General features: G+C 47.0%; 5 protein-coding genes and 3 pseudogenes across 6 annotated transcripts; 3 read left to right on the top strand and 5 right to left on the bottom strand.

The window, feature by feature from the left end:
• Positions 1-1,466: 1,466 nt before the first annotated feature.
• Positions 1,467-2,170, bottom strand: LOC147982197 (uncharacterized; annotated as a pseudogene).
• Positions 2,171-2,185: 15 nt separating this feature from the next.
• On the bottom strand, positions 2,186-3,532 carry LOC147982196 (uncharacterized). The gene is made up of 2 exons (XM_087516234.1): positions 2,248-3,532; positions 2,186-2,199 (listed from the first exon to the last, which is right to left on the bottom strand). The coding sequence occupies exons 1-2, from the start codon at positions 3,170-3,172 to the stop codon at positions 2,186-2,188; spliced, it is 939 nt and encodes a 312-aa protein (XP_087372360.1). The 5' UTR covers positions 3,173-3,532.
• A 12,951-nt stretch (positions 3,533-16,483) lies between these two features.
• LOC147982195 (uncharacterized) lies at positions 16,484-17,542 on the bottom strand. Its single transcript, XM_087516233.1, has 2 exons — positions 17,228-17,542; positions 16,484-17,008 (listed from the first exon to the last, which is right to left on the bottom strand). Exons 1-2 carry the CDS (start codon positions 17,540-17,542, stop codon positions 16,484-16,486), a joined length of 840 nt encoding a protein of 279 aa, XP_087372359.1.
• A 1,053-nt stretch (positions 17,543-18,595) lies between these two features.
• On the top strand, positions 18,596-21,263 carry LOC147982194 (uncharacterized). The gene is made up of 2 exons (XM_087516232.1): positions 18,596-19,046; positions 20,371-21,263. The coding sequence occupies exons 1-2, from the start codon at positions 18,741-18,743 to the stop codon at positions 20,674-20,676; spliced, it is 612 nt and encodes a 203-aa protein (XP_087372358.1). The 5' UTR covers positions 18,596-18,740; the 3' UTR covers positions 20,677-21,263.
• Positions 21,264-37,547: 16,284 nt separating this feature from the next.
• On the top strand, positions 37,548-38,609 carry LOC147982193 (uncharacterized; annotated as a pseudogene).
• An 85-nt stretch (positions 38,610-38,694) lies between these two features.
• LOC147982192 (uncharacterized) lies at positions 38,695-40,896 on the top strand. 2 transcript variants are annotated; one of them, XM_087517287.1, is made up of 4 exons: positions 38,695-39,082; positions 39,206-39,441; positions 40,121-40,260; positions 40,529-40,662. In XM_087517287.1, the coding sequence occupies exons 2-4, from the start codon at positions 39,220-39,222 to the stop codon at positions 40,590-40,592; spliced, it is 426 nt and encodes a 141-aa protein (XP_087373413.1). In that variant the 5' UTR covers positions 38,695-39,082; positions 39,206-39,219; the 3' UTR covers positions 40,593-40,662. The 2 variants fall into 2 exon arrangements, with proteins under 2 accessions (XP_087373413.1, XP_087373412.1); XM_087517286.1 differs by having other exon boundaries at positions 40,121-40,896.
• Positions 40,897-41,781: 885 nt separating this feature from the next.
• LOC147982191 (uncharacterized) lies at positions 41,782-44,540 on the bottom strand. Its single transcript, XM_087517285.1, has 4 exons — positions 44,188-44,540; positions 42,867-43,291; positions 42,222-42,769; positions 41,782-42,082 (listed from the first exon to the last, which is right to left on the bottom strand). The coding sequence occupies exons 1-3, from the start codon at positions 44,338-44,340 to the stop codon at positions 42,226-42,228; spliced, it is 1,122 nt and encodes a 373-aa protein (XP_087373411.1). The 5' UTR covers positions 44,341-44,540; the 3' UTR covers positions 41,782-42,082; positions 42,222-42,225.
• Positions 44,541-61,297: 16,757 nt separating this feature from the next.
• On the bottom strand, positions 61,298-61,801 carry LOC147982190 (uncharacterized; annotated as a pseudogene).
• Between the last annotated feature and the right edge of the window lie 9,109 nt (positions 61,802-70,910).

Below are 70,910 nucleotides of genomic sequence, written 5' to 3'. Positions count from 1 at the left end.
ATTTCCTAATATGATGGCTCGTAACTATTTTTCTAATAATAGGATGCGCGCGTGATTTTTTTCCTAATAATAGGATGGGTTTGTGATTAGTTTCCAAATAATTAGATGTGTCCGTGATTAGTTTCTTAATAGAATGTGTCCATGATTATAGTTTCCTATTTTGACCAGGCATGGACTGTCATATTTTCCTCCATGGTGGAGTACGGTCAGTCAATGTAAATTGCTAAGTGCACACAAAGAACAGATTAGGTTAAGGCTAGCCGTTAGATTGAGTTTAGTGGGACTAATCATGTGGTGGTAATGTATCTGTGTACGTTTTGTGAGGTGCACTTAGAAAAGATAATGTTTACTTTTTTATAAGTAGTATAGACTTGATCAATAAAGCGAGATATTCCTCAAAAAATACATCGATGTGTTGGGTATATGCCACGCGCGGACTGTGACTTCCAACGATTCGACATCTCTCTCTCGGTCTCCTTCCTCACCAACAGCTGAAAAGGGACCAGGCGACGGTGACTTCCATCCAGCATTTCCATTTCTTCATCGGCATGTAATTAGTGCTTGTTTCAGCTTCCTTAGAGCATCTCCAACAGCCGCGCTAAACGCCGCGTGTGAAAAACCTGTTTGCCACGCGCGCTTCGGTTGGTTTAGCGCGCCCGCCTGCGCTGGCTCCAGCAGCCGCGCTATAATGCAGCGCGCGCGCCGCTCCAATAGAGCACAAAAATACAGCGCGCGCGCCGCACAAACCACATATACATGAGCAAAAAATGATCAAACAAACAAAATAAATCAACAATAAATAGTTCAATTTCGTTATCATTACAACTCAAACAAATAGTTTATTGTTCACTACAACAAATGCAATAAACACAACAAATAGTTCATGAACAATACAATGTCGAATGTAGATATCATCATGCTCTTTGTCGTCCATGCCATGCCCATCACTCTTCAATCAAATCATTCTGAAGTTCATTGTGCATTGCGGGACGCCGAATGGCATGATAGGAGGCAATAAAACGGGCCACCCTTTCAGCCCTCCGTCGCACTCGCACGGGATATCCCAAGAGCTCATACTGTGAGTAGACTAAATCTTGGCCACGCTCATTCTCGATGATCATGTTGTGCATGATCACACAAGCGTGCATGATGTACCAAAGCATTTTTTGATCCCAAAATCTAGCCGGTCCTCTCACAATAGCAAATTGGGCTTGCAAAATCCCAAATGCTCTCTCCACATCTTTTCTAGCCGTCGCATGAGCATTGTGGAAGTCAAGATTTTTCTTACCTTCCGGCTTTTTCAACGGCTTCACGAAGGTTTGCCACTTTGGATAGATGCCATCCGCTAGATAATAGCCATAGTTGTACGTACGGCCATTTGCTACAAACTGCACCGGTGGCAACTCGCCGTTTGCAATCTTATTCATCAGTGGTGACCGGTTGACAACATTGATGTCATTCAAAGATCAAGGCATTCCAAAGAATGCATGCCAAATCCAAGTCTCCTGATCGGCCACCGCTTCAAGGATTATAGTGGAACCCTTTTTTTGGCCGTGGAATTGCCCATGCCATGCCTTTGAACAATTCTTCCAACTCCAATGCATGCAATCTATTGAGCCAAGCATGCCAGGAAAACCGCGAGCTTTGTTCATCGCCAATAGCCTTGCGATGTCTTCAGCATTGGGAGATCTCAAATACTCCTCGCCAAACACTTGCACAATTCCCACTGCAAAGCGCTTGACACACATGATGGCTTGGCTCTCACCCATAGCCAAGTGATCATCAACAAGATCAGCCGGTATACCGTATGCCAACATACGCAAAGCGGCTGTCACCTTCTGAAAGGTGCTATGCCCGAGCTCTCCGGCGGCATTCCTCCTTTGCTGAAAAAACGGTCATGGCTGGCTAGTTTCTCCGCAATGCGCCTGAACAACTCGGTGCTCATCCTAAACCGGCGACGAAAATACGACTCGGGGTATATGGGATTCTCCGCAAAATAATGCCTGATCAATCTGTTGTGGGCATCGATCCTATCCCTCCAATTTTTCTGCCGACCCATAACCGAACCACCGTGCTTCTGTTTTTTTATATGCATAGCTAGGATCATTGCAAGATCTTCCTCCTCTTCCATATCAAATTCTTCTTCGGAAGAATCATACGACGAACTCATCTACAACGTTCAATACTATACTATAAAAACTACAATTCAAACATGCATCAAATTCATGAAGTTTGAGCAATACATACCTTGTAGGCGTTTTGTCAAACACCTTGCAGGCGCGGCGCGGCAGCGAGCGCTCGGGTGCTGTTCCTCGGACGACGGAGGCGCGCGAGCGTCGGCGGGACTAGGAGGGGATGGGGCGGAAGCGCGGGCGCGCGGGGATAGGCCGGGGAAGCCTGAACGGCCGCCGGGGGGCGCGGGCGGCGGCGCCGCCGGACGGGGGGTGGAAATGGGAGAGGAAGTGCGGGCGCGAGCGCTGGAGTGTGCCCCGCGCTGTAGCGGGCGCCCGAAATACGCCGCGCGGGTACGTGTTTTCAACCGCGCGCCCAACCCGTTATAGCACGCGCGCCGTTTTTGCGCGCCCGCTGGAGCGACCCGCCGCGTTGCGCGCACGCTAAAACGGCCTAATTTGCGGCGCGGCGCTAGTTTAGCGCGGCTGTTGGAGATGCTCTTAGCTACAAATGATGCAGCAGTTATCTCTTGATCTTCTTCCTCACCAACACCGCGTTGCCAGACAGAAACTTTCAGATTCCCCCCTTTTTTAACAGAGACAACTTGGCGTGATAGCTTCACAGAGCCATCAGCATCAACTGGCAACTCATCATTATTAAAATCCAGTAATGAGATCATCACACCACTTTCAGCGTCCGTGCTAGCAGTAAGCACACCACGGAAATCACGAGGAAACTGCCCTTCAATGATTTGAACACGGATTGTGGCTTCCACAGATGAACAAACAGTGTAATGCTGCAGCTCCAGTGTGCAAAGCTTGCTTGTGTGCTTGATAGGAAGGTAGCAGCCTAAGCTGTACGTCTTAGCAAATTTGCTCAAATCTTTGTCCTCAGATTCAGTAGCACCTCTTACTTTGAGCTTAGCCTCCAAATATGAAGGATCAATCGTCATGACAACACCACGGGTAGGACCAGTCAGTGTTAGGTAGGAATCCTGCATGCATCAGTCATTTAAGTAAACAATAATAAAAATAGATTCATTCATCAATAGCATGGACTGCTGTGGAATATATTCTGTTTATTCTTTGTTAATACAAGTGAGAGTGCATCTATCAAAACACAGTTAGTGTATCAAGTGGAACTTCATGATGGTGACTTGAGTCCAAAATGTGCCGACGACAAACATGAAAAATGTAACTTAACCATTAGCAGGATTTGCAAGAGGAAATTTGAGATGGGAAGTAAACATGATAAATATTTATAACCCTTCGGCTTGCAGGAACCAATTGAACAGTTGAACTATAAGACATTGCGTGGCAGAAATGAAAAAAAAAAAGAGGGAGCTTGTCTGTTCAATTGCAGAAGTGCATAACGTAAATTCTGTGAGTTGTATTACAAAAATATCTAAGAAAATATTAGCCAATGCTACAGTGACAAAAAGTAATAGTAACAACAATAAAAACATGATCATCATCTTGATGATGACCTCAATAGTAATACTATAAATAACAACACGCACTAGTGCAGAACCGGGCAATAGCACCGGTTCGTAAGGCCCTTTAGTGCCGATTCCATAACCGGCACTAAAGTGTGGTCACTAAAGCCCCCCCCCCCCCCTCCTAGTACCGGTTCAGTACGAACCGGCGCTAAAGTGCCACCACGTGGCGTGAGCTCGCGCCCTAGTATGGGGAACCTTTAGTACCGGTTGGTGTTACCAACCGGTACTAAAGGTTTTTTTTATTTTTTTTTGAAAATTTTGGAATTTTTTTTTGATTTTTTTTCATTTTTAATTTTTTTGAATTATTTGATGATTTAGTCTCTAATCACCTCTCTTAACTGCTCAAGTGTGGATGACTCATTCCAAATCGCCTGACTTTCCGGCCGGTCACCCATCCTCTCACTCCCCCAGCCTGAGCACACTTAACTTCGGAGTTCTATTCCCCATACATTCCAAGTCTGCACTTGTTATTTTCCTGACAAATGTAAGCTGTCAATCCTATTAACTCTCAGCAGTTTAGCTTGAGCATGAAGTCACACGTTTCACCGTTTGAGTTTGAAACTATTATTCTAAAAAACAGTAATTATGTAGTAACACTAATATTTTTTGAATAAGTAGTTTGACCATAGTTTGACCAGATTTGACCAAAATTCAAAAAAACTGAGATACTTATTTAGTAACACCAATATTATTGCGTAATTATTTAGTAACACTCTATATTTCTTGAATCAGTTGTTTGACCGGTTTGACAAGATTTAACCAAAATTCAAAAAAACATAAATTAGAGCATATCTTTTTTTTCCTTTTACAATTTGTCATTTCAAAAATTGTCCTAAACCCTAAACCCGGGACTTAAAACGTCGGAAAATCTATGCTAAACATTAAAAACTAAGGGTTTAAACCATAAAACCTAACCCTAAACGCTGAAATCTAAACCCTAGCACTAAACGCTAAAAACGTCTAAAAAACGTCTAAAACGCCCAAAAACTCTATTTTCCCTCGTCTCGCCCTAGGACTAGCTCAAGTGTTGCATGATGATTATGTTTTCCTGATCATAGGCATGAGTTAAGTGTAATGAGGATGCCGGCAACATTGAGGGTATGATTTTAGAAGAACGAGCATATTGAATTGACCCAAGTTGTTTTCATACTTATAGATGTTATTGTCACAAGTCTATAGTCTATAACACAAAGAGTTAACATATGCACAGTTCCATAGGCCATGAAATATATCAGCATGCCCGAACTTAATCCATGCCGGTCCTCGAGCATTTAGATGACAATAGAAAAAGAAGCTTTAATGTTACTAAAAGAACAAAACTTTGACCACATAGAGAATGATAGTTTTAATAACCAGAAGCATAATTGTAGCTAAGTTCAAGATAACATAAAGTGATAAAGAGGTATCTCGCAAATCTTACAAGACTACACTGTGAACATAAAGTAGTGCATAGACGCCAGTGAAGTAAGGATGATAACTAGGTATCCAAACTTGAAGATGAACCATCATACTCATGCATATCACCCAATAAATTACTATTAAGAAGAATGCATACAAAGCTAAGAGTAGCCGTCATGCCCAATAGTCGGTACTTCAAGAAAGATGAAAATGACTCAACATATAAAAAGTAAATAAGGATAAGCTCTCTGCAAAGGGGGAAGGGATTGCCATGCACTTAAGAAATTTTGAGAAGTTGGCTAACTTTTGCTGCCATGACTTTGGGTTACTATAAATATCCTTAATCTTATGTGATACATCGGTCTTCCATTGCCCCTTATGATGGTGCGAGAGTTTTTTCCCACGTCTCTTATTGAGCTATTTTTGGCTGGGTAAGGGTCTTCCCTACCCCCATTTTTAAAGATAGGCATGTCATGCATCTTTATTTGGTTGGCCTACCCCCTTTGCTCCACTTAATCACTATCACAAGTTTGTGCATTTCAAATGATACTACAACACAATGATAAAGTTGATCATTGGTAGCAATAGTATTTAAGTTATGTGTCGATGACAATTTAATTGAATAACCTTTATCGATCATGATTAGGTGGGTATAGTGGACACTTTATGGCATGAACTTTGGCTCATGGATTTAGGATGCATAAGAAGAGTTCATTCTTAGTACAAGCGAAGGCTAGCATATATAAGACTATAAGAGGCCAACTAAAGAGCAGGAAAAGCACAATCTTGTCTTCTTTAATAGTAGCATTACTAAAGGAAACATAAACATCGTGATAACGTACGAACCTGGATACTACGCTACCACAACATGATAGGTTCAAATTAATTTTCCAACTAATGTTGTTTGCCATTATTATATACTCCATTTGTCTCAAAATAAGTGTCTCAACTCTAGTATAACATTGTCACTAAATAGAAAGCGGCGTTATCGTTGGACTTGGGAAGAAGGAGAAGAGTGGTGGGGGGAGAGGAACAGTCGATGAAAGGTAGAGGTGTGGAGTGAGCGCGCATGCAGCAGAAGGAGGGGGTGGGAGAGAGAAATGGGTAGCGAGGGACCAGCCAATGGGTACGAAAGTGCCCTTCTACACCTGAGCTCAAATGAGCTCGTGGTGAACAGTAAATTGAAAGACATTTTACAAAATGTAAAAAAACAGATTTTTTTACGGCAAACTTTGACAAATGTTCTAAGAGCTTGCAAAATTTTATCACGAAATCACATTGGTTGAAGTCATGGCAAAAAAATTCTGCTAACATTTTTTAAAAGTTTTTGATTTTACTGTTCACCCAAACTCAAATGAGCTGGGGGTGCAAAAACTTCACGTCCAGTAGTGCTATTTTCAGTAGAAAAGTGAGTGGCGAGTCAATGGGTAGTGCAATTTCCAATAGAAAAAAGGAAGAAAATATCAAAGCAAGGGTCAGGTTTCCACGGCCGTTGGTAGTAGAGACAAGATGAGTGAATCATCTTCTATGTTCTGCGGTGCTTGTCTTGTTCGTCCTCTCTCTCCATGGTATGGGTGGCCATTTTTAATTGCGCTCTGTTGCATCCGCGGGAAAAACCGGGGAAGATGATGATCACCGCGTCCGATTGTTGATGGGTTGTACTACGCGCGCGGGGGATGGCCTGGCCTTCTTTGTCGCCGCGTACAGGTTCACGACAGCGTTCAGCCCGTATGCCGACTTGGCGTGCGCGCTGGTCGGCATGTACGTTTGGTTTGGCCGAGGCCACGCACGTCAGTCCGACCGTCTGCATGAATGCACGCATGAGGTGCATGGCATGTGCATGGGTCGGATCGAGCACGACGAGGCCACCGGCATTCTTGTTGCGCAATCGCGGCTTTGTCGGCGTATGCGAGTGATCGACTGTACTTTTATTTTTGGAACGGACAGGGGCACTGCCCCTTCTTATAGGGAAAACCGTGAAAATGCAAATGGGCGGTTGCTAGGCGCCATCCGGATGCACACAGCAAAAAAACATCCGCCTAGTCAGCCGTTGGATGCACACAATCACAGTCATCCGTTCGTGCTCCATGCGCACAACTCAATCGCCTTTCGCGAGCTGTGTTTGTTCAAAACAAACAGCGGCCGTGACATGCACTCATGCAGCACTTACATAGCAAGACAGCACCCCAAGCGGCACCAGATCGGAGCTCTGCCGAAGTGCCATCGGAGTGTTGTTGCATCTGCGTCACACTCGTAGCACGCTGCCGGTCGTCGCAGCACCACCTTGCAGCATGGCGGCACCGTTGCAGCACCACCTCACAGCACGTGGCCGGTCATCGCAGCATCGACTCGAAGCACGGTGGCACCATCGCAGCATGGCGACGACGTCGCAGCATGTTGCTGGTCATCGCAGCATCGCCTCGAAGCACGGCGATGGCGTCGCAGCACGTCGCCGGTCGTTGCAGCATCAACTCAAAGCATGGCAGAGCCGTCGTAGCATCGACTCGAAGCATGGCGGCGCCGTCGTAGCACCAACTCGCAGCATTGGTGGCGCCGTCGCAGGACCACCTCGCAGCACGTCGCCGCCATCGCAGCACCGGCCCGCAGCACGTCGCCGGTCGTCGGCTCGTCGCAACACCAGCTCTACGCACAGTGGCGCTGTTGTAGCCCCGCCTCGAACCACGTCGCCGGCCGTCGCAGCATTGATGGCTTGTCGGAGTGCTTGCTCGCAGCTCACAGTGCGGTGGCGCCCCCCGCAACTCTGCCTTGTAGCACGGCGGCGCCCCCGCAGCTTCGCCTCGCAGCGCAATGAGCCGCATCTGGCATGTTTTGCAGGAGCAAAAAGGGTATAAGAAAAGAAAGAAGCACAGTGAAGGGATAAGGAACGAGAGGGGCACGTGGAGGAGATAAGGAAGGAGAGGGGGCACATGGGTGGCCCCCACAAGCCACACGTCACAAGGAAAAGGTGGCTGCGCGATGCGGTTGTTTGCATCCGCCTGTTTCAAAGCAGTTTCCAAATGCAATGCACAGAGCGGCACACATCTTTAAAAAAACACGGCAAAAAACAACATGAAAAACCCCGAGAAAAGACGCACTCAGACAATGCCCACAGATGACATGGCCCTAACAAATGCCAAATCCCGTTGCTTTACGGCCTTGAAGGTCAGCATGGCAACCTCTCGGTGATCATGCGGAGACCCGTGAAGATGTGCATGTCTCTCTCTTTTCAGATAGACCACAAAAGTGTAGATGATCCTACCGCTTGGTCGCCGATGAACATCCTTTTGCTCATTCGCAAGCAAACGCTCCCACCAATCAGACACGGCGCCCGACAGGTAGATAGATTGACTCCCGTAAAGCCCTAATTTGTCCACGCATTCACCTTGTTTTAGACCACGATCGAGAAGGGAAAATCCTTGCAAAGATGAGTCGCTGTTTTTGGCTCCAGGAATCATAGTTGGCATCTCGGGTCATGCAGCCCGCCCGTCATTCGACTATACTGCACAACATGTTAGTGTAGTTAGCTAGAGGAGTGACTAGTGAGGGTGGTGGTGGATACAAAGGCGCGGTCTGGAGGACACGTCACACGTACGTACGTACGTACAGTGGAAAACCTCATTGCGCAGTCTTAACAGGCACGCGTGCCATACCCATACCCAACACATCCGCACTACAGACAATGCGTTCGCTACTACAGTGGTAAAATAGTCAAGAATTCTACATCTACAATAGAGGTAACAGTCAATGGACTGGGAACAGGGCAGACACTAGTAAAAAAGAGGGCTTTGGTCCAGGCCGGGTAACCCCATTAGTCCCGGTTCAGTCCAGAACCGGGACCAATGGGGGCATTGGTCCCGGTTCGTGAGCCCAGGGGGCCGGCCGGGCCACGTGGGCCATTGGTCCCGATTCATCTAGACCTTTTGGTCCCGATTGGTGGGATGAACCGGGACCAATGGGCCTCGCTCCTGGCCCACAACCATTGGTCCCAGTTCGTGCCTCAAACAACCGGGACTAAAGATTAGACCTTTAGTCCCGGTTTGAGGCACGAACCGGTACTAAAGGTCCCATTTTCAAACTATACACCCCCCTGGATCGCCTTTTCAGTTTTAAAAAAAATAAAAGACAAAGATGGAAATGTCAAAAAAATAAAAGAAAATAAGTTTCCCATGTGATATGTGGTCTAGTTGTTGGGAAAATTTGCAAATGTGAATTTTGACTTTATTTGCAAAATCTCTCTGAAATTTGTAAAAATGGGCATAACTTTTGCATACTAACTCGGATAAAAAAGTTTTTATATGAAAAATCATCTACTCGAAAAGTTACATCCGAATTTAACGGGGGGAACCCCGTTAAACATTTTCAAAATCCTCAAAAACCTAATAGAAAAAAAGTTACGGGGCTTTTAAGATCTAGAGTGAAAAAAATCGAAAAAAAATTCAAACAGTGGGCAAACTGTGGTCAAACAATGGTCAAACTAATTATTCTAGAATATTAGTGTTACTAAATAATTATTTCAGTTATTTCAATTTTGGTCAAATCTGGTCAAACTGTGGTCAAACAATGGTCAAACTAATTATTCAAGAAATATTAGTGTTACTAAATAATTATTGTTTTTTAAAACAATAGTTTCAAAATAAAACTATGAAATGTGTCACTTCATGCTCAAGCAAAATTCCTGAAGGTTAATAGGATTGACATCTTAGTATTGTCAGGAAAACAAGAAGTGCAGACTTGGAACGAGGGAGAATAGAACCCGGAAGTTAAGCGTGCTCAGGCTGGGGGAGTGGGAGGATGGGTGACCGTTCGGGAAGTTAGATGATTTGGAATGACGAGGGGTGATTAGAGGATAAATTGAGAAGTGATGAGGGGTGGTTGTTGGGGAACGTAGTAATTTCAAAAAAATTCCTACGCACACGCAAGATCATGTGATGCATAGCAACGAGGGGGAAGTGTGATCTACATACCTAGTAGATCAACAACGGAAGCGTTTGGTTGATGTAGTCGTACGTCTTCACGATCTGACCGATCAAGTACCGAAACTACGGCACCTCCGAGTTCGAGCACACGTTCAGCTCGATAACGATCCTCGGACTCCGATCCAGCAAAGTGTCGGGGAAGAGTTCCGTCAGCACGACGGCGTGGTGACGATCTTGATGCACTACAGCAGCAGGGCTTCGCCTAAACTTCGCTACAGTATTATCGAGGACTATGGTGGCAGGGGGCACCGCACACGGCTAAGGAATAGATCACGTGGATCAACTTGTGTGTTCTAGGGTGCCTCTGCCTTAGTATATAAAGGACTAGAGGAGGGGAGGTTGGCCGGCCAAGGTGTGGCGCGCCAGGGGAGTCCTACTCCCTCTGGGAGTAGGATTCCCACCCCCTATCCTAGTTGGAATAGGATTCCTTGAGGGGGGAAAGAGAGAGGGGGGGGGGCGGCCACCTCTCCTAGTTCTAATAGGACTAGGGGAAGGGGGGAGGCGCGCGGCCACCTTGGGCTGCCCCTTTCTCCTTTCCACTAAGGCACATCAAGGCCCATATGGTTCCCGGGGGTTCCGGTAACCTCACGGTACTTCGGTAAAATCCCGATTTCACCCGGAACACTTCCGATATCCAAACATAGGCTTTCAATATATCAATCTTTATGTCTCGACCATTTCGAGACTCCTCGTCATGTCCGTGATCACATCCGGGACTCCGAACAACCTTCGGTACATCAAAATGTATAAACTCATAATATAACTGTCATCGTAACCTTAAGCGTGCGGACCCTACGGGTTCGAGAACAATGTAGACATGACCGAGACACGTCTCCGGTCAATAACCAATAGCGGGACCTGGATGCCCATATTGGCTCCTACATATTCTACGAAGATCTTTATCGGTCAGACCGCATAACAACATACGTTGTTCCCTTTGTCATCGGTATGTTACTTGCCCGAGATTCGATCGTCGGTATACCAATACCTAGTTCAATCTCGTTACCGGTAAGTCTCTTTACTCGTTCTGTAATACATCATCCCGCAACTAACTCATTTAGTTGCAATGCTTGCAAGGCTTTAATTGATGTGTATTACCTAGGTGGAGCTCCACGTGGCCGCGCCCTTTAGTCCCGGTTCTGGATTGAACCGGGACTAAAGGGAGAGGCATTAGTACCGACATTTTAGTTCCGGTTTCAGAATCGGGACTAAAGGCCCTTATGAACCGGGACTAAAGGCCCTTTTTCTACTAGTGAGATGTGATGTACTACTGCTGCGTGTATACTCGGGGAGAGAGAGAGAGAGATGTGCTCTGACCCGCGTGCTCACTGGTGTCACTTCTACCGCACTACAGTAAACACGTCTGCTACTCCCTCCGTTCGGAATTATTTGTCTTGGAAATGGATGTATCTAGAACTAAAATACATCTAGATACATCCATTTCTGCGACAAGTAATTCCGAACGGAGGGAGTACTACTAGAATAGTAAAACAGTCAACAATTCTACATCTACTGTAGTAGTAACGGTGAATGGACTGGAGCAGAGCAGATGTGCTGCACTACTGTGCGTGTACACTACTGTCCTTCCTACTTTCTGAGAGCGAGAGAGAGGGACCCGCATGATGAAAGCCTGCGGCACTTTTCCGCTTGCGGTTTTTACAAGAACGCGAGTATCTACCTAAGACGAAAATGTAAAGTCATTGCAATACAAGAGCTTTTCTAGGGAATTGCAGTATACACAAGTTACGGTGGTGGTCGAGATATATATTCTCGTCCAGTTCCGGCGAGGTTGAAATCCAGACGAGGCGTGAAGGTGGGCGGTGCACCGGAACCAGTCCTAGGTGCATGGAGCAGGAGCATACGTCGCCGATCGACCTGCCTCTGACCCTGTGCAAGAGCAGGACAGTCCGTGCATGCAAACTCACGTGCAAGTACTCGTTGGCAAGGGCGCGTGAGTACGAGCACTAGCTCGAGCAGTAATGCATTCCGGCCTGGCTATTTTCTTTCTCGTGTTCGAGAGCAACACAGCCTCTACCGCCGCCGCGGTGGTGAGGGCGAGGGTACAAGGAAGAGGGCGGAGGCGACAAGATCTTGTGTTGTACTTGTAGATCTATCTATTACACCATAGTTCTGATGGCCACCCGACGCTTACACACGAGCTCAACGTGGCGTCTTCCGGCCGGAGTAGCTGCCAGTGTGACTATGAAGAATGATTTGATCGAATCGTAACTTTCATTGATGATCCATGAGGATTATATGCATAGGGAACCGTCGCCCACGATCGGATGCGTCCGATCGTGGGGGTCGTGGGAATGTCCAACGGGTGCCTGTAGCAACCGACATCCGTTTACACAAAGGAGGATTATCCCTAATAACAGAATTAATTTAAATCCTAACACTCTCCCTAATCCTCGCTTGTCCTTGAGACCGGTCATCTTTGAAATATTCTCCTCCAGAACCCTGTGGGAAAAATTGAGAAGAAAACATACAATATGCCATGAAAAACTCCTTCTAAAACCCAGTGGCAAAATAAGGAGAAAATGACATATATTGTCCATGCTTGCATTGATATTGCCTCATTAAAAACCTTACATGAGAAACCATTTGGAAAAACTCATAAAGGAAAAGAGTGCAATATTAATGATCTTATGATCTTAACAGGTTATATCTTAGGAGATTTCTTCCCCTGAATTTTGCAAGTCTCGAAGTCGTCGCATACCAATTCCAGTTACATATTTATGAAACAGAGAACTTGGTAAGGACTTAGTAAATAGATCAGCGAGGTTGTCGCATGACTTCGTTTGCAAAATACTTATCTCCCCCTTTTCTTGTAGATCATGGGGATAAAATAATTTAGGAGAAATATACTTTGTAATATTGCTCTTAATATAACCCGTTTGCATTTGTGCAATACAAGCAGCATTATCTTCATAGATAATGGTGGGTGATTTCAAAGAACCAATCCCACTTGAACTTTGGACAAAGTTCATCATTCTGCGAAGCCATACACATTCACGTGATGCTTTGAACAAAGCAATTATCTCAGAATGATTGGTGGACGTTGCCACTAAGGTTTGCTTTGTTGACTTCCAAGAAAAGGCCGTACCTCCATGTAAGAAGACAAAACCAGTCTGCGATTTGGCATCATGGGGATCTGACAAGTATCCAGCATCGCAATACCCCACCATGGTTCTCTCTTGATTTTTCTTATAGAATAAACCAAGATCTTTGATGCCCTGAAGATATCTAAAAATATTCTTCACATCAACCCAATGCCTTTTCGTTGGTGATGCACTGTATCTAGCCAGTAAATTAACTGCAAATGCTATGTCAGGCCTGGTGCAGTTTGCTAGATACATTAATGCTCCAATAGCACTGAGGTAAGGAAACTCAGGTCCTAATACCTCTTCATCATCACCCTTAGGCCTAAATGGGTCTTTATCTCTTTCAAGAGATCTGACGACCATAGGTGTTTTTGACGGGTATGCTTTATCCATATTGAACTTTTCCAATATCTTTTGGATATAAGCAGACTGATGAACAAGTATTCCTGAAGAAAAATGTTCAAGTTGCAAACCAAGACAAAATTTGGTTTTACCCAAATCTTTCATCTCGAATTCCGTCTTCAAATGATTACATGCCTCATGTATTTCTCATGTAGTCCCAATGATGTTCAAGTCATCAACATACACAGAAATTATACAAAATCCATCAGTGGATTTCATAATAAACACACATGGGCAATCATTGTTGTTTGAGTAACCCTTCTTCGGAAGGAACTCGCTTAGTCGGTTATACCACATTCTGCCCGACTGTCTCAAGCCGTATAATGACTTTACTAGCTTTACGCAATACATGTTGCGATTCGCTTTTGGATCCGGAATCTTCAGTCCCTCAGGAACTTTCATATAGATATCTGTCTTAAGTGACCCATGTAAATATGTTGTCACCACATCCATCAATTGGATATACAAATTCATTTGCACTGCCAGTGATATCAAGTATCGGTACGTGATTCCACTCATCACAGGAGAATATGTTTCATCATAATCGATGCCGGGTCTCTGTGTAAACCCTTGTGCTACAAGCCTCGCTTTATATCTCACCACCTCATTGTTTTCGTTCCTTTTACGAACAAAAACCCATTTTGCCCCCACGGGGAAAACATTAGGAGGAGTAGGTATTGCTGCAGTAAATACCCCTCTCTTGGCAAGCGAGCGCAATTCGTCCTCTATTGCAACCTTCCAGTTGGACCAGTCTGAGCGTTTCATACACTCTGCCATGGACTTAGGTTCATAATCCAATGCCAGGTCATCTGCAATATTTGAGGCGAAAAATATGTCGACAATTTTAGTCTTTCTATTGAATGATTCTCCTGATTCAACATAGTTGATGGAAATCTCATCAATACCTTCTGACTCGTCATGATTTCCCACAACAATCGAGTCACGGTGTACCGATGTCCCAGCACCAATATTTGTGTGCACAGTTGTGCTGGGTTCTAGATGCATAAGATCCTTCGTGTGTCTTTCAACACTAGGTTGAATATCAACTCGCGGTTGACCTGCATTTACTATTTGAGGGATCGTCATTTCCTGCGGACGCTTCTGAGAAGCATTGTCCTTTTTGTCCAGTTTTCTCCCCCTCTTGGGCGGTTGAGTGGTCTTATGAGATATCTCAACTCTCTCTGGCACATTCATAGCAGGAACATGGGATTTAGTGACACCTTTATAATCAGTACATGCATCTGGCAGATTATTTGCAATATTTTGCAAATTAATAATCTTCTGAACTTCCAGTTCAGATTCATTTGTACGTGGATCTAAGGACTGAATGCCTTTGACATTCCAATCTATTTCCCGGCATTCTTTATGGTTCTTTTCTCCCCCTAATGCCGGAAAATTGTCCTCATCGAAGATACAATCAGCGTACCGGGCTGTAAATAGATCCCCTGTTAGAGGTTCCAGGTACTTTATAATCGACGGAGAATTGTACCCCACATAGATTCCCATTTTTCTATGTGGACCCATCGATGTACGCTGAGGTGGTGATATCGGTACGTACACAGCGCATCCGAATCTTCGAAGATGGGAAATACTTGGTTGATTTCCACGTACTAACTGCAACGGGGAGACCGTATGATATGCAGTTGGTCGAATTTGTATCAACTCCGCGGCATGCAATACCGCATGTCCCTAACAAGATGTTGGAAGATTACAGTTCTGTAGGAGTGGTCTTGCTATCAACTTGATCCTCTTGATAAGTGATTCCGCAAGACCATTTTGTGTGTGTACATATGGTACAGAATGCTCCACAATTATGTCCAAAGCTAGGCAGTAATCATTGAATGCTTGTGAACTAAATTCAGCAGCATTATCTATTCTGATGGATTTTATCCTGTGTTCAGGATGATTTGCCTCCAGTTTAATGATTTGAGCGATCAGCTTTGCAAAAGCATGGTTCCTTATTGATAATAGACACACATTGGACCATCTTGTTGATGCATCAATGAGCACCATAAAATATCTAAATGGTCCCGATAACGGTTGAATTGGACCACATATATCTCCTTGAATGCGTTCAAGAAAATTAAGTGGTTCATTCTTGATCTTCAGATATGAAGGTCTTGTGATTAATTTCCCAGTTGCACATGCAGTGCATACGAAATCCGAGGATTTGGGGAAATTAGCAACCGTTATGTTGTGTCCAGTTGAACCATCAATAATTTTTCTCATCATCCCCACACCAGGATGACCCAGGCGATCATGCCATATCTTGAACTTGTCAAGATTCTGAAAAATTATTTTGTATGCCAAATGTTGCTCTGGCTTGATGTATGTGTAATATAGTCCAGAAGATAGAGCAGGTAGTCTCTCAAGGGTTTCCTTGTCGGATCCCTTCTGTTGAGTTATGAGTAGGCTTTCAACCGCATTGTCTTCATGAGTTTCAATGTGGTAGCCATTCATGCGGATATCCTTAAAACTCAACAGGGTACAAGTCGAATCCGGATACAATAAAGCCTCCTGGATTTCAAGTTTTGTACCATTCGGGAGTGTAAATGTGGCTTGACCAGAACCAACAATTACTGTGTCATGACCACCAATTGTCATAACACTTCCCTTACTCTTTTTGAGACTTCGGAAGTATTTAACCTCTCATAGAATTGTGTTAGAGGCACCACTGTCCACTAAATAAATTTCCTCCTCCATTGGATTGTTTCTCGAAGTTTTCTATAGAGTAAAAGAATAAAATTCATTATTTATTCAATTTCATATAGAAATAACACATACATTACACACTATGTATGTCTGCTATATATTATAATGCATTATGTTTAAGGACATAATTATTACAATACCATATGTCGGAGGACATAATTATTTTACAACACACAATATAACTAAGGACATATCACAATACTTATGACATTATTGGAAGATCAAAGCATATCTCCATATATGTCATTAGTAGAAGTGAAATCCACCATGTCTTCAACAGTAAGTGGTGGTCCTTCCTTTTGCTGAGCCTGATCTTGGTTCTCCATGTTGTCATGAACTTCGTTCTGATGAACGCCCTGAGAACTTTCAATCATTGGACCAGTGAAGTGAGCTTCGTACTGGTTCCCTTGAGCCTTCTTACTCTTGCCAATTGATTGCTGATACAGCGTCACCAAATGCTTAGAAGTTGTACACTTCCTTGCATGATGAGTAGTACAACCACATCTGTAGCAAGCTTGAGAGCTGCTACCCTTATCATTTTTCTTAAAATGATTCTTGCCCTTTTGTACTCCATTGCTATTCTGATTCTCATTGCGTCTCCACTTTCCTTTAAACTTCCTATGGTTCCTTTTGGGACCACGGGACTTTTGAGTATTCTGAGAATTGAAATGTGCTTCAGGCAGCGGCAGTGTTCCCGTTGGACGGGACATATTATTCTTATCGAGAATTTCACTGTGCTTTTCTGCCTGAAGAAGTGCATATATCAACTCAGAATGCTTCTTGTATTTCTACTGACGATGTTGTTCAGCAAGAATCCTCATATTAGGATGGAAAGTAGAGAGTGTCTTTTCAATGAGATCCGCATCGGAAACTGCACTGTTGCAGAATCTCAACTTTGAGTTGATTTGATGCACGGCAGAATTGCATGCTGCAACGGACTTAAAATCCTGGAAACGGATAAGTGCCCATTCTCTTTGTGCTTCAGGCAACATCACCGACCTTTGTTGATCATAACGCTCCTTTAAGGAGTTCCACAATGATAGAGGACTTTCCTCCATCATGTACTCTTCTTTCAGAGCAGGATCAAGGTGGTGTCGAATAAAGTGCAAAGAAGCATACTTTGCCGTATCTGCGATAGAAGGAGCACCTTGAGTAGGTGTGGTTATAGTGCTGATCAGATTCTTGGCCGCCAAGTTGATCTTGACATCCATGGCCCAGGTCAAATAGTTTCTACCATCAATGGCAAGCTCAGCAAATTCCTTCTTGGATATGTCAGCCATATCCTGCATGAAAATATCATGCGCATTAATTTACACTTATGTAAATTAATTGTGTGTAAAATAAAATGCTTGAATCAAATATAAAGGTCTAGGAAAAGCCTAAACGACCCAAAATATGACTTTCTACAAAAGATAATCACCATAAAATGGCGTAGATCTTTGTTTTGTAGAACACATAGAGGTAGTCACCACGAAGTGGCATAGACACTCGTATGGCAATTTTCATGCCATAATATGTGTGCTTTCATTTTTGCTTTGAGGTAATCACTACTAAGTAGCGTAGACCTTATTTTTATGGTACTTTGTACAACCTTGTGTTACTTAAAACACTTTGAAGGTAATCACCAGATGGTGTAGACCTCATAGTTGTGAACAAAGCTATATATTGCCATAAGTGCAATCCATAAGATATTTGCAAAAACTGAAAGTAGTCATATAATTTTCAAGCATAATCAACATGTAGCAATTAAAAATTGCATCCATAAAAACATGTTGACATTCATAAGCAGACATTACATAATACTATGTTAGAAAATACTAACAAACACTTATGTACAAAAACTGAAAAAGCTAGAAGCTAATCAGAAAAGAAAACGAAAAATAATGGCAATAGGCTACGGACAGGATAGCCTACTACCGTGGCTAAGCCACCTTTTTATTTTCGTTTATGATTCTTTTTTTTTCTCTGCTGCTTGTACGCCAAGGGCTAGTGGCTAGTGTGCGGGCTCCAACAGCGTATACGCACGCATGAGTAGATAAGGGAGGCGACGGGAGATTTCTCGTTCCCATCAACAACTCATCCCCAATCCAACTTAAGCGGCGGCCGTCTGCACCACTACCACCAACCTCCGCCACCGGCGTCTGGCTCACTGGCGCGAATTCGAAGCCCCCGACGCGGCCTCCTCCTCTGAAGAAGATCCACCAGGAAGGTCTGTCCTGGGCGCGGCTCCATTGGAGTGGCCATTGGCGACGCCGTTGGAGTGGCCGTTGGCCAGTCCGAGAACCACGGCGCGGCTGCATTGCAGCTCCGCCCGCGGCACTATGTGCCAGCGGCGGGGCGCCGATGGGCCAGTGGAGCTGCTCGCCCAGTTGTCGAAGACGTCCCCGAGCGCAGCAGCCCGCACGGGGAGGCGCAGCCCGAGGCTAGAGCTCGACGAAGAAGCCCCAGCGCTGGCCGCCTCGTGCGCCAGCATCGGAGATGGAAGACGCGGGGAGTCCGGCTGCGCGGGCTCCGCGGGCGGCACAGGCGGCGCAGGTTTGGCCTCCTCCTGGACCTCGTAATCTTGTGGCGTGGGTGGATGCAGGACCATCCATGGCCCCCAACCATGCACCGGGCACGGACGCGGTGGTGGAGGAGCCGCAAGTTCTGGCTCAACGTCGACGTCCACTGTGTCGTCCGCAGGCTCCAGTACCTCATCCGTGTACAGGTTTGGAGCGGCCGGTCCGGCAAGAATCCAGGCCGGTAGCGGCGCCGCCACCGGCATGGCCGGTTCGGGCGGAGCATTAGAAAGTCCAGCACCATCGCGACCTCAGATGCTGTTGGAAATTCGCCACAAAATCGATCACATCAAATCACGATGAACACGCGCACACTAAAATTGATAGCCGAGGGTACGTCTCGTACCCCTAATTTTCCTCTTTTTATTGATTTTCTGTTTTCTCTCCACGATACAAAACTGCAGCCCTCCACATGTATATATACACGCAGGGACCAGCCGACCCAAAGAGCCTAAACCTATATGGACTAGGACTCCAATCAGTACACGGACACATACTAAACCAAGCACTAGTACGTAGTACGCATTAACAATTAATCCTACCACGACTTGGACACATTATGTATACACGTACACAGCCTAGACAGCTAGCCGGACTCAACTAGATGGCTTTTCAAATTGTGTACGTACTACTAACCTAACTTTCAAGATTATGCTAACAATCTCCCCCTAATCTTGACTTGTTATCTTCCTCATACTCCTTCTCATCTTGACTCGCTGAAGATCCGCATCTTGTCGACTCATCGAATCAACCGTCATATTCATACACTGAGTACGACCTGCCTGGAAACATGCAGAACCTCCTTGCTCTACAATGTTGTGCCACCGCTATTGCTTGGCCGCTGCCTTGCACTCGGTACGCACCATACTCCTTGTACTTGCTTACAGTAGATCCACTCTCCACTGCTCGCACATCTCCTTGCTTTACGATGGCTTCACCTACCATCGTCCACCTTCGGCATCACACCGAACCCACGCTGGCCGCAACCAGGGCGCTCCACGAGGACATGGACATGAATCACGGAACACCGTGCACACCACTTCAACTTCAACGAATCCTCACCGAGACAAGCACTTGGACACGATGATGACTCATGGACGCAACGACGACTGACCGTGCAAACTCGCACGACTTCTTGACTCATCCGACTCCCCCGGACGATGATCTTGATGAGCTCCAGCACTGCACCTCGGCACCACCGCTCCCATCAGTGATCTCCTTCCACCGTCTACCCGACGACAGTCTGCCGCCTCCCTCCTTGTCGCTCCGCCGAACGACGATCTCTTGATCCTCCGCGTCGCTGCACGACCCAGCGACTTCATTGCCTGCTCCTCCTCATCGCTTCACCAGCGACTGTATCGCCCGCCCCGAGGCGCTAGTGGTCGCTACCGGGGCAAGCGCGCGGCTTGAAATCGACCTTGCTCTAGATACCAATTGTTGGAAATTCACCCACAGGATCGATCACATCATGTATACACGTACACAGCCTAGATAGCTAGCCGGACTCAACTAGATGGCTTTCCAAGTTGTGTACGTACTACTAACCTAACTTTCAAGATTATGCTAACAGATGCCATGTCCAAGACGTGGTCCACGGCGACGGAAACCGTTCCGGCGGCCTCCGAACCGGCGTAGATCACGGGCGTGGCGGTTGTGGCGGCGAAGTCCACAAACACCATGGCGACGGCGACGGCCCTGTCGGCATCTACCGCCGCTACGAACAAGCTGCAGGAAGAAGGACAGGAGACCACGAGGCATCCTCTCACCTTTTCCTTTCTTCCCTTCTGGCTCTCTTTTCCGACGACTGTCGCCGGCGTGATTTGCCTATGCGTGCTCTCGGCAGAGACAAGTGCTGATAACGTATGAAGAATGATTTGATCGAACCGTAACTTTCATTGATGATCCATGAGGATTATATACATAGGGAACCGTCGCCATGAACGGATGCGTCCGATCATGGGGGTCGTGGGAATGTCGAACGGGTGCCTGTAGCAACCGACGTCCGTTTACACAAGGGAGGATTATCCCTAATAACAGGATTAATTTAAATCCTAACAGTGACAACTTCGCCCTTGCCAGTTTGCACTCTGGACTTGTATGAGATGCCGTTTCTCCTAGGCTCTCGCGACTCCTGGGCGACGAGTGGTTCCTAGGGCTTTGAGCACTTTCTGGGTCTCCGATTCCGTCATTGATCCTTCTTTTCCCCCATCTTCGATCGGATCTCCTGCTACCCCTGGTGCGTGCGTCTCCTGGATCTGGTCTCTGCTCGGGGTGATTAAGGGGCCTTCTTTGTATCGCTGCCCACCCTTGGTAGGGCCAGGTTCTTCGGGTTCGCCGCATACCCATGGTAGGGACTCGAGATGTGGGGGGATCAGTGGCCTTTGGGGCCGGAGAGTTTGCGCCAGGCGGCGGTGTTGGCGATGCCACCCGGGCGCATCCAATCGATGGGGGGTCGACGGCAGCCCCAACTCCATCTTCCTCGGTGGGGGTTTCATCCTCGGCAACCCGCATGGCGGATCATGTTGAGGAGATGATGGAACGACTTCGTCTGACGGCTGTCAAGGCAAAACCCGTGGTGCTGGATGATGAGGATGAAGCGGATTTGGTAGCTCCAGATTGCGCGCTGGTGGGGAAGGTTCTTTCCCCGAACATCCTACATATTCAGACTATCTCTTCTGCTATGAGACTTGCTTGGGGCAACCCAAGGGGATTGCTGCTCCATCCCTATGGGGACAATGTTTTTGTTGCTGAGTTTGGTTCCCATGCGGATAGAACCAGGGTGATCGAGGGCTCGCCTTGGATGGTGGGCAAGCACGCGGTCCTGCTCAAGGTTTTTGACCTGAATACCCAACCCCTTCAAGTCAGTTTTGATCGTGTGGCTATTTGGGCCCGTATAATGAACTTACCCTCAAGGTTGATGAAAGCAAAACTTGGCCTGGAGTTTGCAAAGCCTATTGGTAATATCATCAAGGTTGATGCTGATTCGGATGGGCGCTACTGGGGAGGATATATGCGTGCGCGGGTGGAGATTTCTGTTGGTGATCCACTCGTGCGTTATGTGACAGTAACTTCAGTCAAGCTTCAATCGACAGACACTTATTCGGTGATGTACGAGAGACTGCCTTTTCACTGTTACTCGTGCGGCCTCCTGGGCCATTCTTCTGTACTATGCCCATCTCCAGGTGTCCGGGATGTGAATGGTGACCTCCCATATGCAGCTAAGAGGATATGTGTTCAGGAGGAGAGGCACAACAGGGCGGGCGGTTCGAAGTCCTCTACGGCTTCGTCGTCTGCGGGTTCTGATGGAAGAGCAGGCGGCCAGCGGCCTACTCCCTCTGGTCGAGCCAAGGCTGCTGCCACTATGGTCTCGGAAGCGACTGAGGGTGAGGTCTCTTCTCCTATCAAGCGAGCTGGGAGAGGCCGTGGCCGTACCCCCTCCTCCCGAGGGCGAGGGAGGGGTCGGAGTGCTGCTACAAGCAAGGAGCTGTTTTCAGGCTGTCATGACACTGTGGGTACATCCGGACATAAGAGGAAGGCGGCAAAAGCTAAGGCCCCTTTGGTGATCTGTGACAAGGCGTCTTCTGATGCAAATGATCTTGCTTTGGTCTTGGCAACGGACCCCCAAGCTGCTAATACTGATGTGGAGCAGCTAGGTGATGAGGACTCGAACAAAAAACAACGCACATCAGACTCTCGATCGGCGGATCCGGCGGCGGCTGCGACGCAGCCCCCCCCCCCCTACGCAATGAGTATCATCTGCTGGAACTGTCGAGGCCTGGGGTCGGACTCGACAGTTGGCGAGCTTCGCTGGCTTGTGAAGCTCTACCGACCCTCCCTCGTCTTTCTTTCTGAAACAAAGATGAGAGATTCGCGGGTGAGGAATTTCATGTGGTCATTGGGTTTTTCGGGCTGTTATGCTATCAGCAGTGAGGGGCTCAGTGGCGGTCTTGCTTTGTTTTGGACACATGCAGCAGATGTTATGGTTAAGGCAGCCAACAAGAGATGCATTGATGTTCAGGTGAAACTGGATGAGGGTTTGCCGTGGAGAGCGACGTTTGTCTACGGCGAGCCAAGAAGAGAGGATAGACCAATCTTTTGGGAACTTCTACGGCGGATGCATCATTCCTGGACGGGTCCATGGTTATGCTGTGGTGACTTCAACGAGGTGCTTACTGGTGATGAACAATGCGGGCCCAGAGATAGGCTAGACTCTCAAATGGCTGCTTTTAGGGATTGCATGTTGGACTGTGGATTGACTGACTTAGGCTTCTCCGATCCAAAATTCACATGGTGTAACAGACAGGACCCCAACAGTAATGTTCGTTGTCGCTTGGATCGAGCCATGGCGAACAGTGACTTCTCCAACTTGTTTGAGGCTTGCAATGTGGAGAATATTATCGCCATCACATCTGACCACTATCCGGTCCTTGTTCGTCTACAGGCAGATTCTCACATGCACCGTACGATCCCAGTGCAGCAAGGTTTCAGGTTTGAGGCCATGTGGCTGCGTGCGGCTGACTACCGTGAAACTCTTGAGCTGGCTTGGTCGGCGGGCAGAGATGGCTTGTCGACTTTGAGCTCGACCTGGACGAACCTCAAAGTGGTGGCTAGCTCTCTGCGGTCCTGGAGCAAGGAGGCCTTCGGTTCTGTTCGTAAGAATATTGGCAAGATGGAACGTCACCTTGCTACCATTAGGGCGTCACCACCCTCCCCGTCTTCGCTTGCTGAGGAGAAACATATTGAAGCTCAGTTATCCAAGTTGTTTGAGCGTGAAGAGATTATGGAGAGGCAGCGGTCTCGAGTGGACTGGCTCAAAGCCGGTGACCGTAACACGGGGTTTTTCCAAGCCCGTGCGACGGCGAGGCGGAGAACAAATAAAATCCACTCTCTCCTTCAGGATGATGGCTCGGTCTGTTCTACTCAAAGTCAGATAAAACAGTTGGTGCAAGCCTATTATGAGCAGCTCTTCACGTCCAAGCCACGCACGGCTGCTGATGAGCTTCTGCAGGCGATCCCGAGTAAAGTTTCCAGTGAAATGAATGCTGAGTTGTGCAGGTCGTATACTAATGAGGAAATTAGGGCTGCCTTGTTTCAGATGGGGCCGACCAAGGCACTAGGTCCGGATGGTTTCCCGGCTCTCTTCTACCAAACTCACTCGGAGTTCTTGGGTGATGACATTTGTCATGCGGTTCGTGGCTTTCTAGAGGGAAGACCAATCCCTGAAGGTTTCTGCGATTCGGTTATTGTCTTGATTCCAAAGACTTCCAAACCAAAACTGTTGAAGAACTTCCGTCCTATCAGTCTGTGCAATGTTCTTTACAAGATTGCTTCCAAAGTTCTTGCCAATCGCCTGAAATCTATTCTGCATGTGGTGGTCTCGGAGAGTCAGAGTGCCTTTGTTCCTGGCAGGTTGATCACGGATAACACCCTTATTGCTTATGAGTGCCTTCACACCATCCGGAATCAACGTCTGAAGAAACCCTTCTTTGCCCTAAAGATCGATATGATGAAGGCCTATGATCATGTGGAGTGGAGCTATCTGCACCAGTGTCTAACCAAATTGGACTTTGCATCTTCATGGATTGAGACTGTGATGCGATGTGTGACTAATGTCTGGTATGCTGTGCGTGTTAATGGGGAGTTAACTGAACCGGTGATTCCTTCTTGTGGGATACGGCAAGGGGACCCAATAAGCCCATATCTTTTCCTCTTATGCTCGGAAGGCTTGTCTAGTCTGCTATTTCAAAAGGAGGCTCGTGGCGAGCTACATGGGATTCGTAACGGCCATCATGGCCCATCTATCTCACACCTCCTGTTCGCGGACGATAGTATCTTCTTTGCGAAGAGTGATTTTCAGAGTGTGGCCTCTTTGGAGTCTACACTAAGCTCCTACTGCTCGGGTTCAGGCCAGGCTATTAATAAAGACAAGTCTGCTCTCTTCTTTGGCCGTCATTGCCCCACGAGTGTCAAGGACAGGGTTAAGGCTCAGTTGGGAATTAGTAACGAATCCTTTAAGGATTCATATTTGGGTATGCCGACGGAGTTTGGTAACTCTCCCACGAGCACTTTCAAGTTTCTGGTTGATAAGGCGTGGCAGAACATATTTGGTTGGTCAGATCGGCCTATGTCTCGAGCCGGTACTGAAACTTTGCTGAAATCAAAGACACAGGCTATCCCAACCTTCATCTCTAGCTGCTTCCGTCTGCCCGTGGCTATCTATGAGAAGTTCAGGCAAATTGTATCAATGGTGGGGCCGTGAGGATGGCAAAAAGAAAATGCATTGGCGGTCCTGGGAGTGGCTCTCTACTCTGAAGTCCCTCGGGGGCATGGGCTTCAAGGATTTGGCGCTCTTCAACCAAGCTATGTTGGGCAAACAAGGATGGAGGCTTCTAACTGACCCCGATTCTTTGTGTGCTCGAGTTCTAAAGGGAAGGTATTTTCCTTTTGCTGATTTTTGGAATGCTTCTCCTCCCTGTTCTGCCTCGGCTACTTGGCGTGCTATTTTGCATGGGAGGGACCTGCTAAAGAAAGGTGTGCAATGGGGCATAGGAGATGGCAGGAGTACTCTCATTCTAAAGGATCACTGGATCCCTTCCACTCCACCGGCTTTGCTTCAAACTCTTTCTCCCATCCCAAGCACGGCTACAGTTCATTGCTTGCTTGATGAAGAGCATGGAGGCTGGCACGAGGAATTTGTACGTGCTTTTTCCCTCAAGAGGTGGCTGATGAGATCCTCAAGATTAATGTGAACCTGGAGGGTGGCCCGGACTATGCACGCTGGCCGTTTACAAGGTATGGACACTACTCGGTTCGCTCAGCATACAATATGGCCAGGACGAGCTTGTTCTTGTTGGCGCGCAGTGCTAATGGTGGCGGCCAGAATTCAGGTTGGTCTTCGGAGGACAAGATGTGGAAGAAAATAGGGAACATCCAGGTACCGAACAAGATGAAAATATTGCTGTGGAGGTTTGTTCACAACAGCCTGCCATCGGGAGAACAGTTGCAGCATCGTCAGGTCCCAACTAGGACAGATTGTGTGTTCTGTGGCAGAGCTGAAGGGATTGAGCACGCATTGCTATTTTGTGGCCATGCTCGATTGGTCTGGGAGGAGATCAAGGAGGCTTCTGGCATCAAACTGTGTCGTTCATCTTTCACTTCTCCTAAGCAGTGGATGTTCGAACTGTTTGGCCGGTGCTCCGACAAGGAAATTTCAGTCATGACGATCTCGTTATGGCACATCCGGGAAGCCCGCAATGTATGAAGCCCACAAGGAAATTTCACTTTCTGCTCCAGATTGCATCCGGGAGACTCTATGTAATCTGTTTGCTTGATTAATAAAGGCCGACGTTCTTAAAAAAAAAAACTTCGCCCTTGCCGCCGCTGCCATCACACCGGTCCCGCGGTCTGCACTGCATGGCAACATGGGCGTGCCACCCTCCGTGAACCCGATTGGCTCGTGGCTCGAATCGACGTGGTTTCTCCTTTCCTGTCCACACGACGAGGCCACGCCACCGGCATTCTTGTTGCGCAATCGTGCTAATTATCGGCTTGGTTTCACGACTACGCACGCTCCGCGTCCGCTTTCCTTTTCATCATGTGGTTTGAGGCGTACGACAACCACTGTTGAAGGAAACTAAACAAACTTCGTCCGCTAGCTCGCTCATACAACACGAGCATGCACACGTCCCGGTTTTCTTGCATGCACGTATAGGCATGGCGCCTTGGGTCAAGGCGTCATGCTACTAAGCATGGTTGTTGAGTATTATGATTATTAGGGCAGATAAAATAGAGTAGGATATCTTGTATCCAAGTTGGTCATAGTACTCCAATATATACGCTCACGAGACTCGAGCCATAGGCAACAATTTCACCAATCGCTCACTATCCCTTCTAACATGGTCTCCGCATAATCTCGACCCAAACCCTAGCCGTCACCGCCGCTTCCGCACCTCGCTGCACCCGGGGCGGTCGATCACCATGATCGCCACTATGGTTCGTCTCTTGGTCATGTTGATCGGCTGCCCTAGGGAGTCTTATTCCTGATCTTTTGATCCGGATTTTTCTTTCGCGTCAGTCATCTTGATCGGTGTTTTCTTTTTGATTTTTTGATCTAAGATCGGTTTGCGTCGCCGCTGCCTCAGTCGAAGGGTCTATTTAGAACTTAGTCGAAGTCTCAGTCGAGTGACGTTAGCGTTGTTGTTTTGCTTGCAAGCGGCACGGCTTGATGCTACAACCGATGATGATAAATGTTGCGACGGTTTTGCAAGCAATGACAACTGATGCTGCAACCGTCAATGACGAATGTTACAGCCGATGAGACAATGTGCTACAATCGATGAGGAACAACATGCTACAACCAACAAGACGGATGCTGCAACTGGTAGGAAAGAAAAGGTGAAAACGTTGGGACAAAATGTTGTAAGGTCGACTAAGACTTAATTAAATCTCAGTCGACTGAGTTTTAGCAAGCCCGTTTTGAAAAGATTAGTTTTGTCGTTTTTCACACAATACAAGAGCTTTTGGAGTTGCAATATACGCAAGTTACGTTGGTGCTCGAGATATTCTCGTTTAGTTCCAGCGAGGTTGAAATCCAGACAAGGCGACGAGGTGGCCAGTGGTGCAGTGCACCGGAACCAGTCCGTGCAGAACACGTCCCTTGAGCCATGACGCCGGTCGACCTGCACCTACCCCGTGCAAGAGCAGGACAATCTGCATGAAAACTGACGTGCACGTGCATCTTTTATGCATTCCGGCGTGGTCTTTTTTTCGTCTCGTGTTCCTTAGCAACACAGTCACTGCCGCCGCTGTTCACCCGGCCACGGCGGACAGTATCGTGTGCTTTAGACGTTTTTTTTTTACATCAGTACAGACGCAAGCGCTCATACATACGTGCATACACTCAACCTTATAAATGCACATCCTATCCCTATGAGCATCTTCGAGAGATTGAGCCGTCATATCATCTTAAATTTATGAAGTCACCGTAGGCGTGGAAATCGTGAAATAAATCCAGAAATAATGCGAGCACCAGGACTTGAACCCTGGTGGGCTGGGGATACCACTGTCCCTCTAATCATCCAACCACAATTTGGTTCGCTGCTGTAGACGTATTAGTACACCACAATAGTTCCAATGCCACCCCCCCCCCCCCTATTGTAAGAAGGAATAGAGAGGGGATTGGTAGAACTATTGTTGTATTGCTTCAGCCTCGTGGGCGTATATATAAGAGTACATGACCATATTGGAGTACAAGACAAGATAGAAATAAATCCAAATCTATCCTATACTTCCTAATGATCACGATACTCAACACCAATGCTGACATACGAGCTCAACGCGGCCTACCCGCTAGTGCGACAACTTCGCCCTCGCTGCCGTCACACTGTGTAACACCCCGAGAATCATGCTACAGTAATCCCCTTCTAATGATGCCTTGTCATCAGTGTTACTGTTGTTAATCTCACTTTGATTCTAAGCCAGTCCAAATTTCAAATTTGGATTAAAGTCTAAAATTCAAATTTCTCAAACATGAAAACTAAAATGTTCAAAGAGTGTAAAATATTCCATAACCAATTATGGTGGGGACTCAACATTATTGTGAGGTGCTTAAGTGCCCTAAACTATTTAAAACTATGGCTAAAACAATTAAATTAAATGGCCTTTTAATTTATAAAAATTGCAATCTATTTCAAAAGTCTCGTAATCTTTTTGTGGCAGTGCACAATAATTCTGTGAAGTTGTTTTGGCCAGTGGCATATTTTTGCAAAGTCAATTGTGACTAAAGGAAAAGGCAAAAGCTGCTGAAAAATAAAACTTAGTGAAAACTAAAAATAAATAAATAAAAGAAAATTGAAACCCCGCTCCCCCTGGGCCTCGGCCCAACTGGCCACCCAGCCACCCAGCCCAACCGACCCACCTGGCCGTGCCCGCCTCCCCTGTTCGGGCGACCGGGTCGCTACAGGGGCGGCTTGCCTCGGACCACCTCGCCGGCGCCGACGCCGGAAGGGGATAAGGCGCCCCCCGCGCCTCCTCGGTCTCCCCACCTCCCCACTCACCTCGCCCCTCTCGCCCAGATCCACCTCTTCCCCCTCTGCCGATCTGGAGGAAGGGCCGGCGCGCCCGTCGCCGATGACCTCGCTTCCCCGCGGCCACCGGTCGGCCCTCACCTCGCCGGCAAGACCCCAGTCCACCCCGACCTGCTCGTCCAATCCGCCGAGTCGCGTGAGTCGGTTGCCCCCGTCCGCTCTCCCTCGAAGACGTCGTCGTGACCGTGACGCCGAGGTCACCGTGCTCGTCCCCGACATCGTCGCCGTCCTCAACCGCCTCCCCGTCGTCCTCGTCTCCTCCCCGAGCCTTCTACGCCGAGCCACGAGGACCCGGACGCCCCCACAACACCGCCCCGAGCTCGACTTCTTCCTCGGGCCGCCGCCCGTCGTCTCCGTCTCCGGCCGCCTCGACTCTCCCTCGGGCCTTCCCAGCAACGGCGGTGAGCACCGCGTGTTCCCCCTCCTCCTGCCCCTCAGATTCCGACGCCGTAGTCAGGGCCCTGGCCGTAGTACCAGCCCGCGTCCGCCTATGGCCGCCGCGCTGGAGAGCTCAAGGTCACCGCGCCCCGCACCCCAATTCCCGTCCGCCCCGTTCGCACCCTGACCGCCTCTCTGTCCGCCCAGGGTCGCGCCCTTGCGCGTGCGTGTCCGCCCGGGGGCCGCGCCCCCTGCCCTGTGGGCTGCTGCTGCGTGTGCACACCCGCGTCGTGCTCGCGCCCTGCTCGCTCAACGCTGGCCGCGCGCCCGCCAAAGCTATTGTTGCCGCCGCCGCCTGCTGCTTGCCTGGCCGCGCCCCGTGCACCCCCACTCGCGCGCGCCCGCAAGCGCGTTGCGCTGCTCTACTGAAGCTACGTAATTGTTGTGCTGTTGATGGTTACTGTAGATGCTACTAGCTAGCTTTTCTAAATCTACGATGACTAAACCTCTAGACAACCCCTAAACTGCGGCAAAACAACTGTTAACAGGGCTAAAAATAATATGTGTAGGAAGTATACTTGACAAACGCTATTTTATCCCACTGGGCCAAATCCTGTTAATGCACGGATTAAATTTAAATCCTATGAAAATCGCAAAAGGCTATGTTCTGTTAATTTAAAAAAAAAACAGAAATACTGCACTAGTACTTTTCGGACAAGGATTTGAGTAAGCAAATGGGCACTAACGTAGATGGACTTGGTACTGTCATGTAGATCACATCAAAGTGCTCAGATTTGATATAATGCACTGATTCATAGGATGCACAGAACACTAGTTATAGCCTCTGGAAAATAGGTAAGTGAGGTTTCAAAGAACAGAACAATTCTCAGACTTAGCCAATTTTCCGGATTTCCAGATAACTGTTTAAATCTTCGAAAAATCTTAGAAAATAATCTTTAACTCGGATGAAAATGTTTTCTACATGAAAGTTGCTCAGAAAAACGAGACCAATCTGAATACGCGGTCCGTTTACCTGTCAGATGCCTCTAACTATCTGATCATGGAACTTTCCCCCTCCGGTCATCTGTCTGACACAGGTCCTAGACCGAAAAAACATTCCCGGTTGAGTTCCCCTTCACCTTTATCGTGTAGCCATACGTTAGGTCACACCCGGCGCAACATATTGCCATGTTATGCTTTGTGATGCTATGTTTGCTTTTTATTTACTATTTCTTCCTCCTCTTCTCTCCGGTAGACCCCGAGACTGATGCTGCCCCTATGATCGACTACGTCGACGATGACCCCTCCTTGCCAGAGCAACCAGGCAAACCCCCCCCCCCTTTGATCATCCCGATATCGCCCATTCCATTCTCTCATGTTTGCATTAGATTTTGCTACTGTTATTGTTTGCTCCTATTATGATGCATAGCCTGCTTTTGTAACCTGCTCATTGTTACCTACCTCTTATCCTATACTGCTTAGTATAGGTTGGTTAGTGATCCATCAGTGAACCCCACCTTGTCCTTGTTGCCCCTGCTTCATCATTGAAGACCCGATCAACGGGATCGAAGACCAGGCCCCGGCACTGCACATCACTTTCCCCTTAGTTGCTCGACACTACTGGGTTACTATCGAGTGCCGAGGGTGAGACCTCTACAGCACTTCTGATGTTTACCCTGTAGTGTAGCTATTCGGTCGTGGTCATCGAGGGTGATTCCGCCTTAACCACTTCCGATACGACTCTGTCGTGCAACCCCTCAAGTGTGAACCTCGGGGGTGGTTCCTCTTACGTTCACCTTGATGATTACATCAAGTGGAATTCATCGAGGGTGATTCCTCGGGTTTTCCCCTTGATGTTTAGACACACAGATACTTGGACTTTACCACTGTTACTTGGAAAGGCGGGTCGACCATGAGGGGTACCCGCGAGTGATGTGGAGACGGGTTGACCTGGAGGGTGCCCGCGAGATAATTACGAGGCATGGCCGGGCATTCCTAGCCCTTGTCGCAAGTCCTCGAGACGGGGCAACGGGGTCACATCTTTCGTGAGTCTCTGCTTGTTACCGCGCGTTCCTAATCCACTACGATTTTGAATATTTGATCTGAGGGGCCTCTGGCCTGATAGCACTAACCATCACGTGGGCATAGTATGAGTGTTCTGCGTCGTATGCATCAGCCGAAGCTTAATAGACGTCAACGACTGAGTAGCGCGCGTCGGGTTGAACTGCGTAAGCACCTGCCTTTTTGAAGGAGATTGCTAGGTTTGCTCACCGGCTGCCCTCGCAACATGCAGGAGTTCCCGGGGAGATGGCCCATGACCCCTGGGGGCATAGGTTTAGTTCGGCGTGCTGACCTCTCTATTAAGCCTAGGTCGGGTTGCGGCGTATTGTTTGGCCGAGGCCGGGCATGACCCAGGAAAGTGTGTCCGGCCGGAGTTGATCGAGCGTGGTGGGTAAGTTGGTGCACCCCTGCAGAGAAGAAAACATCTATCGAGTGTATCCCGATCGATACAACTAGAACTGGATACTTGAGGTGATAACTGGATAGTATGGCTCTGGGATTGCTTTCTCGCAGGGAGTCGAGAAAGGATCTCTGGCCGAGGTTGATAACACTACTACTACTTTACTTTATAGTACTCTTATCTCTTCTGATGCTGCAAGACGCTTGAAGATGCTAGTCTTCGATAGGCTAGGCTTTCCCCCTTCTCTTTTGGCATTATGCAGTTCAGTCCACAGATACATCCCATTTCATTGATACCGATGCATATGTAGTGTAGATCCTTGCTTGCGAGTACTTTGGATGAGTGCTCACGGTTGCTTTGCTCCGCCTTTTCCTCCTCTCTTCTTCTTTCTGGTTGATGCAACCAAATGTCGGAGCCCAGGATCCAGACGCCACCTTCGACGACGACTGCTACTACACTGAGGGTGCCTACTACTACGTGGAGACCGCCGCCGACTAGGGGTAGTTAGGAGGCTCCCAGGCCGAAGGCCTTGCCTTTTCGATCGTTGCTACTTTTGTGCTAGCCTTCTTAAGGCAAACTTGTCTAACTCATGTCTATACTCAGATATTGTTGCTTCCCCTGACTTTTGTGTTTTCGAGCTTATGTATTCGAGCCCTCGAGGCCCCTGACTTGTAATATAAAGCGTGTATTAATTTAATTTGTGTCTAGAGTTGTGTTGTGATATCTTCCTGTGAGTCCCTGATTTTGATCGTACACATTTGCGTGTATGATTAGTGTACGGTTGAATCGGGGGCGTCACACACTATCCCCATGCTCTGCGCGTATCGCCTTCACGACCCCATTGGCGCACGGGCACGGCTATGCGGGCCAAGTTCAATGCGCTCCCTCCACGCGAATCAGTCGTGGTTTCTGGTTTCCCGTCCACGTAGTGCCAACGTGATCACCAGCAAATGGATATTCTGCCGCAAATTCCATCTCGACGGTACGCTCATTCGGTCGTGTATAATTTACAAGCCTGTTGGGTAGTATGTGACTTTGCTCAACTGCTCGGACCTCTTTCAATGTATATGTGCTTAGATAAGATGCTAAGTACATGAAATGGCTTAGCAACTAACTCTCCAATGCACCTTAAAAAAGAAAACTAACTGCCCAATGCATAGGTGTTTTTTTGCTAAGCTTCTTTCATTTAATTAATGGTAGACTGTAAATTATGTTTTTGCCTAGTTACATACGCCTAGCATCGTTTCCTTGTGGAGTCACAAAACTCCTCTCTCTCTCTCACCCCCCCCCCCCCCCCCCCCTCTAAATTTCGTTGGAACATCAGATTTTTTTGCCCTGCTTGCTACTCTTAGCATATGTAGAATGTGGAGCATTGGAAAGGGCTCAACATGCTGGTGTGGTCTTTTTCGAGATGTTTTCTCATGTATTTAAAGGGCGGCCTTCATATGCTTCGTTGCCTCATGCATCAACTCGGCATCAACAAAACTTTTTTCCACGTGTGCCTCACTGAATACAAAGTGCAAAGTAACATAATAGGTGACTTCATTTATTAGTTTGTAGACTCATCATCTCTTGGAAAGCGCTATGTTTACAGTAACATATTATGTTACTCTAAACACATCTATTCTTATTAAATACATGCCACATAAGCAAATTTGTCTTGAACTGCACTATGTTACTAGCTAAGTTACTCCCACTATGACTAGTCTAAGGCTAGTCATAGTGGGAGTAACATAGGTAATAACATGCATGCTGCATAAGCAAAAAATGTGATGTGGCAAGTGATGTTAGCATCACAGAGATGCTACCAGTGCAAAATGAGTCTACAAAGTAATAAATGAAGTGGTGCATGATACTACACATATGTTACTACTCACAATAGACTAGTAACATATGCATGTTACTAGTTTAAGTTACTCCTCGCTATGACGAGCCTAAGCGTTTTGTGATTATTCAGTTCTCGTAATGTGCCTAATGCACCGGTACGGAGGGAGTACTAATTGTTATATCTAAAGGAGCTTTCATTTTAATGTGTTTTGTGAGAGATAAATTATGAATAGCCTTGGCTTTGGTGCTAAGAGCTATATCTAGATTAAGATATGGTAGCTCTCTCGTTCCTCGCTAAATAGGGTGTCACATCATATTTTTGCCTAGATATCAACGCTAAGATATATTCCAACGTGGAGTACTAGTAGTCCCCTGATACAAATTTTTGTGGTGCGCTTCTCGTCGCCCTGATTCACAACGTGCCTTTATCACTTGTCACTTAAGTTTCCTAGGACACATGGAGGCTAGGCTTTATATTCCCATCACCCTCTTTCCAGAGTGTCGCTTCGATCCTTTTGCATCATGGCCGAAAGTCATTGAGTTGAATTCCTCATTTCCTTCACATTCACGCACAATGGCCTCTCATAGCACCGTCGCCAAACCCTTCACGGAGAGATCCTCGCACACAGTCATCGATTCCTCTGCTATTGCGTCGTCGCGCTCATCAAGCAGCACTTCAAATCCTATTGATGTTGGTAATTATGGTGCACCGATATAAGAAGGAACGGACGCTATAGTGGGATCATTTAGTATGTCTAGAGGGGGTGAAGGTTACCTATGTTCACTGGCTATGGTACCAAAATGATAATGTAGGACCCTGAAGCACAAGGTTTTATAGCAACTTTCCCCTCAATTAAGGAACTCCACAAAGAGTGGTCACCAGGCACTCAACTAAGAAACTTAACTTGTGCACCCAAGTTCTCTAGGGTTGTCAATCCCACTAATTTTGCAAGCCACAGAATGGTTAATGTATCGAGTGTTAGTGGAAAACAATAAATTGTAGAATATTAAAGTGGAAGAGAACGTAAAAGAAAGTTTTGTATTTACGAGGAAAAGTAGGCCGGGATCAATAAATTCCCTAGTGACATCTTTGCAAGTAGCGTAGGCATAGTAAACAAATTACTATTGCGTATTGATTCAACTTTGTTTTTATGAGAGACCATATATGTCATGATTACACATACGAATTATGTCTTTATATCCATTGGTTGCAAAGTAAATTAAGAAGTCGTCGGTGACGATTGCCCCCTCCAGTAAAGTACAGTAAAAGGATTCTAGATTGGATCTCCTTGGATTACCTCGAAGTGGCATTGAAAAAAAATACGAAATAAACATGACGTGGGGTTTTGTGGTTAGATGAAGCCATCGGGGTGAAGAGGTGGCAGGGGGTGCATGTGGGCACCACACTCCTGTTCGCCCCCCCCCCCCCTCCCCCCCCCCCCCCCCAAGCTCACGCCATGGGCCTTGTGTAGCTCCCCTCATGTGCTGGTTTGTCCCATCTTGCTCCTTCGATAAAAACTTCAATCATATTTTTCCATCTTTTATATCTCCATAAAATACCCTTTCGTGTAAATAAAAATTAGTAGGAAACAACAATTGACACTTTGACACTAAATTAGTACGTTACTCTAGAATAGTAATAATAAATTGTGCCTACGTATCTATTGTTAGCACCACCAAGAGAAGCTTTTTCACAATCTTAAAGTTCTTGGCAATTTTAAGCTTAGCTAGTGTTTGCCTAATACACCCGACACATACAAGTCTACAAAGATTAAAGCATCAAAAATAAACAACTTGCACAAGTAAGGAGAAAGGGTTAGGAGAACACAAACACCGAGAGGCTTGACGATATCTTTCCTTATTTTTCGAATAATTCACGCTATCCTACTCCACGTCGATGAAAGCTTCAAATCAGAGAGATTCTAGGACAATATCCACGTCGGGTCCATGAAGGAGCAACCAAAAAATTGACAATAGCTTACGACCACGAAGAACCACAAAGGTCTAGCCTCACTTGGGGTATATCTTGACGAAGCAGGCGATCTTTGGGTCGGTATGAACTTCTTCCTTCATTTCACACCTTTGAAGGCTCTCATGCACACTTAGCGTATCTAGGATGTGTGCACCATCCAAAACTAACAACACAAGGTTAATTGATCGTGAATTCCCAAGAAATGCGAATGCAGCAAAAGGTACATACCACCTTGGAAGGAAAAATCAATTGATTACCCATAAGGAAAAACTACTTTCAATTTTTACAATGACAAGATTGACAAATATTTTCCCAAGAGACCAAAATGTAACGAAAGGTACATGCCACCTTCCAAGAAAACCATTCAGTAAGTGTTCAGAAGGGTGAACTTCCTAAAGTTCGCATGCAAAAATAATCAGGTAAAAGGGGGGTCGAGCTTAGCAACCTAAGAACCAACACTAAACTGTCAGGCGGCCCATCACTTAAAACTTTAGTATTAGGTTTTCCTTTGATTTTGTATAACAAAGGTTTTTAGACTTCAGACTGAGGCAGGAATAGGTTCTAATAGTTAAAATCTTTTAAAATTGCATTAAAAATTTTGGAAAAGGTATGAGCACTTTTAAAATCACATGAATATTTTATTAAACACACAGACATTTGTTAAATTTTTCAAAAAGTCTTTTTGTTACATGAACATTTAAAAAAATGCAAGAAATTGTTTTAGTTGCATCAACATTTTTATACTCCTTTTTTGCTAAAAAAAAGAATGTTTTAACATTTTCGTTTAATTGAATTTACTCCATCCATTTTTATTTACTCTGCATATTAACTTTATCTTAAGTTAAATTTTTTATAATTTGAATAAAATTATAAAAAAAATTAACAGCTACAATATCAAATCTATATCATAGATTCATTATCGAATATATTTTTCACATAATATATATTTTTTATTATAAATGGTCATTTATATTTTATGAACATTGTGAAACTTTATAAATTTAAACTTATAACAAATTATGCATAGTAAATTAAAACAGAAGGAGTTTTTTTTTCTGAGAAACACCTGTGACTTTATTGATAGTCATAACAATCACAGGTACAATGATTTGGACCTAAGATCTAAGAAAATACAAAGTAACTTCTATGATTAAGAACTAAAATGAAATCTCTTGTAAACACCTTATTCGCGGTATCAATCTCTTCTCGAAGAAATACTCCAAAAACATCGGTAAAGAATCTGTAATTAGACTGGAGCAACGATATTGTCACTCTTTCACCCGCACAAACATTACTAAAAATGGTTTCTGAAAGCGCCTTGAGTCACCCATATAGAAAGATGGGAAGCCTTTATCAATGAATGTATTTGGGTCCGGGATGATCCCCTAGAAGTGTAGGTCGTCGAATCACTATATCTTCACCATGGTGCCGATGAAAGATTTCACCACCATAAAGAATCAAACCAACAAGAAAAGCTTGACACAACAACATAAAATCATCAGATTCGAACAATCGAATCTGCAAGGACAGAAAACTCTCTAACCTCATGATACCACCAAAGAACGAAAGGAAACTTATTCTCACACAACTGTGATGATCACTGAACGTTGACGAAGAACATAGAGGTCATGAAGATCCGAGGTCCCCCCACCTCTCAGCGCCAAGATGGCAGCTGAAGGCGAGGGGACCTAAATTTCTTAAGATGGCGGCGGCGACGGCGGCACGAAGGAAACCCTAGATCAAGCGCTGATCAGGAGTATTTTTAACTAGTGAATAAAACGTTCCATAATATAAGAACGTTTTTGACACTATACTAGAGTCAAAAACGTTCTTATATTATGGGACAGAGGTAGTACTAATTTTAACTGTTCGCTTTTCTTTTTATTTAAACGTTCTTATATTATGTTTTGTTTGCAAGAAATTCATGAAAATCCCATGGCTGCTCCTTCTTCAGTGTCTTTGGAGGTGAAGGACTTTCTTAAGTTGATCTGGAAACAAAAGCAAATGTTACCCAGAGTTAAAACTTTTGCTTGAAGACTCTTTTGGAAAGCTTTGCCTACAGGTTTAAGGGCGGGTCGTTTTTCCACTCATATTTCTTAGGCTTGTTGTAGGTGTGGTAAACAAGAGGATGAATTCCATTTGTTCTTTTTGTGTGATTTTGCTCGTGCGGCTTGGTTCTCCTCTCCTTGGTTCATTAGATCAGATGTTTTAATTCAAGGCCATACTAGTTTGCATTCCACTATTTCTACCTTTCTTAGCATGTCTCATCCACATGTCTCTATCAAAAATATTCTTAATTTTTTGTGGTGTCTTTGGAAGGCTAGAAATGATTTTCTTTTTGATCGGAAAAAAGCCCTCCCTCATCATGTGCACATTGCTGCAAAAGCCTTGTCTTATGATTTATATGATGTTTCTAATCATATGTCTAGCTTGCAGGAGGTGCCTCAAGTTCAACTTTCTCCTGATCAACTTCCTCTGCAGGGAAAGACTCTTAAATCTGATTTGCTCGTTGTCGGTCCTAAAATATACTCTGATGCAGCTTTCAGATGTAAGAAAGTTCCAGGATTGGTGCAAGGTTCGGTTGCTACTGGAGTTGGAGTCTATCTTTCGTGGCCACAAGATCAAATTGAAGTAAATGTGCAAATTCAGGCTTCAGCTCCAGCTACATCTTCTCCAATACAAGCAGAAGCATTTGCACTTTCTTTTGCGGCTCATGTGGCTAACAGGCTTAACATTATTCACCCAACTTTTCTTATGGATTGTCTATCCTTGGCCTCATTAGCTGCATCGGGTGAGATTGTGGAAGCCAATACCCCATGGAGCATCCGGGAACTTTTGGGTGATTTCTTCAAGCAAGTGTCAAATTTGCAACCTCAAGTATTTCATATTTCTAGGGAAATTAATGGAATCGCTCATAATGCAGCTCATCAGGATCTATGTTCTAATGTTGAACCTGAAATATGTTGCTTTGCTTCAACCCATAGACATATATCTTGCCCTGTTGTTTCTCTCCTAGATACATTTCAGGTTCAGGGCTTTGTAATTCATGTTGTAAGATGCTACTGAGCTGAATGAATTTGGGGCTTCGTGCGCCTTTTGTTGTTCAAAAAAAAGTTGTGGGTCGGTTCTTTGGTAGGCTCATAAAAGTAGCGCAGCCCATGTGGGTATGGCCCTGGAGTATACAACGCGACCCCAATCCGATCTAGGGTTCTTACCATTTTGCGATACCAAAAAATATCAAATTGCCGACGGCGGTGGCAAGATTAGATCGGTTCTTCGGAAGCGGAGATGGAGGTGATGGAGGTGGGCATTGAGATGGAGCGCAAGAAGAGGCCTAGGAAAGCGAGTGGAAAAGCTGCCAAGGCAGAGGCAGAGGCTGCGGCTGCGGAAGCTGCTAGGGCGGCGGCGGCGGAAGAAGAAGAAGAAAGGTCCTGGAAGTGGTGAGAGCTGGGAGAAGTTCTGCAGCGAATCGTGGGAGAGGTTCCCCGAGAGGTGGATCGATGTTTGGTCGCACGGCAAGATCCCCTTCGATGCCGTCAGTAAGCGGCCAGTCCTGCTCATCTCTTTTCAGTTTCCTTCTTGCCTGCCCGCATCCTTGGTTGCTCTTGTAATATCATATGATTGATTGATTGATTGATTGATTGATTGATTGATGGCTGCAGCGCAAATCCCCTGCATGCGTTTCACGGACGCCAACTTCAGGCGCCCTGGTTTCCCGTACATGGTCATGCCGGAGGACACACTGCAGATCGTCTCCGTCCAAGTCAAGGACCTTACCGGTGGCTTGCAGTGGCCCCTCGATGTCTACGGTGTCGTCGCCGTGCGCGATGGGGTGGATCGCATGCGAAATGTGGTTTTCAGCCGTGAAAGGGACGACTGCCAGAGTATCAATGAGCAGGTTCGTGAAAACTGTATTTTCCCACTCTAGGACATGGGTCAGATTGGAGAAGTAGCAATGGCAGCAAAATTCACCATCTTTTGTGCTTCACCAGACATTCATTACTTGTCAAACTTGGTCTTACTAGTGTAGTGTATGTGTATCTAGAATCAAGTCATAAGCTTTACAATTCATGCCTACAAACAAAGTGTTTCTGAACAAAGTTGTTGCAATACTGATCGCAACTCGAGTTTACATAGATGTAAATCTGCTGGTAGCTTTTGCTTAATGGTTTCGAAGGTGACAACATGCTAAATAAACCTGTACAATCTTGAAGGGGAATTTTTAACATGATGCATATGTCCAGTTTTTGCTATGAGATATGTAATGCCTCTGCTTGAAATGCATTTGCAGGTCTTCAAATTAGACTTGCTTTCCTCTGTTTGAGTATACAGTTATCGTATTATTATTATTATCAATGTTAGATGAATTGAATATATTTCTCTACAGTCCTATTATTGATGAAATTAACTTTTTTTACTTGTAATTACTTGATAGATGAATTATGTTTCAATGAGTACATTCTCATTTTTTACCAGCATTGGATTTATTGAATATATTCCACTGTGAGTCTTAATTATTGATGAAAGATAAATATATTACGTACATTGTTTACTTAATTTGTTATTGATGCATGCAGGATTCATACCTAACACTGACAGGTCCTAGCCGCGGTGTTGTCATGTCGCATGATAACTCACATTTGGAGGTTAAGCTCAAAGTGAAGGGTACTACTGAATCTGAAGATAAAGATTTAAACAAATTTGTGGACTCATACAGGTTGGGTTGCTTCCTTCCTATTGAGTACACTAGCAAGCTTTGCACAGTGGAGATGCAATACTACACTGCTTTTAGTTCTGTGGAGGCCACAATTTTTGTTCGAGTCTTTAAAGGGCGATGGCCACATGGTTTTCGAGGTGCACTAACTGCTAGTACCTCCAAGAAAAGAGACATCCAAATCTCTCTGCTTGAACTTAATTGTGATAAATTGCCTGTTGATGCCGATGGCTTTGTCAAGTTATCAAGACGTGTTATTTGTGTTGAAAAGGATGGGAAGCTGGGGCTGTCTATCTTACAACATGGTGCTGGTGGGGAAGAAGGCCGAGCGATAGCTGGTATTTGGATTGCAGCTGAAGATGCCGGAAAAGCCACTCATTACATGCCTGTGGAGGCGCTCGACTGCTGGATGGAAGTTACAGTTGCCTGGTCTCTTTTCAGCATTTGATCTCATCCTCGTGACTAGTTAAATTTATGTTTGCTTTCGTTGCTAGACTGGTTTATGTAACTGTAGAGAGGTGGCTTGTCAATTAGTGTGAACTGGTGTGTGGTTTGTGTAGTAACTAGTTACTGGTGGTCGATGCTTTTGTATGGGCAAAGTTTTATACCACTTTAAGTATTCTCGGATTCTCTTTCTAATTCTGCTAAGTAAGCTGAACCATGTCTTGTTCTGATTTTAGTCCTTTTTAGGAGCTCACAGAGATTTTATCTATAACTGGAATGTTCTCTCTGAGAGAGACAAGCCGTTGTTAATCAGCACACATTGTATTTTGAAGCCAAAATAAATTTGTCCTTAAACTTGTAATTTGGTTAGTCTTTTTTAGAAGCTCACAGAGATTTTATCTATAACTGAAATGTTCTCTCTGAGAGACAAGCCGTTGTTAATCAGCACACATTGTATTTTGAGGCCAAAATAAAATTGTCCTTAAACTTGTAATTTGGGTTCAAAGTCATCAGAATCACTTTTTTTTGTGAAAATATGAGGCCAGTTTAGATCTTCCGTGTAGTACCTTTACCGCCATATTCAGCGTTCGTGCTAACCATGGCAAGCTGATGTAGGAGACTTAGGGGATTTTAGACTTTTTTAAATAAGACAAAAGATTTGCGATTTTCATTGATCAAGAGAGTTTTAGACATAACCCCACAAGGTGGGTAAAAAGAAGATTGCTCTTGTGGCATTACATTACTCGCGCTTGGCACTCATGATTGCCCAAAGCAAAACTTCATCCTAGTTTTTTTGCATGAGCACCATCGTTGGCGTAGCAAGATTGCAGGAAAAAAGAGAATGCAAACATTAAAAGCAGGAAAACATGTTCCGAAGAAACTTCACAGGGCTTCCCATAACACGCTCCAGATAATGATCGATCAGTTGCTATCACAGTACCATGCTGGTTCGGCTAGCAGACCAAAAATAGGTAGGATGGAAGGCTGTGCCAATCCCATGGTAAGGCTGAATTCTTTTCAAAGGGACATACACAACACAACACATAAACAGGAACACATTATCGAAACCATCTATCTTGTTGGCTTCACTATTAAACAAAAGCAAAAGCAGAGCAATGCAATACAATACAGAAATAACCGGTGCATCACATAACGATACGTTCTCGAGTACACACAAGGTAGAAAACAACACAATTCTTTCCAAGAGGATAATAGTGAAACTTGCAACTTTAGGGTTCAACGCTAACTAAGACGAAATTAAACTTGCGACTTGATAATTGACACGCGGCGATACGATCAGACTGAAACCCACCCCGCAATTCTTGGCCATCTTCTTTCTTCTCCTTTCCTCCTCCTTGGGCATGCAGCAGCAGCAAGCTAACTGGGCAAATTAAAGAAACAGATAATGTGTGAGAACCTGAGGTTCGCATGTACAGAATTAGGTTGTACTAGTAAGTAAGATGCAAGCAGAATTAGTTTCCCTTTGATTTGATTAACATGTGGGTACTTGAAGTGCAAACCTGATCACTCATCATCAGATAATTCTGGATCGTCAGGGAATCCTGGGTCAACGACTCGAAGTCCAGGATTATTCACCTTCATCTTCAACCTTGTGAGCACCCACCCACCCTCCGGAGCTGCTATATTCTCCACGCGCATCAGTAGGCTTAGGTGTCCAGATTCTTCATCTTGTAAGATAAGTTGCCCAAACGTCTTGACAGGTACCACAGTTTCCGCGAATTTTTGACCGGTACGTGGCGTATATTCTCCCTTGAACGCAGAACCTAAAACCTGTTTACTGTCCATGGTCCAGTCTCCAATTGAGGTCCATGCCAATCCAGTGGGGAGTTCCTTTCCAGGGACCTTACAGTCAAGATCTGATGGTGCTTCATTTCTTCGGATCCGATTCTTCACTTCCCTAAATACCCAAATGATGCGCCTTGCCTCTGACAGAACCACCACAGCGGAAAGAAACGCCTCTAATAGCTCTTGTGAGTTTCCCATTTCCGGGTATCGTGCAAATTGTTTAAAGATATTCATAAATGTTGCAGCTCCACCAATAAGAGGCCTACGTGATGTTTAAAGTGAGAGCAATGGTTAGTTAAGCACATAAAAACGCACAACTGAACTGATGAGATAAGGACAATGTTGAAAAGTTTACTTACTTCATGACATAGTCTTCTCGGAATGGTAGTTTTATCGCGCCTTCTTGAATAAAGAAAGGGATTGGGAACTCTTTCTTGCTGCAGTAGTACCAGTTGGTCCAGTGTCCATTCATACGCCTCCGATACCCCAGCATATAACCATCATAGTCCCTAAAGATGATCTGAATCCTCAGTCCATGAAATGGATGCGGACATTTGCGGTGGAACCTCATCTCAACGGTATAGTAGCTATGTCCCCACTTGGTTCGATCATCATAGTTATAGGGCTTTGGACAGTTTTGTGGATTTTGGATGGGTGTTATTGGTTTGTTCATGTACAGCCCAGGGGCTATTTTGCTAGCTCTCTTGTTAATCTCTGTGATGACCCTATGGTATTCAACTTCCAAAATTTCTGCTCCCAGGTTAAATTTGAGTACGGGGACATCCTAAAATGCAAGAAACAAATTCAGCATTATATATTTATTACTAGCATATTAGCTGGCTGCTAATATATACTGCCAGGAGAGAAACAATAATGATACAAGAATATAAAGTTTTCATGGTCCAAACAATGATGTAAAGATGATTAGCAAGAAAGTAGAACTAATACCTCACTACTCTTACTAAATGGAACTGCTAAAGGAAACATATAGGATATGGCCAGGAAAACTACATTACCCGTCTATGAAAATTTTGAAACCGATGTGTGTGCCTGTGGCCCGTGGCATACACTCATCAAGCAACTGATACTTAGTAGCACTAGGTGTTTGAAAGGAGCAACCTTGTGAGGTAAATGTAAGCTAGCAGAAAAAAAAATAAACATTATTCCAAGAAATTGATGCGGACAGGTTGTTTGTGTCACGCGAGAATGCAGCCATGGCCAAACGTGCAGAAGCAGAACAGCATAAGCTGAAGCAAACTGTCGAAGCTGAACCAGCGCAACTGCAGGACAATATTCAGACTGAAGATCCTAATGTCAAAATTGAACCAGCGCAAGTGCAGAGCAACATTCAGACTAAAGCTGCCATTATTGAGCTGGCCGGTGGTACCCGCAAATCACGCACGCCCAAACCAGTAAATTATTTAGCCTAAGCCATGAACGCACGGGGCAATGACAGGGTGAGGCACAGGCACTAGGGCAGCTTCCTCCTGCTCATGGTTCTTGAACAAAGAAGCAAACAAACTTTCCCAAGAAGACAAGAAAAAGGTGAGGTGAGGACGTGGATTTTTAGAACACGAGCTGCGTGGTCACCGCCGAGCTTAGCAGCGTCCTAGTCCTAGGGCGCCAAGTTTTGCACCGGCGGTGGTGGAGATTGTGAGACAAGGCGAAAGAAGTACTCACACTAAGTTGTTGCTGCAGAGGCGCGCAAATGGGCCTGTTTTGCTCGAACACGAGCTGCGTGGTCACCTCCTCGACGCCCGGCGGATCCGCTTCCGCCCCGGCTCTTCCCCTACCCCTTCCCGTCCTCCTACCCCTCCGATTCCGACCCAGCATCTCGGTCAGCACAGCACAGCAGAGACAAGGGGTTCCTCTTTCTTGGTGGATGAATGGGATGAGAGGAAGGCGGAGGCGACGAGGTGGGAGTGGGATTGACCGGGATTGAGATGGAGTGGCCGCGTCGGTGTGTGTGTAGAGGAGGGGTGGGGAAAGCCTGCTACCAAGCAGTCAAGCACACAGTGGGGAGGGACTGAGAAAGCCTGCTACCACCTTTGGCTAGAGAGGGAGAGAGAGCTGCAACGGGAAACCAAGGAGAGAGCTTGGCAAGAGAGAGAGAGAGAGAGAGAGAGAGAGAGAGAGAGAGAAAGCGAGCTGCAACGGGAAACCGGGGAGAGAGGTATAAAGAGGAGAGGGTACGTAGGGAGGGAGAGCTAGGAGTCACTCTAGTACTCTGCCATGCCCATGCATGTGATCATGGCTCATCAAAAGAAAAGATTCTTAGCTGCTGCTGCTGCTTTGCTGCCAGTTTATGATATATGATCCTCCTCCTCCCACGGTACTCTCCCACTACTGCTTTCCATTGCCAATGAGAGTGGGCGAGAGAGATCGACGATGAGAGAGAGAAAGAGAGATTGGGCGTTCTCGATGGACGACCATTTGTTTACGTGCGTGACATAAAAGAAGATAATTATTGTGTTAGAGGAAAACTCAGGAGAGGTAAATGATGCTGGCCGTGCGACCGGCTGAAGTTTGCGTGGGTTTGCCGCGTGGTCGTGGGCAATCCTGACCGTGGATCTTCTTTCCCCTCTCCACCGCTGCTGGCCGGTGCTAGGCGCCGTCGCCAATGCCGGGAAATAGATCTCGTCGTTACTGGCACTTCTAATCGTGTCAGTGTTTTGATCTTGTCAGGATTTGCTTCTATTCCTCTATGGGATACAATGAAGCCGAGCAGTTTGTCGGATGGCACGCCGAAGACGCATTTTTTCTGATTTAACCTATGTTGTATGCTCGGAGATTTTTGAATGTTTCCCCAAGATCATTAGACTGTCTAGTTTTCACAACCACATCGTCCACATATGCTTCGACTGTTTTGCCGATTTGTGGCTCTAGACATGTTTATATCATTTGCTAGTAAGTAGCACCAGTGTTTTTTAGCCCGAAGGGCATTATGTTGAAACGGAATTGCCCATAGAGAGTCATGAACGCAGTGGCCGCCTAGTTGGATCCCTCCATCTTTATCTGTGATAGCTGGAGTAGGTGTCGAGGAAGCAGAGAAGTCATGCCCGATTGTGGCATCAAAGATGTAGTTGATCCGTGGTCGCGGGGACGGGTCCTTTGGGAAGGCCTTGTTGACGTCTTTAAAGTCAACGCAAAGGCGCCATGAGTTCCCCTTTTTTGGCACCATGACCAAACTTGCCCGCCATTTTGGGTGTTTGATTTCTCGGATGATTCCGGCTTCCAGCAGCTTGGCTAGTTTTTCTCCCATTGTGTGTCTTTTTGGTTCCGATGTTGATGTTGTGCTCTGCGAGGTTTCTCGGTACTCCTGGCATGTCTAATGGATACCAGGAGAAAATTTCCAAATTTTCCGGGAGGAAATTGCAGTGCTTCAGTGAGCTCTGCGTCCAGCTGAGTTTTGATGGAAGCCGTTTTAGATGGGTCATCGGGATGAACTTGATATTTCACTATTTCGTCGACTGGTTTGAATGATGTGGATTTAGATCTTTTGTCGAGGATGACGGCATCCTTGTTGACGGGCGCACGCAGTAATGTCGTTTTGTTCTCAGCTTTAAGCAATATGGCTGCGTTGCTTTGGATTGTGATTACACTGTTTGGCCCTGGCATAAGCATAATGCGGGACAACGTGGAACTTGGCGCACACATCTCGTCCGAGGAGCGCATGGTAACCACTTCATAAAGGTATGATGTTGAAGGTTAACTCCTCGGTTCGATAGTTTTCGGGTGTACCGAATATCACGTCTAACATGACCCTGCCGATGCATCGTGCTTCTCTTCCTTGGATTATTCCTTTGAAGGCAGTCCGACTTGGCTCAATCTTCAACTTGTCGAACTGCATCTTTTCCAAGTATCCTCGTAAATGAGGTTTAAGATACTACCTCCGTCCATTAGGACTTTGGTTAATCGATAGCAGCCGATTATAGGGTCGAGGACCAAGGCCGCAACTCCTCGGATGCCCGACTATCTTCTGTCCGAGGATACCACGTGATTAACGCAGTTGATCTCCCGAAGAGCTACCTTGTGCTTGTTTCGTGAGGGGTTAGTCTCATAGAGCATTAGGACCTCGTTGCATCAGACGACTGCTGCTTCCAGCTTGGTGCTTTTGCTCGGCTTTTCTGAGTTCTGAGATTATCTAGGAGGTTTATTCCTCCTTTTGTCACATGTCTAACGGCCCAACATGCTTGAAGCCAGTGGGTTGGATTTGTGTTCAAGGAGACAGAGTGGATTGCACATGGTCCATCCAAAATCACTTCCAACCAGACTTGGGTCCCTTGCCCGACTGTTTCTTCTTACGTTTCGGCTGATCAACTGTCTTGTCAACTCTAGAGCGCTTTTGGCGCCGGCTGAGACGTGGGCACCTGTCATCGCTAGAATCTAATAGGTCTTGAATCGAATTCTTTTGTTGTTTCTGCTCTAGCGAGGCGTCTTCCATGACGCAATATCTTGTTATGATGTCTGATAGCTCAAGGAATGTTCTAATGTGTCTTCATGCCAAAGTGTCTGCTATTCCTGCGTCTTGGCAATTGAATCGTAATGCTGCTAAAGCCTCCGCATTACAACATTCTGGGATTTTGTTCTTTACGAACATGAATCTCATCCATAACTGCCAGACTGTTTCTTTTGGTTTTTGTGGAACTTAAGCCAAATCCCTCACGTCGGCTGGCCCTAAGTTATCAGGGCAGTACGCGACGTGGGGGTGGGTGGGACAGAAAATTTCATCCCAGATAGATCTAACGTCGGTTTCCCGGAGAGATCTTTCCGAGGCGGGCTTGATGTCGGCCTTGGGCTGGACTATGCGGCCACCTCGATCGGGTTCCAATGATGAATCTTTGGGTTTGAGCTCCAGGCTAGGCCCGACTAGGTGTGACTGTTATCCGGTGACAGGTGCGAAACCAGCTCCCGGGTGGCGACCGCTTGAGGATCCTCGGTCAGATCCAAAGATACGGTAATCCGATCACCAGATTTGAAACGTCGGGATTTATGTCCACACCATGAGTAGGAGTTTTGAAACGTTCTTGTGTCTCGGTTGAGCCGAGGTTTTGATGTTCCGACATAGAGATTATGCATGTGTGGGTATGATTGTTAACCGATACCTCCATCGAGCCTTCATGACCATACAACGGGACCTGTATGGGCCACCAATGTCGGAGTTAATCCGGCAGATCTCGGGTAGGGGTCCCGATCTGGTAGTCTCGGCTTGATGGTACCATGAAGTAGAGAGACACAATATTCAGGCGCTTTTGAAGAGGTAAAATCCTACGCCCTGCTTGTATTGCATTAATTGTAGATGGGGTACAAAGTACATGATGATCTACCTTGAGATCGTATGAATGAATCTAACTTGCCTCTACTGACCTAAACCCTCGGCTTATATAGGGGCCGACGGGGCACCTAGGGCTACACATGGTCTGTTGCATCTAGAGATAAACATGCCGAATATTTGAATATGCCTTGAAGTATACGCCCAGTCTTCGGAGAATTCCATCTTGAGTATGCCGATGGACATAGCTTATGTGCCCATTCTTTGGTTGTCGGTGGCCCTTGGCCCGGCCCATGAATGATAGACCGACGTGGTGAGTACACCCCAATCCAGGACACCATCACCACCACCTGCGGCCGGCGGCGCTCCCGCAACCACCTAGACACCCTGCCCTCCCCTGAACCTCCCGCCACTCTCGCCGGCCATCCCTCTAGCCCTGGCAATGACTGGTTTTTTCTCCTGCAAAATTGCACCACCACCGTGTTGCCGCCCCCTAACTATAGGTGATCGGGTAGCTTTCTAACGAGTTCCTTCCTTCACTCTAGCGACTTCTTCCTTCACTCCTGCGCCTGCTTCCTTCTACCCAAAAATCGACTGACCCAAATTGGATTTTCTGGTGACTGAGGTTTAGCTATTGTGCTCTCTCTCCCTCCCCCTCCCTTTCTCCCTCTCTCAGAAAGGTAGGAAGGACAGTAGTATACCGAATATTCACAGGCGCGGAGCTCGCCTGGTCACGGAATCGATAGCCGTTGCCTTGTTTTGGGATGCGGAAAGCATACGGTACTGTCGGATGTGTTCGGTGGCTTATAATTAACTAGCAAAAGAGCCCGTGCGTTGCAACGGGAGAGAAAACATAACACACGCTCTTAACCCAACAACCATCACTCAAGACCACAATAGGTCCATCTTTATTTTTGCGAGGCATCATATTTGTGTTGCCGCTTATCCTCCTTCTCACCCTCGCCGGCGATGGCCTCGGTGTTCACACAAAACAAAACAAAAACGTGTTTGAATATGGTTAATCCTAAGGCGTCTCTCTCTCCCTCTCTCTCTCGCTATCTCTCACTCCCGCGATGAGAAATCTATTGTTTTCTCCTGTGACATTTTTCAGAGATATGCATGTGTAGTTAGCAATGTTTTCTTTTCCCTATATGGTTATAGTGGGGTGTTTATTTGCAATTCGGATCGCCGCCGGTATGAAAGAAAAATGGATCTTGCGTTATAAATTATAATTTTGCTTCCAAAACAATATTTAAAGGTAAAATTAACAACATATTTAGATTCCACACATTTTTCTAATAAAATTTCATATATAATATGTTAAAATGGAAGTTACGGTTTAAAAGATACGGATAATTTAGAAAATCATTTGTTTGACTTAAATATATTCTAAAATAATATTTATCATACTTAACATGTAAAAATAATCTCATATTCATATTCTACATATTTTTCTAATCAAGTTTCATATATAACATGTTCAAATCGGAGTTACGATTTAAAAGATATGGATGATTTAAAAAAGCATTTGTTTGACTTATATATGATCCGCGGATGAATTACCTAAAACATCAGGGGGTTTCAGAAAATGTAAAATAACGGTTCAGATGTGACTTAAATCCGGACCGCGGGTTGATTTCATCAAAACACAGGGACCTTTCTGGAAAATGCCATGACGGACGACCGAAACCCAATTTCCTTTAGTATTATATATATAATATATATATGATATATATATATAATATATAAAGGTAAAGATGAAGTACGTACATTTCTACGGACCGAAACGGCGACGTGTTTACGACGCGGGGCTATGGACGTCTGTCCATCGCGGACGGCGTCTTGCTTCTATCGTTCGTATATTCTCAGGGCTAGGCCCCACCACGTGCGGTCTGGCTGAGCGCTCGCACCCCGCGTGTGCATACAACATGCACAATGCAGCGTGTGTACAGAGACTACTAATTTATCCATATTATATATTAGTTAATCTGGTTAGCTTATGCGTCAAAAAATATCTAATTATTTTAAAAGTAAAACATGACAATTGACAAGATTTCACCAACAAATACAACATCCATTTCAAAATAAGTATCACAAAGTAAGTGTCGATGACTTTGTATTGAAGTTATACTAAGTGCACAACACTTATTTTGGGATCGAGGAAGTATTTTACATATTAAACAAACAATCTCAAAAGAGGGACATAAAAAAATATTATTTTAATTTCAAAACAGTAACATAAATAATTCCAATTTCTTCACAAAGTGAATTTAGATATTCAAATTTCATTTTTAACAAAAGATTGCAAATGATTTCATAAGAATGACATAAGAAATTTCAAAATCTTATTTTCACAAAAATAATGAAACTGAATAGCGACATAAGCAATATCATTTTTTTATAGTGGTTTATGTGATTTCAATTTTCTAGTTTTTACAAAAAATTGAAACCGAATAGCAACATAAGTAATATCAGTTTTTTATAGTGGTATCAAGATGTGAAGTTCCTTAAAATTCCGGAACAAGGTAAGAGATTAGTAAGTTACGCTCCACCGAGCTGCACCTCGGTTGGGACGGAACAATTTTAAAACGGATTTTGGTATTCAGATTTTACCAAAAAAATGCTTTTGATTCAATGATTGAAACTTAACATTTAAAAAAACATCAAAACATATTCAAAATGGATCTTATTTGAAAGCCCTCGTCGCAAGCAATATGAAACTGAAAATAAAACTTAATTCAAATTTTGGCTGAAAAGACATGAATGTTTTAAATTCAAAAGCCAAAAGATCAAGGCAGGGGCATTTGGGGCGTTCAAAGATGAACATAACAGAGTGATATTCATTTGCGCTAACCCACCAACTCACCTAGCATTGTTGAGATTGGTGATGGCAAGCTCCATAGATTTCCAGAAATAAATCATGAAATATATAGAATTATAGTGATGTTGAATTATCAAACTGACCATTGTTGTTAAACCATATTTCTAGAATTTCAGGGTACATGCATGTTGATGGTAGTTGCAAACATGAGTGTGGACAAAGTTCTTGAAGATATGATGCAAAGTGGTTGAGCTGTAAATATGTTATATTATTGCTTCGGTTGTAGGGTTCACTTGCTTCGTTCAATCCACAGATACTCATCGGTGTAATCGGTCGGAATGCATGCAATCCATTCTCCCAGGCATGCCCGACCATCCACTTGCTTCGTTCATCTCCATCAATTTTCTTGTCCTCCTTATTGGGAGCTTGAAGGTACTTGGGACCAAATACCCGGATCAATGGTTTTACAAACACCCGCACGCATTGAGCATGGTATCTTCTCCTATGGCATCACTCTCATTGTCGTCGATATTTTTTGGTAAGAACTTAATCAAGGCAAACCGGCGGCATTCCTTCCGCGAGTGAAGAACCGACAATTTTGCTTGCAAACTTCCACAATACGAACACAAGGATATTATTTAATAACGCCAACGGAGGAGATGCGCAGATAGGTCGGTACCTCGGCAGAGTAGTCTTTCATGAGCAAATTGTGGCCGGGAGCTCGGTTGCATGAAATGCAAAGGCGGCCTACCGTCGATCCACAACGTTTCTTCTTCTTGCCCGCTTCAAATTTATTGATGAGATACAATAAGAGGAGGTGCCCGGCATCATCGTCAAAAAGCAACTCTTCTATGTCGAAATCATCCAACTTCGATGGCGAGGACGAACTCCAAACATCCATCTACGGATATAAATTCGTGTCACGTCTAATGGAAATATTTTCGCATTTCAAAAAAATGTCTGTGAAATTTTACAAAATGTTATATACAAATGTAAAACAATGTTTGCGCAGGTTAAGAAAATTGTTTATTTCCATTTAAAATTCTCTTGACATTTTAAAAACATATTCACGTGTTTCCAAAAAATGTCCATGAAGTCCATGAAAAATTCAAAATGTTTAAACAATGTGAAAAACTTTTCACATAGTTTATAAAAATGTTTAGTGTCGTCTTAAAAATGTACGACGTGTATTCAAAAACAATGTTACCATGTATTCAAAAAATTGTTTAAAATATGTATTTGAAAAATTGTATATAATGTATATTTGAAAAAATGCCCAATGTGTATCAGAAAGATTTTTAACGTATGCTTTAAAAATGTACATTTTGTACCAAAAAAGTAGATATGTGTTCAAAAGAAAGAAAACTGATAAAAATCTGACAAAGAAACAAAAAGAAACCAAAAGTGAAAATGGAAGAAAGAGGAAAAGAAAAAAATAAACGAAGAAAACCGCTCGAACGAACTTAGCGACAGCTACAAGTAGCAGCTAGAAGCTCCCGGAACGCATCCACCTCCTGCCGTGACGGCGCCGTGCCACTGGATATCACCGTTATACGGACGCGTCACTGTCTTGTACTGTTTGAAGCTACGTATATTTCACAGTTTTATACGCCAGCACTTAATGCACCCACGGCGGCTTTGCTGTTCCATTGGTCCACGTACCGGGAGCGAGCGAGCTCGTCCGCTCAATCGCCGTTCTCAGTAGTATACACGCAACAGTAGTGCAGCACATGTGCCCTGCTCCAGTCCATTCACTGTTACTACTACAGTAGATGCATGACTGTTTTACTATTCCAGTAGTAGCAGACGCGTTTACTGTAGTGCGGTAGAAGTGACATCATCGGAACGAAAGAAAAAAAGACGTGGATGTGGTGGGTATAGCGGGGCGCGGGTTATGTGCATTTTAGTTATGCAGAGGCCGGGTGATGCTCATTATATTTTGTATCCGCTTGATGTTATATTTTAAGTCAATAAAAATGCTCTTTATCGAAAAAATAGCGGGCGCGGGTATTAAGATTTAAGTCTCTGCAATGAGTTTTTAGCTTATCGGACTCTTCCACTTAACTTATGTACGTGTGACGTGTCCTACGGAGGGACCGCCTTGTATCCACCACCACACTCACTCCCTCTACCTATATTATGATCGATCACTGGCAGACTCCAACAAGCGTGATCGCGCCGGTGGCGTGGCCTCGTCGTGCTCGACCCGACGCCGGCATCAACGACGCCATGATCCTACTCGCTGGACAAGCTGTTCGACGCATGCACATGCCATGCATGCATGTAGAGGGACGGACGTACGTACGTGGCCTCGGCAAAACCAAACGTAAATGCACTGGGTTGGGGCCGGGCCCCCACACACAACACACACGGGAGAGCAAGTCGATCGGCGCCGTGGCTCAAGCAGCGTGCTCCATCCATGCACCTAGACCTAGGACTGGTTCCCGTGCACTACACTACTAGAGGCACTAGTAGAAAACTAGTAGAAAACAGGGCTATGGTTCAGGCCGCATCAGCCCATTAGTCCCGGTTTAGTCTAGAACCGGGACCAATATGGGCATTGGTCCCGGTTCGTGAGCCCAGGAGGCCGGCCGGGCCACGTGGGCCATTGGTCCCGATTCATCTGGACCTTTTGGTCCCGGTTGGTGGGATGAACCGGGACCAAAGGGCCTCCCTCCTGGCCCACCACCATTGGTCCCGGTTGGTGGGATGACTTTTCTTACAACGCGCGGTACGAGCCGTACATTCGGAGATTGGGTCTTCTCTCATTCATGTTGCAGTTTAAGCGACGCGCTCCGCCGGTGAACCACGCGGCGCTGACCGCACTTGTGGATCGTTGGAGGCCCGAGACTCAATCGTTCCACCTTGCATGTGGGGAGATGACGATGACCCTAGAGGACATGGCTATGATAAGCGGCCTTCCTATCAACGGACAAGCTGTTACCGGTCGTGTCAGCGCTGCTAATTGGCGAGAACGGACTGGCATTTTAATTGGTGTTCAGCCCGATCCCCCTCTGCCAGGCAAGGCGCTGATACCTCGAAAGTGAGGCATTCTTGGCTAAAACTAGTCAGAGGAGAAAACAATCCGTGCCCTGAGGGTGCCAATGACGTGCTTGTGTAGCAGTACACGCAGGCCTATCTTTGGTATGTACTCCCTCCGTCCCATAATGTAAGACGTTTTTTGATACTAGTGTAGCGTCAAAAAACGTCTTACATTATTGGACGGAGGGAGTACTAACCAAGGTAGTCTTCTCAGACGCAACTGGGAACTCAGCCCTCTGGATATTCCTGGAGCTACTCAATAACTGAGATACCCAGTATAGCTGGGGTTCGGCCGCACTAGCATATTTGTATCGTCAGGTAAGAGATATTTGCAACCATTTATCTTGCATTTGTCATGCGTCTCCATATCTAACATGTTTGTTTGATTGCAGCTTGACTTGGCGTGTCGCAGGCAGGGAGATACATAATCATTGGCTGGATTTTTAGTTGATCGGCTTCTTCCACTGTACGTACGTGTGACGTGTCCTACGGAGGGACCGCCTTGTATCCACCACCACACTCACTCCCTCTACCTATATTATGATCGATCACTGGCAGACTCCAACAAGCGTGATCACGCCGGTGGCGTGGCCTCGTCATGCTCGACCCGACGCCGGCATCAACGACGCCATGATCCTACTCGCTGGACAAGCTGTTCGACGCATGCACATGCCATGCATGCATGTAGAGGGACGGACGTACGTACGTGGCCTCGGCAAAACCAAACGTAAATGCACTGGGTTGGGGCCGGGCCCCCACACACAACACACACGGGAGAGCAAGTCGATCGGCGCCGTGGCTCAAGCAGCGTGCTCCATCCATGCACCTAGACCTAGGACTGGTTCCCGTGCACTACACTACTAGAGGCACTAGTAGAAAACTAGTAGAAAACAGGGCTATGGTTTAGGCCGCATCAGCCCATTAGTCCCGGTTTAGTCTATAACCGGGACCAATATGGGCATTGGTCCCGGTTCGTGAGCTCAGGAGGCCGGCCGGGCCACGTGGGCCATTGGTCCCGATTCATCTAGACCTTTTGGTCCCGGTTGGTGGGATGAACCGGGACCAAAGGGCCTCCCTCCTGGCCCACCACCATTGGTCCCGGTTGGTGGGATGACTTTTCTTACAACGCGCGGTACGAGCCGTACATTCGGAGATTGGGTCTTCTCTCATTCATGTTGCAGTTTAAGCGACGCGCTCCGCCGGCGAACCACGCGGCGCTGACCGCACTTGTCGATCGTTGGAGGCCCGAGACTCAATCGTTCCACCTTGCATGTGGGGAGATGACGATGACCCTAGAGGACATGGCTATGATAAGCGGCCTTCCTATCAACGGACAAGCTGTTATCGGTCGTGTCAGCGCCGCTAATTGGCGAGAACGGACTGGCATTTTAATTGGTGTTCAGCCCGATCCCCCTCTGCCAGGCAAGGCGCTGATACCTCGAAAGTGAGGCATTCTTGGCTAAAACTAGTCAGAGGAGAAAACAATCCGTGCCCTGAGGGTGCCAATGACGTGCTTGTGTGGCAGTACACGCAAGCCTATCTTTGGTATGTACTCCCTCCGTCCCATAATGTAAGACGTTTTTTGATACTAGTGTAGCGTCAAAAAACGTCTTACATTATTGGACGGAGGGAGTACTAACCAAGATAGTCTTCTCAGACGCAACTGGGAACTCAGCCCTCTGGATGTTCCTGGAGCTACTCAATAACTGAGATACCCAGTATAGCTGGGGTTCGGCCGCACTAGCATATTTGTATCATCAGGTAAGAGATATTTGCAACCATTTATCTTGCATTTGTCATGCGTCTCCATATCTAACATGTTTGTTTGATTGCAGCTTGACTTGGCGTGTCGCAGGCAGGGAGATACATAATCATTGGCTGGATTTTTAGTTGATCGGCTTCTTCCACTGTACGTATGTGTGACGTGTCCTACGGAGGGACCGCCTTGTATCCACCGCCACACTCACTCCCTCTACCTATATTATGATCGATCACTGGCAGACTCCAACATGCGTGATCGCGCCGGTGGCGTGGCCTCGTCGTGCTCGACCCGACGCCGGCATCAACGACGCCATGATCCTACTCGCTGGACAAGCTGTTCGACGCATGCACATGCCATGCATGCATGTAGAGGGACGGACGTACGTACGTGGCCTCGGCAAAACCAAACGTAAATGCACTGGGTTGGGGCCGGGCCCCCACACACAACACACACGGGAGAGCAAGTCGATCGGCGCCGTGGCTCAAGCAGCGTGCTCCATCCATGCACCTAGACCTAGGACTGGTTCCCGTGCACTACACTACTAGAGGCACTAGTAGAAAACAGGGCTATGGTTTAGGCCGCATCAGCCCATTAGTCCCGGTTTAGTCTAGAACCGGGACCAATATGGGCATTGGTCCCGGTTCGTGAGCCCAGGAGGCCGGCCGGGCCACGTGGGCCATTGGTCCCGATTCATTTGGACCTTTTGGTCCCGGTTGGTGGGATGAATCAGGACCAAAGGGCCTCCCTCCTGGCCCACCACCATTGGTCCCGGTTGGTGGGATGACTTTTCTTACAACGCGCGGTACGAGCCGTACATTCGGAGATTGGGTCTTCTCTCATTCATGTTGCAGTTTAAGCGACGCGCTCCGCCGGTGAACCACGCGGCGCTGACCGCACTTGTGGATCGTTGGAGGCCCGAGACTCAATCGTTCCACCTTGCATGCGGGGAGATGACGATGACCCTAGAGGACATGGCTATGATAAGAGGCCTTCCTATCAACGGACAAGCTGTTACCGGTCGTGTCAGCGCCGCTAATTGGCGAGAACGTACTGGCATTTTAATTGGTGTTCAGCCCGATCCCCCTCTGCCAGGCAAGGCGCTGATACCTCGAAAGTGAGGCATTCTTGGCTAAAACTAGTCAGAGGAGAAAACAATCCGTGCCCTGAGGGTACCAATGACGTGCTTGTGTAGCAGTACACGCAGGCCTATCTTTGGTATGTACTCCCTCCGTCCCATAATGTAAGACGTTTTTTGATACTAGTGTAGCATCAAAAAACGTCTTACATTATTGGACGGAGGGAGTACTAACCAAGGTAGTCTTCTCAGACGCAACTGGGAACTCAGCCCTCTGGATGTTCCTGGAGCTACTCAATAACTGAGATACCCAGTATAGCTGGGGTTCGGCCGCACTAGCATATTTGTATCGTCAGGTAAGAGATATTTGCAACCATTTATCTTGCATTTGTCATGCGTCTCCATATCTAACATGTTTGTTTGATTGCAGCTTGACTTGGCGTGTCGCAGGCAGGGAGATACATAATCATTGGCTGGATTTTTAGTTGATCGGCTTCTTCCACTGTACGTACGTGTGACGTGTCCTACGGAGGGACCGCCTTGTATCCACCACCACACTCACTCCCTCTACCTATATTATGATCGATCACTGGCAGACTCCAACAGGCATGATCGCGCCGGTGGCGTGGCCTCGTCGTGCTCGACCCGACGCCGGCATCAACGACGCCATGATCCTACTCGCTGGACAAGCTGTTCGACGCATGCACATGCCATGCATGCATGTAGAGGGACGGACGTACGTACGTGGCCTCGGCAAAACCAAACGTAAATGCACTGGGTTGGGGCCGGGCCCCCACACACAACACACACGGGAGAGCAAGTCGATCGGCGCCGTGGCTCAAGCAGCGTGCTCCATCCATGCACCTAGACCTAGGACTGGTTCCCGTGCACTACACTACTAGAGGCACTAGTAGAAAACAGGGCTATGGTTTAGGCCGCATCAGCCCATTAGTCCCGGTTTAGTCTAGAACCGGGACCAATATGGGCATTGGTCCCGGTTCGTGAGCCCAGGAGGCCGGCCGGGCCACGTGGGCCATTGGTCCCGATTCATCTGGACCTTTTGGTCCCGGTTGGTGGGATGAACCGGGACCAAAGGGCCTCCCTCCTGGCCCACCACCATTGGTCCCGGTTGGTGGAATGACTTTTCTTACAACGCGCGGTACGAGCCGTACATTCGGAGATTGGGTCTGCTCTCATTCATGTTGCAGTTTAAGCGACGCGCTCCGCCGGTGAACCACGCGGCGCTGACCGCACTTGTGGATCGTTGGAGGCCCGAGACTCAATCGTTCCACCTTGCATGTGGGGAGATGACGATGACCCTAGAGGACATGGGTATGATAAGTGGCCTTCCTATCAACGGACAAGCTGTTACCGGTCGTGTCAGCGCCGCTAATTGGCGAGAACGGACTGGCATTTTAATTGGTGTTCAGCCCGATCCCCCTCTGCCAGGCAAGGTGCTGATACCTCGAAAGTGAGGCATTCTTGGCTGAAACTAGTCAGAGGAGAAAACAATCCGTGCCCTGAGGGTGCCAATGACGTGCTTGTGTAGCAGTACACGCAGGCCTATCTTTGGTATGTACTCCCTCCGTCCCATAATGTAAGACGTTTTTTGATACTAGTGTAGCGTCAAAAAACGTCTTACATTATTGGACGGAGGGAGTACTAACCAAGGTAGTCTTCTCAGACGCAACTGGGAACTCAGCCCTCTGGATGTTCCTGGAGCTACTCAATAACTGAGATACCCAGTATAGCTGGGGTTCGGCCGCACTAGCATATTTGTATCGTCAGGTAAGAGATATTTGCAACCATTTATCTTGCATTTGTTATGCGTCTCCATATCTAACATGTTTGTTTGATTGCAGCTTGACTTGGCGTGTCGCAGGCAGGGAGATACATAATCATTGGCTGGATTTTTAGTTGATCGGCTTCTTCCACTGTACGTACGTGTGACGTGTCCTACGGAGGGACCGCCTTGTATCCACCACCACACTCACTCCCTCTACCTATATTATGATCGATCACTGGCAGACTCCAACAAGCGTGATCGTGCCGGTGGCGTGGCCTCGTCGTGCTCGACCCGACGCCGGCATCAACGACGCCATGATCCTACTCGCTGGACAAGCTGTTCGACGCATGCACATGCCATGCATGCATGTAGAGGGACGGACGTACGTACGTGGCCTCGGTAAAACCAAACGTAAATGCACTGGGTTGGGGCCGGGCCCCCACACACAACACACACGGGAAAGCAAGTCGATCGGCGCCGTGGCTCAAGCAGCGTGCTCCATCCATGCACCTAGACCTAGAACTGGTTTCCGTGCACTACACTACTACAGGATGCACTGCCCACCTCCACACAACGTCCTTATTTCAACCTCCCCGGAACTAGAAGAAAATACCACGAGACCACCACCGTAGAGAAATTCCTGTCTCCTGTATAGCAATGACGGTGAGTACTATACATGTCGGTCCATAGGGATACCTCTCATGTCGGTCCATAGCAATGACGGTGAGTACTATAAAGCCAACTCCACCGCACGACCCTAAATCTATACCCATTTTATCCGGATTTTGTCCATATGAGGTAGAAATAGGGAGAACAAACGGCGGACAGAGGCCGCACAAACTCGCTGCACGCAGTCCTACTACCCCATTTTCACCCCATACGTCGTGGTCGTGGGTGCACATGGTGGGCCAGGTACAGAAACGGAGAGAGTGACATGTGGGGTCGAGGCAGACACAGGCGGACGACGAGGACGCAAAAGCGTCCGCTTTCTGTCCGCTTTGGCCCCAAACCGAAAGCAACTTTGATCTGGAAATGGGGCAAAAGCGGACACGGGCCGAACAAAACGTCCGTATGCTTCCATGTGTTGGGTCGTTTGATTTGTTTATTTTATCCCAAACAAACACAAACAAACCATTTAGAGTAGAAATGGATCACGCGGTGGAGTTGGCCTAAAACCCGCTAGCGGAAAAGTGCCGCGGGCTTTGAGCACGCGCGGTCAGAGCACATCTCTCTCTCTCCCTCCTTCTATACACGCAGCAGTAGTAAAGCACATCTGCCCTGTTCCCAGTCCATTGGCTGCCACCACTACAGTAGATGTAGATTTCTTGACTGTTTTACTACTCCAGTACCAGTAGTAGCGGAGGCGTTTGCTGTAGTGCGGTAGAAATGACAACACCGAAACACAAGAAAAAAAGACGTGGATGTGTAGCGTATGGCACGCGCGCCTGTTAAGACTGCGCAATGAGGTTTTAGTTCACTGGCCTCTTCTACTGTACGTACGTACGTACGTGTGACGTGTCCTACAGACCGCACCTTGTATCCACCACCACCCTCACTAGTCACTCCTCTAGCTAACTAAAGAAACTTGTCGTGTAGTACAGTGAATGAGGGGTTTGTTGCACTACCCGAGATGCTATCTATGCTTTCTCAAGCGAGAAACGGTGACCCCGTCTTTGCAAGAATTGTCCCTTCTAGGTCGCGGTTTGAAACTAGGTGAACGTGTGCACAAATGAGGGCTTAACGGTGTCAATCTACCTGCCTGAGCCGGGTGCCGGGTCTGATTGATGGGACAATTTGCTTGCAAACGAACAAAGCAAAAGAATGTTGGGCAGCGATGAAGCGGTAGGATCATCTACACTTTTGTGGTCTATCTGAAAATAGAGAAACATGCGCATTTTCATGGGTCTCCATATGACTCACGAGAGGTTGCCATGTTGGCCTTCGAGGCCATAAAGCAACGGGATTTGGCATTTGTTAGGGCCATGCCATTTGTGGGCATTGGCTGAGTGCGTCTTTTCTTTGTTTTTTTCTAGGTTTTTTACCTCGTTCCCTAAAAATCGTGCGCATTCTGTACATTGTATTTTCACTGTTTTTCCGATAAGAAAAGACAACGCTCCTGTCGATTTAAAAAAAAAGTACAGTCGATCACTCGCAGACAGCGACAACCGCAATTGCGCAACAAGAATGCCGGTGGCCTCGTCGTGCTTGATCCGATCCATGGACATGCCGTGCACCTCATGCATGCATGCACGCGGACGGTCGGACGTACGTACGTGGCCTCGGCCAAACCAAACGTACACGCCGACCAGCGCGCACGCCAAGTCGGCATACGGACTGAACGCCTGGGCGGAACCGGCCGGCACGCCGTCGTCAACCTGTACGCGGCGACAAAGAAGGCCAGGCCATCCGGCGCGCGTACAACCCTATTCGCCCTCCTCTCTCTCTCTCTCTCTAGCTGTCTAGCGCTTTCTCTCTCTCTAGCTGTCTAGCGCTTTCTCTCTCTCTCTAGCTGTCTAGCGCGCTCTCATCATCTTCCCCGGTTTCCCGCTGATGCAGCAGAGCGCAATTAAAAAAGGGCCACCCATTCCATTCCATGGAGAGAGAGAGAGGACGAACAGGACAAGCACAAAAGATTGGACAGAGGAGATGCATTCACTCCTCTTGTCTCTACCGCAGGCCAGGGAAACCGGAGCCTTGCATTGATATTTCCTATTGAAAATTGCACTACACATTTCCCTCCATTGGCTGGTCCCTCACTTTCCTACTGAAAATAGCACTACCCATTTGCTAGTCCCTCACGGCCCATTTCTCTCTCGCACCCCCTCCTTCTGCTGCATACACGCCCATTTAGAGCATTTACAGCCGCATATTTCAAATATGACTCCTCAAACACATGCAGGCGCGTCTGTGGGCAGTGACTGATCAATCCTCAAAATTTGCACATCTACATCCAGACACCTCATACTAAAATTCTTAAATCCATACAAAAGCATGCAAAGATAAAAATCTACGTACTATGTAGATCACCTAGGCTACTCCTCGTTCGAGATGTCGACTATCTCCGTGCTCGGCTCCGGGTATATGAGCGGCAGCTGCAGCTCCGGCTCCTCCAGCTGCTCCGCTCTAGCCGCGTCCTCTATCTCCACGTCAAGTTCGGCAACGAGTGCGTTAGTCGTCGCCCGCTCCTGCCGGAGGAACTGCCGGTTGGCCTGCACATAGGCCTCATCCTGGATGGATTCCAGGATGGCCCACTGCTTCGTCATCTCCGCGGCTTGGGCGACGGCGAACTCCGCATTCGCGCCCTCCATGTTGAAGCCCGGAGCAGGCTGCTCCACCTCGTCCTCCTTCGGACCCGCCAACTCCAACGGCTCCGGCAGCTACTCTCCCTCCTCCTCCGGCTCCTCCTCCTCCTTTGACGAGTCCGAAGGCAGCCCGACAGCGATGCGCGCGGCACGCCTCGCCCGGATCTCCTCCGCGATCTGGTACCGCCGCTCTGGCATGAGCATAGCGTACGTCGTGATTTTCTGCCGGACCATCGTGATGCTGGAGAGCATGGGGAGAGTGGGGGAGAGGAGGTGGATGGGATTAGGTTGCGGCGCAGAGAGGGCTGAGGTGGATGGGCTAGGGTTGGGGGACGCCGGCCGGCTTAAATAGCCGGATTTGGCCTCGGGCGAGCAGCCGGAGCGGCGCCACGCGACATTCACACGGCGGCGACGGAGGAGATGTCTGTCGGACCACCGAGTTTCCAGGCCATCCCGCGTGGGATCCCATCGTCAGTCCTACATCCCGAACACGCCCGGGCGCCCCATATCTGCCCCATATTTGGGCTGGATATGAGGGGTGCCGGTCAGTTCGGGCGTTTGAGGCCTGTTTGATGGGGGTTTGAGGCCGGTTTGGGGCGCATGACTGTATATGCTCTTAGAGCATCTCCAGCCGTTGCCCCCCCCCCCAAATCTCCCCCTGGGGGCGAGCCGGCGATACAATCGGCGCTGGGGGCGGTTTTGCGCCCAGTCGTCGCCCCCAGGCGCCGATATTGGCCCAGTTTTCAGCCTCTTTCGGCGAATAAAGGGCCCATATTCGACGTGGTTCGCTGTGGCTCGGTGTTCAATTATCAACATAAATAAGTTTTTATCACATATTTCATCACAGAAAAACCAAATACTTCAACAAAATAGTACAACAACAAATAGTTCAATACAAATTATATAGTTCAACAAATAAAAACTCATATTTCATCACACGTCGTGCCCGGCGTCACCCTTGAGCCTCCATAGGTGCTCCACCTGATCATGCTGCAGCTCATGATGCACCTGTGGGTCTCGGATCTCCTGACGCATACTGAGGTAGGCAGTCCAGGTTGCCGGTAGCTGGTGATCAACTTCGGCTAGAGGATCCTACCTGTAGTATGGTTCAGTGTCAAACACTGGGTCTTGTTGCTCGCTCTCGATGATCATGTTGTGCAAGATGACACAACAAGTCATGATCTCCCACATTTGATCTTTCGACCAGGTCTGAGCGGGGTACCAGACAACAGCTAATCGAAATTGGAGCACACCAAAAGCATGCTCGACATCCTTCCTGCAAGCCTCTTGACACTTGGCAAAGTAGGACTTCTTGCCTCCTGGCACAACGTTTGAGATAGTCTTCACAAATGTAGACCATCTCGGATAGATGCCATCAGCTAGATAGTACTCCTTGTTGTAGTGCCACCCATTGATCTCGAAGTTCACCAGAGGAGAATGACCTTCAACAAGCTTGGCAAAGACAGGAGAGCACTGCAGCACGTTGATGTCATTGTGAGTTCCTGGCATACCAAAGAAGGAGTGCCAAATCCAGAGGTCCTGTGTGGCCACCGCCTCAAGTACCACACTACAACCGCCTTTGGCGCCTTTGTACATCCCCTGCCAAGCAAATGGGCAATTCTTCCATTTCCAATGCATGCAGTCGATGCTTCCAAGCATCCCAGGAAATCCTCTTGCTGCATTCTATGCTAGGATCCGAACAGTGTCTTCCGCATTGGGTGTTCTCAAGTATTGCGGTCCAAACACTGCCACCACTGCCCGACAGAACTTGTAGAAACACTCTATGCTGGTGGACTCGGCCATGCGCCCATAGTCGTCGAGTGAATCAGCGGGAGCTCCGTATGCAAGCATCCTCATCGCTGTCGTGTACTTCTGGATCGAGGTGAATCCAAGTTTACCGGTGCAATCCATCTTACACTTGAAGTAGTTGTCGAACTCCCGGATGGAATTCACAATAATGAGGAAGAGCTTTCGGCTCATCCGATAACAGCGCCGAAATGTTTTATCGCCGTGAAGTGGAGCATCGACGAAGTAGTTGGAGTAGAGCATGCAGTAGCCTTTGAGACGATGTCGGTTCTTTGCTTTCACCTGCCCCGGCGCTGAGCCACCTTGCCGCGGTTTTTCATTGCTCGCCAGCAGCTGGGCGAGGGCGGCGAGCACCATGAGATGCTCTTCTTCCTGGACGTCGGCCTCAGCTTCCTCTTCCAGCAGCGCGGCGAGCGCTTCCTCGTCATCCGAGTCCATCGCCGAGGCAGGAAAATCGCCGAACACCTTGCACCCGGTGGGCGTGCACCAGCCGCTAAACTGCCCCTCCGCGGCCGAAAACGCCGGCCGGAAATGCCCAGCTGCTGTTGGAGGGGCTGCCAAGGCGAACCTCTAGTATTTTTCCGGCGGGGAATGGCTATCTAGCGGTGAAGGGCAGCGGGCGGCGCCAGGATATAGCTAGTGGCGGCCGAGGGCGCGCGGGGGGGGGGGGGAGACGAGTCAGGGAAGAAAATCTTGACTTTTCACCTGACGGTGTGGGCCAGTCGCGCTTTTCCCTTGCGCCGGAGCCCCCTATCGCCCCCGAGTGCGCCGGGTTCGGCCTGCGGCCGCCAGGCGGAAAAAAAGGCCGAACTGGCGCTTTTCGTCACTGGTAGAAAAAGGGCCTATAGTCCCGGTTCGTAAGGGCCTTTAGTCCCGGTTCCTGAACCGGGACTAAAGTGTCGGTACTAATGCCCCGACCCTTTAGTCCCGGTTCAATCCAGAACCGGGACTGATGGGCCTCCACGTGGGCAGTGCGCGGAGCCCAGGCAGGAGACCCTTTGGTCCCGGTTGGTGGCACCAACCGGGACCAATAGGCATCCACGCGTCAGCATTTCTGTGGCTGGGGTTTTTGTTTTTTCTTGAAGGGGGGGGGTTTGGGGGTTTTGGGGGGTTAATTTAGGTGTTTCATATATTGTGTTAGGTAGCTATAATTAATAGAGAGAAGTGTCCTCTCTTATGTCCGTGCTTGGTCGACGCTACGTACTATACATACGTATAGAGAGGACTAGACACACTAGCTAGCTAGTAAGCAAACGAAGGAAACAGAAGATCGTCATGAACATATATGCATACAGAGAGAAGTGATATCGACCACCTCTCCTTCTCCGAGAGATTGGTCAAACAACAAGTTCTCGTATATCTATCCGACACTACCGGCTACATATATACAATACTTATCTCTTACAAATATAATCATACGGACTCATGGTTCACATAGTATTCTCCGTCTTCCGCGATCACGTGGTCAAGAAAGAATGCCACCAATTCCTCTTGAATTGCTCGCATGCGAGCTGGTGCTAGGATCGTTCATCCCGCTTCCGAAACATCTAATTTGAAGAAGGGGGTCAATACATATATATATGAATGAATGAAACTCAACACAGATGATGGTAATAAAATAAAATTGTGAATGTTGTTATTTACGTACTTCATATTGTTCGTCAGAGTACCCGCCCCGCTCACAGGTCGTGTGGCGGATGGACTCGCAGACGTAGTATCCACAGAAATCATTCCCTTGTTCCTGCCACAACCACTTTACAAGAAATAGAGGTCAATCAAACTGATAAGCAAGAATGCTAAATGGTATTGATGAAACTAGCGCTTGAATCACTAGCTATGAGATGCGCGGAACATGCTACTATAGTACTTACTTTCGGGTGTCTAAATTCCAGCTCCTTCGGCAGTCCTGAAACTTTTCTGGTGAATTTTCTCCAAACCCTGTCGGACAAAGAAAACAATTACTTGATATCAGGAAATGAACAAAGTTGCTGATATGGTGGATAATGATCGATTTAACTTACTTCTTGAGGATTTCAGTCATGTCCGCATACTCCTGGGGATCTTTTCATTTAGAGTCCAAGACAGTTACTACTCCCCGCTCAAGCCTAATCTCTAGGAGAATATAGTGGTACCTGCGCACGCATGCATAACTCATCAATTACATTACTATAACCTGGACTAATATATAAGGGAAACCAAATATGCACAAGACAATAACACTCACTTGAAGTTGTAAGGAAAGAGTATTATATCTTTGTTTTCATTTTTTTGAATGATCGTAGCAAGTTGGCCTCGGTATCTTCAGGACGATGTTCAACCTCAGTTGCATCTATGAGATATGTGTTAACGAACCCAATATCACCGATTTGTCTTTTCTTCAATTCGGCGATCTTCAATCTGCATAATATAGTGAGGATAATTATAAATACATGCAATGAAAGAGATGAGCTATATAGAGAGACTTAATGACAGAAGTAGTAGTACTTACAGACATTAGCAGGTGACCGTTGTTTTATCGAGGGCCAATTGATTGAAAAACTGATAGAACTCCTCAAATGGAATAGGCAACAGTTCAATTCCAACGAGGTCATGCTCCGGTTTAACTCTCGCATACAAAGTACTCCTCCCCTCAGACTCTCTGCAGATTTTCAAGTACCAATCATGTAATCTTCGCATCATCGTTGTTAAAGATTTTTCATCTTTGACGAGAGGCTTCCCGTACTCGTATCTGTGTATCTGCACCTCCATGGGATCATAATGTACATCGTCGGGCAGGTAATCGTCAACATTGCAATAACCGGGCACCATCCTCGGATCGACGATGTAGCTAGGCACCTTGAGCGGGGGGCATGATTGCTTCGCTTATTCGCCGAGCTGGGCAATTTGTTTCCCAGCTGCTCGTCGTTCTTTCAGCCTTTGATCACTGACTGTACTTCCCGACCGCTCCGCTTCGGCCCATGTCTTTGCAATAATGCGCTCATAGTTGGCTTTCGGTGGAGACTTGGGTGGTTTTGCCAGGGCAGCCAGAGTGCGCTTCACTTTCACCGGATCTACCTTCTCCTCCAGAGGTGGATGTCTCTTTGCTTTCAACCCTTTAAACCAGTCATCCACTTCGGTTTGCGCGATCTTCGTGTTCTCCTCCGGGGTCCTCTCGTATGGTAACTTCTGTGGACTCTTCAGAGAAGGACCGAATCTGTATGTCCTACCCGCCTCTGGTCGTACTGCTAGACGCCGGCCGAGCAGACGGAGCGGTTGTCTTCTTTACTTGCTTACGAGGCGGAGGAGAAGGACTACGACGCGCCGGAGCAGCTGCCGGAGCGGTGGCGGGTCTCTTCCGCCCTTGCTGACGAGGCGGAGAAGGAGGAGGCTGGCTGCTCGGGCGCGCCGGCGCAGGCGGAGAAGGAGGCGGAGTGCCGCCACGCGCTGGAGAAGGAGCCGGCCGAGGGCCCTGATCGTCACTCGTCGGAGGAGGAGGCGGTGGAGGATGCGGAGTTCCCTGACTCGTCAGAGGAGGAGGAGGAGGCGGAGGCATCCAGTTCGAAGGTTGATGAGCTCCTTCCGCCATAGGCATGGAGTCTTCAGAGCAGACCCCAGCCGAGTCTCCCCTTCACCGGTAGGGTGGTCAAGCTGGAGGTCCTCAAATCCCTCCGGTATTTCATCCACCATCACCCTAGCATATCCTTCTGGAATCGGCCGGCAGTGAAAAGTTGCGCCGGGTTCAGTAGGATAAACAGAGCCAACGGCCGCCTTGACCTTCAAATTCATCCATTGCGTCATAAGGTGGCAATTTTGAGACTCCGTGATAGCATCCACGGGATAGCTGGTAGGAGCCGTCAAGGCATGCTCCGGCTGAAGTAGCTCGGTGGAAGCCACGCTGCTTCTGCGCTGAGATGGCGGGGTAGCTTCGGGGGAGGCTTCGGCAGTACGTTTGCTGCGATTTGCTTCTCGTTCCTCTATCGCGTCTACCCTTGCTTGCAGCGCCTGCATTTGGGTCTGCTGCACTTTTTTCTTCCTCTCATGGGATTTGTAACCGCCTGCGTTCGTAAACCCAACCTTCCACGGAATGGAGCCTGGCGTGCCTCGTGTCTGTCCAGGGTGCTCAGGATTCCCGAGGGCCATTGTGAGCTCGTCGTTCTCTCTGTCTGGAAAGAACGTCCCTTCCTGCGCTGCTTCGATATATTGCTTAAGCTTCCTGACTGGTATGTCCATTTGATCATTCGTCCAAATGCACTTCCCTGTCACAGGGTCCAAGGTTCCGCTAGCCCCGAAGAACCAAGTCCGGCAACGGTCTGGCCAGTTAATTGTCTCTGGTTCGATCCCTTTATCAACCAGATCATTCTCAGTCTTGGACCACTTAGGCCGGGCTATGAGGTAGCCACCTGACCCCGTGCGGTGGTGAAGCTTCTTCTTCGCAGCATTTTGCTTGTTTGTCGCGGACATATTCTTACTCTTTTCCGATGTCTTGTGGGCCACAAATGCGGGCCAGTGATATCTGATCTTCTCATATCTGCCCTTGAATTCTGGTGTCTCATTATTTTTGACAAACTTATTCAGCTCTTTCTTCCACCTCCTGAATAGTTCTGCCATCCTCTTAAGAGCAAAATACTTGATTAATTTCTCTTTAACTGGGTTCTCTGGATTATCCTCTGGGGGTAGGGTGAAATTTGACTTCAGCTCAGTCCAAAGATCATTTTTCTGCATATCATTGACATAAGACACCTCAGGGTCTTCTGTAGCTGGCTTAAACCATTGCTGGATGCTTATCGGGATCTTGTCCCTAACCAGAACCCCGCACTGAGCAACAAATGCGCTCTTTGTGCAGAGGGGTTCAATCGGTTGGCCGTCGGGCGCGATTGCTATGATTTCAAACTTTTCATCCGAGCTCAACTTTTTCTTCGGGCCTCGTCTCTTTACCGAAGTTGTGCTCGATCCGGAGGGCTAGAAAAAAGAACAAAGACTTAATTAATATGTGTACATACCAAAACAATGAATGCATCAATCAGCTAGTCAGCACAGGCTTAACTAATATATATACCTGGCCGGACTCGGTTCGGTCACCGGAGCCGTCATCACGGTCTCCTTCTTGCACCGGCATTGGGTCACCGGAGCCGTCTTCATGTTCTTCTTCTTGCACCAGCATTAGGTCACCATAGCCAGCTTGTTCACCCTCTCCTTCCAGACCATCGGTTTCGTTGAGAAAAAACGAGACGGCATCACTTCCTTCTGCGATTATGTCCCTCAACAACGCTTCTTTTGCTTCGTCTAGGGCGGTGTCCATAGTTTCTACAAATATTTACAACATGTCAATTATTATTCAAACATGATAGATGGATATATTAGTGCCAAACGTAGAACTAGCTACCTAATCATAGTAAGCTATCGGGAGGGGGTATATATCGACAACGACGACACTACATCTATGTCCCTCGACGACCCTCGTTCCCGATAAAAAAAAGAGGAAGAAGAAGAAAAAAAAGAGGAGAAGAAAGAATAGAGGAGAGAAGAACTCCTCTATTCTTTCTTCTCCTCTTTTTTTTCTTCCTCTTCTTTTTTTATCCTCTTCTTCCTCTCATGTTCGAGAGGATCGCCGAGGCGTCGGGAGGTTGCCTAGTGTCAAAGGATTCAACCAAACCATGTCTTCATCATTAGGCGAAAGGAACATGTGCATGATGGTACGAAGCTCTTCAAAGTTGTTCTAGAACGGAGTCCCAGATAGGATAATTCGCTTTTTGGTACAAAGTTCAGCAAGAGCCTTCCAAATATCGCTATTTGGAAGGCCTTTGCTGAATTCGTACCAAAAGGCGGATTATCCTATCCGGGACTCCATTCCAGAACAACTTTGCAGAACTTCGTACCAACATGCCCTGGTTACTTCCGGCTAATGATGAAGGCATGGATTTCTTCAATACTTTGACACTAGGAAACCTCTCTCGACCCCTCGGGGATCCTTGACCCCTCGAACCCTCGACGACCCTGGAACCCTCGACCCCTAGACGACCCTCTTCTTCCTCTCATTTTCGAGAGGATCACCGAGGGGTCGGGAGGTTGCGTAGTGTCAAAGGATTCAACAAAACCATGTCTTCATCATTAGGCGAAAGTAACATGTGCATGTGGTACGAAGCTCTTCAAAGTTGTTCTGGAACGGAGTCCCAGATAGGATAATTCGCTTTTTGGTACAAAGTTCAGCAAGAGCCTTCCGAATATCGCTATTTGGAAGGCCTTTGCTGAATTCGTACCAAAAGGTGGATTATTCTATCCGGGACTCCATTCCAGAACAACTTTGCAGAACTTCGTACCAACATGCCCTAGTTACTTCCGGCTAATGATGAAGGCATGGATTTCTTCAATACTTTGACACTAGGAAATCTCTCTCGACCCCTCGGCGATCCTCGACCCCTCGAACCCTCGACGACCCTGGAACCCTCGACCCCTAGACGACCCTCTTCTTGCTCTCATTTTCGAGAGGATCACCGAGGGGTCGGGAGGTTGTGTAGTGTCAAAGGATTCAACAAAACCATGTCTTCATCATTAGGCGAAAGTAACATGTGCATGATGGTACGAAGCTCTTCAAAGTTGTTCTGGAACGGAGTCCCAGATAGGATAATTCACTTTTTGGTACAAAGTTCATCAAGAGCCTTCCGAATATCGCTATTTGGAAGGCCTTTGCTGAATTCGTACCAAAAGGCGGATTATTCTATCCGGGACTCCATTCCAGAACAACTTTGCAGAACTTCGTACCAACATGCCCTGGTTACTTCCGGCTAATGATGAAGGCATGGATTTCTTCAATACTTTGACACTAGGAAACCTCTCTCGACCCCTCGGCGATCCTCGACCCCTCGAACCCTCGACGACCCTGGAACCCTCGACCCCTAGACGACCCTCTTCTTCCTCTCATGTTCGAGAGGATCGCCGAGGGGTTGGGAGGTTGCCTAGTGTCAAAGGATTCAACAAAACCATGTCTTCATCATTAGGCGAAAGTAACATGTGCATGATGGTACGAAGCTCTTCAAAGTTGTTCTGGAACGGAGTCCCAGATAGGATAATTCACTTTTTGGTACAAAGTTCAGCAAGAGCCTTCCGAATATCGCTATTTGGAAGGCCTTTGCTGAATTCGTACCAAAAGGCGGATTATTCTATCCAGGACTCCATTCCAGAACAACTTTGTAGAACTTCGTACCAACATGCCCTGGTTACTTCCGGCTAATGATGAAGGCATGGATTTCTTCAATACTTTGACACTAGGAAACCTCTCTCGACCCCTCAGCGATCCTCGACCCCTCGAACCCTCGAACCCCCGACAAAAATTAAGAAGAAGAAGAAGAAGAAAAAAGAGGAGAAGAAGAAAGGAATAGCTAGAGGAGAAGAAGAACTGACAAAGTCTTCTCATCTATTCCTTCTTCTTCTGCTTTTTTCTTCTTCCTCCTCTTTTTTTCCTTTTCTTTTTTTCTCCTCTTCTTCCTCTTCTCTTCTTCTCCTTCTTCGGGTAAGCCCTAGTTTCCCGACCCTCGACCGCTCGACGACACTCTCGACATGC

This window comes from Triticum urartu, chromosome 3A (assembly GCF_056163025.1).
Source record: "Triticum urartu cultivar PI428250 chromosome 3A, HENAU_Tu73, whole genome shotgun sequence".
Lineage (NCBI taxonomy): Eukaryota > Viridiplantae > Streptophyta > Magnoliopsida > Poales > Poaceae > Triticum > Triticum urartu.
This window is presented reverse-complemented; position numbering and strand designations above follow the sequence as displayed.

Coding starts and splice junctions, on each gene's coding strand:
- LOC147982196 (XM_087516234.1), bottom strand. CDS start 3,172: ATGCAGGATTCCTACCTAACACTGACTGGTCCTACCCGTGGTGTTGTC.
- LOC147982195 (XM_087516233.1), bottom strand. CDS start 17,542: ATGGCTGACATATCCAAGAAGGAATTTGCTGAGCTTGCCATTGATGGT. Junction 17,009..17,227: donor CTGAAGCACAAAGAGAATGG/GCACTTATCCGT, acceptor GCACTTCTTCAG/GCAGAAAAGCACAGTGAAAT.
- LOC147982194 (XM_087516232.1), top strand. CDS start 18,741: ATGGAAGACGCGGGGAGTCCGGCTGCGCGGGCTCCGCGGGCGGCACAG. Junction 19,047..20,370: donor GGCCGGTTCGGGCGGAGCAT/TAGAAAGTCCAG, acceptor TACTAACCTAAC/TTTCAAGATTATGCTAACAG.
- LOC147982192 (XM_087517286.1), top strand. CDS start 39,220: ATGCGTTTCACGGACGCCAACTTCAGGCGCCCTGGTTTCCCGTACATG. Junction 39,442..40,120: donor GCCAGAGTATCAATGAGCAG/GTTCGTGAAAAC, acceptor TGATGCATGCAG/GATTCATACCTAACACTGAC.
- LOC147982191 (XM_087517285.1), bottom strand. CDS start 44,340: ATGCTGGGTCGGAATCGGAGGGGTAGGAGGACGGGAAGGGGTAGGGGA. Junction 43,292..44,187: donor CTCTGCAGCAACAACTTAGT/GTGAGTACTTCT, acceptor CTTGCATTTTAG/GATGTCCCCGTACTCAAATT. Junction 42,770..42,866: donor CGAGAAGACTATGTCATGAA/GTAAGTAAACTT, acceptor AACATCACGTAG/GCCTCTTATTGGTGGAGCTG.